This window comes from Adiantum capillus-veneris, chromosome 14 (assembly GCF_014529385.1).
Source record: "Adiantum capillus-veneris isolate H3 chromosome 14, ASM1452938v2, whole genome shotgun sequence".
Lineage (NCBI taxonomy): Eukaryota > Viridiplantae > Streptophyta > Polypodiopsida > Polypodiales > Pteridaceae > Adiantum > Adiantum capillus-veneris.
In genome coordinates this window covers 22874070-22946158 of record NC_140944.1, presented here as the reverse complement: position 1 = coordinate 22946158, position 72089 = coordinate 22874070, and the positions used below count along the sequence as shown (strand labels likewise).

At 42.1% G+C, this 72089-nt stretch overlaps 1 protein-coding gene across 2 annotated transcripts; it reads right to left on the bottom strand.

Annotated features, from left to right (window-relative positions):
• Positions 1–30312: 30312 nt before the first annotated feature.
• LOC147442081 (uncharacterized) lies at positions 30313–55277 on the bottom strand. Of its 2 annotated transcripts, XM_086528386.1 has the most exons (3): positions 54884–55272; positions 54124–54228; positions 30313–30842 (listed from the first exon to the last, which is right to left on the bottom strand). In XM_086528386.1, the coding sequence occupies exons 1-3, from the start codon at positions 55211–55213 to the stop codon at positions 30531–30533; spliced, it is 747 nt and encodes a 248-aa protein (XP_086384512.1). In that variant the 5' UTR covers positions 55214–55272; the 3' UTR covers positions 30313–30530. The 2 variants fall into 2 exon arrangements, with proteins under 2 accessions (XP_086384512.1, XP_086384513.1); XM_086528387.1 differs by lacking the exon at positions 54124–54228 and having other exon boundaries at positions 54884–55277.
• Positions 55278–72089: the final 16812 nt, after the last annotated feature.

Sequence of the window (72089 nt, the reverse complement as noted above, 5' to 3'; positions counted from 1 at the left end):
TTCCCACAATTATTATATTCAAAACAAGAACATTATTATTTTTAAAACATTTTCTTACTCACACACTGAGTGATAAGAACCTTCCTACTCTGGGTCAAGCTAAGTTAAGTAGCGATAAGTGTTTACATCTTTATGTGTTATAGAAATACAAAGATGTATTTTTTGAAGATTTGCCTACAGGGCTACCTCCTAAACGTCTTATGTAAGTAAACCACCTTATCGACTTAGTCAAAGTGATAGTAGAGGTTTTATTCGCCCGAGTTCTTCACCATGGGCCTCACCCATTCTATTGGTGAGGGAAAAGATGGTTCAATGCACACGTGCATTGACCATCATGGTCTCAATTCGATTATTATTAAGAATAAGTATCTAGAAGCATGCTATTTTACAACTATAGATCTACACTTTGCATACCATCAACTTTGCATTAGACTTGCGATGAGGCATTGTGAGTTTTTGTCTAAGCCATTTAGAGTAACCAATGCTCTAGCTACTCTTATGACACTCTCTTACGTTCCTATCTGGATAAATTTATCATTGTATTTCTTGATGACATTCTCACTTACAGTGCTACCGAGAAAGAGCATTTGGAATATCTTCGGTTAGTATTTAATTTACTCCAAGAACAAAAGCTCTATTTTAAGATGAGCAAATGTAATTTTCTTAAAATAAAAATTTATTATTCGAGCCATATTATATCCTCTTTGAGGATATACAAATGGATACATTGAAGGTGGACTCTATCCTTAAATGGCCACATCCCACTAATTTGGAAGAGCTCCAAATTTTCTTGGGTTTGGCAGGTTTTTATCGTAATTTTATCAAAGAATATGCAAAGATTGCCATCCCTATGACGAACCAATTGAAAGGGCAAGGTAAGTCTTTCCATTGGGTGATGAGCAACAACGCAGTTTTTACAAACATTGGTATTTGATATTGGCATACCTCTAGATCTATGCCTTTAAAGTCTCTATGCTCCTATACAAATACTTCCTTATGTTTCTAGAACAGCTACCTAGCTTTATCCTTCATTTTTGGTTTCAACCGTTTGTTGATTTTGACTATCTTTTGATTTTTCTCTAAAAACCGAGATTCCACCCTTCGATTTTTTGATCATTTGGTAGCAACCAATTTGGTCCACCACCTTTTCTTTTTGCTAGAGATTTAGCTTCCTTATCAATCCATATTCTTGCTACATAATCATTGAAGGGGTTTCCCAGTCATGTTGAATCTTCCTCTGAATCTAACTCTGTATCATTCCAACTAGATGTGTCTACGATTGGCTGCTTGTGATCCTCATTTGAACTAGAATCCTTCGTTGTTTGACCTAGTTCTTAAGGTGGCCTTCCATCTAGATTCATTGCCTAGATTAGATTTAGTGAAATTCTCTCAATGCTAACGTTCATTCAATATTTTTCACGCCATATTTTCTACATAGTTCCTCTAGCATCATTGCCCTTATCTAGCTTCTAGTGTTGCTTATTTTTACCTGGATTCCCCTATTGGTCCCTTGAATTGTTAACATCTGGCTTGCATAATCATGAATAGCTCCTACACTTCTGAGCCAAGGTCATTCCTATAGCATATTGTAGGCTCTTTGTACATCTAGTACCCAAAAGGTGGTTTTAAAATTCTCAAATCTAAGTGTGACATGCAAGTTCTTGACTAAGCCACTAGCCTAGAGGGAGCCTAGACTGTTCTTTGGTCTGCCATCCTTATTTTGATTGGAGTTATTTTCATCTCTTGGATTCCCACCTTCTGTCTGACATGTTCCCCAAGGATGTTCACTCTAGCCACACCATCGAGTATCACTCCCAATAGTGGTTCCCACTGTTTCCTAAGCTTGTAATTGACCTTGATGATTGGCACTTCATCATCCTTAATTTCAGACAGATCCATGGCTGTTGCATTTGATTTCTATACTTTGTTCTCTTATAAACTCTAGTAAGGTCCATCTGATATCATCCAATTCCACATTAAGTTTCTAAATTGTTTCATAGACTAAACCAGATATGTTTTATCAGCCTCATTGCCAAGTCTGCTCTGACTTGTCAAACATCTTCTCATAGGCACTCCTCCAAGCCCTTCAACGGTTTTGTAGTTCTCTTCAGCTTCTGCATTACCAGATTCACTCTCTGGGAGTCCCTTCTCCAGAACCTCTAGAAGCTTTGGCAAAAGCCTTTGGATAGTCCTGGCCTTTGAGCGCTCAGGCTTCTCTAGTGTCTTCTTAGCTGGATCCTCTGTGATCTTGGCTACCAAATTCCTCTACTCCTGCAATTTATTTACCTCCTTGGCCTTTCCATTGGCCTTTTGGATGACCCTTTGATTCTCCATCTTTGACCCTCTTTAGTTTGCTTAGTTTCTTCAACCCGCTTATCTAGGAAATCCTCAATGATAACCCCAATACTCCTCGTGATTATTTCCACTGAAACTAGGTGTGTAATTTTTCCTTCGAGCACTTTAGCTTTAACATTACTTCTATCTTCTTTGTCCAAAGGCCCTTCTTCTAAGTCTTTGCCTAATTCTTTGCCTCACTCTTAGATAAGCTTGAGCGCTGGAACTGGAACTTGACTCCTCAATTGATAATTCATTGTTACTCAAATTTATTCTTAGCAAGCTGCTCCAATTTTAGAGCTCTTTGTACCAGATCATTAAACTTCTTGGTTAGTGCTCGTACCTCTTGCTCTCTATACTTCTTACTTTTTGAATCCACTCAAAAACCAGGCACGCATCCTCTTTTTTGAAGGTGGTTCATGCAGTTGTCTAGTGAGCTCCTTGATCTTTGAAATGATGCATTGTAATCTTAGAATTATTCCAAAGACACCCAAATGCTTTGCAATAATTCCACTAGCAAAACAACATTCATTTGACCTATGTTCTTTTGACTTACACTTTGTACAACACCAGGTTTCAACCTTTTCCACTAATGGTTTGGTCTTTGACATCTCCGAAATTTGCTTCGCCATTGCTTCTATCTTCTTTGTCCAAAGGCCTTTCTTCTAAATCTTTGCCTAATCCTTGGACTCACTCTCAAACAAGCTTGAGCTGGAACTAGAACTTGACTCCTCTATTGATGATTCATTGTTACTCAAATTTATTCTTAGCAAGCTGCTCCAATTTTAGCGCTCTTTGTAACAAATCTTTAAACTTCTTGTTCAATGCTCGTACCTCTTGCTCTCTACATTTCTTACTTTTGAATCCACTCAAAAACCAAACACGCATCCTCGAAGGTGGTTCATGCATTTGTCTAGTGAGCTCCTTGATCTTTTCCACATAACTTTTTACTAACAACTTGCCTTGCTTAATCTTGTCCAACTCATAGAGAATGTCTTCATCCCCATGGTTTTTGCTATACTCCAAGAGAAATGCCTTCTTCAACTTGCTATAAGTATGAAGTTTTCATGTTGCATAGTATTAATACCATTTCTTGGTCACATCCTTCGGCGTCAGGGAAAGTACTCACCCCATCATCTTCATCGATATATTTCAAATGCGCATATTGTTCAAAAGCTTGTATGTGTACATCTAGGTCATCCTTCCTTTTACCCCATTCCCACGAGCCATAAAGATCAACTTCCTGTTATGGCTACATGAGGGATTATGGGTTGGAGCTAGAGTTAAGAGGTTTTTGCAGTTGCTTGGTATCTACCCCAATGTAAGCAACAAGAGGAAACTCTAGAGCACACTTGGAGATATAGTTAATAAGTTTTTGTAGCTGCCTAATATCTACCCCAGATGTAAGAAACAAGAGGAAACTCTAGAGCACTTGTTCTTTTACTACCCATGTAATAAAAAAATCATGAGGGTTATCCAACAAAGAACTCAGACATTATACCCTACTCCACTCACAGCTAAGAATCTTATATTAGACACTATCAATAATCTTGATATTGCATTATGGAATCTTTGGAGATCCTCCTTTCTATGGCACCTTTGGATTTCTAGGAATGAATAATTTTTTTAGGGCAAGCTCTCTAAATCCTGCTATTGAAGAAATGTGGAATACAAAAGGATCTAGTAGCAAGGAGAGTAGAGAGAGATACAATGCAAAGTAGATTTAACTTGGGAAAATCAAAATTTTAGATTAGCCTTATTATACATTGATGGAATCATCCACCCATGCACTCTCAAGATAGAGCTTAGATGAAAATTTAGACAACTAGAGCAAGAGGGAATACATTGTATCTTGTGTGTAGAAGAGGCCTCCTTTTATACGCCAAAAGGAGCCTCAAAAACGTCCATGTGTAGATGCCCTTGTGGAGAGCAGCCCAAGTAGAACTCTCCCATGCGCCCCATTTGCGGCCCTCCTCGTGCAGACAAGTCCAAGTAGGACTCTCCGATGTGCCCATGTGTGGCCATCCTTAGGAAGACAAGTCCGCCTAAAATTTGGCTACTGGCCAAAGACTTTCGACCACCGACCAACCACCCAAAGACTTTCAACCACCGAACAACCGGCCACCGATCAGCCATTTTTCGAACACTTTCTAGCCACCATCCGACCAAGATATTCTAGCGGGTACGAAAGTTTTTTTTTTTACGAGTGATTTTTTTTCACTGGCGACACACAATTATCCACGATCACAAATAAAGATCTCATGAGTGTGAAAATATGGGATCCACAAGATATATGTACACTTTTGGCTTCTCCCCATATGGAGGCCTTACAGCTATGCAACTTACAATGTGGTGGCAAAACTAACAGGTGGGCATTGCAAGCATATTAACACCCCCCCTCAACAAGCACCCAACAATGCTTTATGTTGGTTGTGGGCCAACTCCAAGTTGATGAAGATATCAAAGTAGCTGGTCTTTCCCAAGAGCCTTGGTGAATATGTCTGCACAATTGTCATCACTAGGACAATACTCTATCTCCATGCAACTCTAGTTATTACATTGAAGTGTTGTTGTCGAATCCACATGAACACCTAAGTCCATGAGAACTCTCCTGAGTCAAACTGCTTCACAAGCTATAAAACAAGCAGCTTTATACTCTACTTTCATTGAAGAAAGAGCAACGGTTGACTGCTTCTTGCTAATCCAAGAAAATACTCCAGAACCAAGTGAGAAATAATATCCACAACTCACTTTCTAGAATCAAAATCTCTTGCCCAATCATAGTCACAATACCCTTTAAGAGTATTTGAGCCAATGCCATGGACCAAAGTATCTTTGATGTACTTTAGAATACGCATACTTGTCGTCCAATGAGATTCCCTTGGTTGGTTGAAAAACGTACTCAAAGCACCTACTGAAAAACAAGTATTTGGTCTAGTATTACACAAGAAAATCAAACTTCCCACAAGCTTCTTGTACTTATTTATGTCAACCAAGGGAGAAGAATATTCCATGGAGAGCTTCAGATTTACCTCCATTAGAGTGCTCACATGTTTGCAATCCAACATCCCAAATGCCTTTAGGATTTCGGTTGCATACTTTTGTTGAGAGACGAAGATGCCCATTGTGGATTGCCAAACCTCAATCCCCAAACAATAGTGTGAAAGGCCCAAGTCTTTCATTTCAAACTCAATGCCCAAACTCTTGCAAGTTTGTTGGATAAGCTCTCACGATCACCTGTGATAATTAAGTCATCTACATACAATGACTTTCTTTCCATTCTCTCTTAGTACATACAAATTTGCTTCAGAAGCACTTCTTTTAAAGCCAAGCTTTTTGAAAAACCTATCTATCATGACATACCAAGCTCTTGGTGATTGCTTTAGGCTATATAAAGCCCTTTTCAAATTGCAAACTTTACCTTTTGAATGAGACGACTCAAACCCTGCAAGAGCAAGTACAAGGCGAGTAGTGGTCTTTTGTGCTGTGAGAGCAAAGATTTCACTCACAAACAAATGATGTGGGTGACAATGCAACCCAACTCAAGAGGTGCACACAAGGTCTCAAGGAGACACATGGCTTCTCAAGCACACCATTGGAAGGGAAGAATCATGGAGTTCAAGCAAACACAAGATGGCAAGAGGCTTGCGAAGGTGCAGCATGTGTATGCTGCTTCACAACTAAAGCTAGAGACAACAGTGGCTCCATCGAGGTTTCTTGCAAAGTGTAATTTTGCTCCTCTTTCAAGTTTTTTGGTTGTCTATTTAATATTTTTTCCTTGTATGTTTCTTTTGATGACTTTAAGATTTTCATTACTTGTTCACATGAGTTTGCAGATGTTTTACCATCCAATTTTGTAGAGTGGGAGCCAATAGAGTCCTTCACAGGAACTTTTGAGGCCATCCACACTAAGCTTGGCAAGTTGCTCTATGTTGGTTGTCCATCCTTTGAGCTTGCCTCACCTGAAATTTTCTTTAATAATCATACTTATGTCACACCTAGGTGAAATGGTTATGGTAATCTTTCTTTGGTTCACTTGCCAATATTGGAGAGTTTGGAATGGCCTAAGCCAAACAGTGACTTGATTGCAGAAACCAAAAGGAGAATTGAGATGGATGTGCAAGCAACAATGAAGCGTACCTATGGTTCCCCACAAAGCCACGGTAACATGGTTTATGTCTCTTTATGTGTTTGTGTTTATATTTTGACTTCAGAGTGTTCATAGGACACCAATAATGTGGACTTGCAAAGGGGGAAGTGCGATCAACGGATTCCTTGTAGCTAGATGGGAGACTAAGGTGGTCAACCACCAGGGAGATAGAGTCAAGTTCTATGTAGTTGCTGACAATGTGGTGTTCAAATACCATATTGCAAAGCAAAGCTTGTCGATGGTCTTTTCCCATAGAAGATGGAAGCTGACAATGGGAGAATGGTAGGCACAGACTCTCATGTTTTTTCTAGAGAATCAATTAACCTGCAAATACGCCTCAATGATGATGCAGTGCACCACATTACAGTGAATAATGACTGACACCTCAGTCACCTTGGCAAGTATCTTAATCTCAAATATACCTTGTGCAAGCAATATCTCTTTGTAATCAATGAAAAGGTTGTTCGCTCTAGAAAAGAGAAGAGATTCTGTGTGAGAACGTTCTATTTTCGCGATGTATTTTTGTAAAAGCTTGTAACTAATAGGGATTTTGTTCCCATTTATACATGCGGTGTTTTGAATCTTGATTCTGTGCATACTTGTTTATTGTCAACTTGTTCAAGTTTTTGATTGAAAAGTGCAATTTCTTTGATGTGGAGCACAAATGTTTTCAATGTTGGTGTCTTTCAATGCTTTGTCGCGTGATTTTGTTTAAAATTATAGTTTTAAGTTTTGACGTTAATTTTAAGTGCTTTTTAAACAGTGACTTTGGGTATAGAAGTAACTTTCTAGGTTTTAAACTTCATTTATCACATTCACAAAACTCTAGCTCTAAGCTCTCTTCGCATCTTCTTCGCGAACAAACCCATGGCAACGTTTGTTGATGCACTTCTCACACAATTAGAAAATGTAGGACTTGTAGATCAAGCACGTGAACTACTTGGTGTGTTCGAGGAGAATTGACATATGCAGGCCACTGCCAGCCTTCATGCAGGGGCATTCGAAAGCTTTTTTGACTACATGGCGCAACAGAAGGAAGAATGTGCAATAATCTTTGAGAGATCTGACACGACGTGGTTGCCAATAAATTTCCTCAAGCATCTCTATGCGGAGACAAAAACTTTCACTTTCGCTTGTTGAGGTTTATTAAAGACCTCACAAAACGGGACTATAGGACAAAGGATGAGGATGATTTCATATATTTGGACATGGGGTGCATAGGCACCCAATTCATTTCTTGGACATGATTCTGGTTCTTGTCTTACTTGTGCTTGAGGGCATGGATAAGGGAAAATTAAAGGAAAAGGTCAACCAAAGACCACATGTGACCATTGTGGAGGAATCAAATGAAGTTATTGAAGAGATTGATGAGTAGACTGAAGCATCTATGGCACTCGTCCTCTTACAAGATCCCAGCTCCACTGAGAAGGAAGATCGAATGATAGAGGGAGATGAGGTGTTGGAGGAAGTCCCAAGTCTCCAAACTTTCACTTTGCATGCAGTGGTGGTGGATGATCATCACTTTCTGTTCCTTGACAATATTACCAAAACATTAGGAGACAGAGAAGATGAGTCGCTCGCAGTGCTTGCTATCTATGAGGACATGAAGGATCCTAGTGGAAAGGAAGAGAAAGTCAAATTTCAAATCAATTTTGAAGACCAAGTTCTCCTAGCAAGCCTCTCTTTCCTCCCCAATGAAAACAAAAAGAAGTTGGTGCAAATAGTAGCAAGTACACTTGTGGAAATCAAATCATGTGCCTCATTCTACGAAAGCATACAGGAAAGCACTTTTCATCCACACAAACTACCAATGATCGTGATTAATAGAGATGATTGATCTAGCATCGATCTTACAAATAAAAATCTTGAAGAGAAGGAAGAGGAAACTGAGGTAAACAAATCTTAATTGGGTAGATTGTCTATTGTTCCTTACTACAAGTGTTAAAGTCATTTAAAATGCTTTGCAGACGGCATACCATGTTGATAAGTTTGCAATGCATACTAGAGGTTCACACAACGCGCCCATGGGTAGGGATAGCTCGCTTTGGCATTACCTGAGCCACCTACGGCCATCGATTCTTAGAGTTGCTCACACAGAGTTTTCCAAGAATGGTTCTGCGGAGCTACTCAAGTGCAAAGCGTTAAGTGCCATACTTGTTGAAGATTCCCTCACCCTAAATGCTCACAAATGTATATTGGTGGATCAAGAGGCAGCATTGTATGCCTTTAGAGGCAAGCACTCAGGCTCAGTCATCTCCCACTATGCCTTGAGCTTAGGTCAAGGGTTAACAAACCCAGAGGAAATTGTAAAATCCCTTGGTGTCAAGTCAGCCATTCGCCCCATACCCACACATGTAATTTGTGGCAAAACTAATTTACCATGATGTAATATCCAAATCAATACAAAAATTGCTTTTGTCAATGATTTCTCTCAACGTTTGGTACTTGTTTTTTTTATTTATCCATATTGTCCAATAGGTTTTATTTCTGCAACACATGCAGCCACCCGTCGGACGGGGGGCACATCTCGGTGACTTTTTTGCGAAACCGGGTGACGCGGGGGAGGGCATACGGGGTCAACCGGACCACCAATGAGCACGACGAGGTCAAACGGGGCAAAGAAAAGTCCCCCTGTGTGCCACAATGCGCAAGAGCAGATCTGTCAGTCTGTGCAGCACGACATGTAGGGGGTTTTTTTGCCCCGTCTGACCCCGCTTGGTGCCGCCGTGCTCATTGGTGGTCTGGTTGACCCCGTACACCCTCCCCCCCATCGCCCAATTTTGCAAAATAATCACCGAGATGTGCCCCCCGTCTGATGGGTGGCTACATGTTCGAGGTTCCGTGCATGTCGACACCGTCGGACCAGCCGTCTGCCGTGGTGGTCAACTTAGATTTAACAAACCCAAAAATTCAAATACTTAAAAAAAACAATGTGCAAAACCTAGTTGAACAATTGCACGAAATGGTAGAAATTGGACATTTGATATTATATGAAAATATTACAAATCTCATCAAGAGAGAGTACATGGGATAAACTATTTTTTATAAAGGCATCCTTCATTTTCTAAATTGATTGCTAAAGCTAAACCCGTACTTTTCAATGTTATGCGCTTAGCATGCACCATACAGGAAACACCATCCTGAAGCAATTGCACCAAAATGTCTTCGACGGCATCCTGTAGAGCCAGTAACATTATATACGTGTAACAGAATCGCTATATTCATCCATTATCTCTCTCACCACCTAAGAGAAGGCTGCTTCAGGTATGATTGGCTCAATGCTCTTTTGATATTTTCTAATCTCCCACAAAGCAACTGTGCCTCGCTTTCATCTCCGCTTTTTTTGTGTTGTTGGTGGTGGTGGAGGAGCCGCTTGCTTGGCCCATTGAGGAGGATCATTTTTATACTTTTTCCTCCTCTCGTCTTAAGCCTATTGTTCTTCAGGCATCGCCTTGTCCTTTTTTCTCTTTGCACATTGCTTCACTCTTTGAGGTATTTTTGAAGAAGGCCTAGATCTCCCAGCCTTTGCTTGTTGGGTGGCTTGAGCTCTATCCTCTGCGCCTTTCTCTTTGCTTGTGCTCGTGCTTGTAAGTTTGCCAAATGAGCTTTCTCGGCCTCGGCTCTTTGCCATTCCTTTTACTCTCTCTATTTTATTTGTTCTTCTTGCACTCTTTGTGCTTCCTTACAGCTGTCTCTTTTTTTTCCATCTCCCTCATTCTTTTCCTCCTCTTGGCCTCTTGTGCTTTAGAAACCGGGTCGCCCGATATTACCTTGATTACTCTTTGTTTGACTCGCGGTGCAAATCTTTGCGGCGTGGTTTTTGCGGTGTCCTGAGCACCAGCTGCTGAGACAAAAGGCAAGGGCTCCAAATTTTGAAGCGAACCTCGGTATTCTTTTTTGGTTGCTCTTGTTTATTGCGTGGCTCTGTGTAGAGATGAAATTGGTGGAGGATCTGGGAGAGGTGTGCGGTTGGCAGGGTTTAATGGTCCGAAATCACCAAAAATATGTCGCATGGTGGTTAAATCATCATGGTTGGGGAGGCTGTTGGGCGTCTGGGGCGGGTTGGGACATTGGATTAACCACTTGTGGTTGGGGATGTGGATTTGAATCCGTAGATTCTGCATGGGGTTTTGGATACGGATTTTATGTGGTGTGAGTGGCTGTGGTGGTATTGATGTGCGTAGTACTAGTCTGCTTGTGTGAATCATCCATGTGGTGCACGATATGAGTGCGTGCATGTTTGTGCTTGAGAGGATCTTTTAGAATGTGCAAACAAGAAATGAACTTCAAGTTGTGAGTTTTGACTTATATAGTACTAAAACTTTTATAAAAAAAACTTAAAAACTCACTAATACTAATAAAAATATTTAAAAACTCTAAAATAGACAAAATTTGACCCACAAAACCATTGATTGGGGCGTCAACAAATCACATGGCATTACAATGCATGTTTACAATAGAAGTAGTTAGTGTGAGAAATTTATTGGTTTTCCACCCATCGTCGCCTTGTCTCCAACCATTGTTGTAATCGATCTTTTGCATTAGAAGCATGATATGATTGTGATCACCTCAGGCTAATCACTTTCTCTATTCTGTGTTTCAAACTTCTTTGCATTCTCGTCTTTTTCCTTTCTCTCCCCGCTAAAACTCTGTAGAACAAATTGAGCATTTTGTGTAGGGCATTGCTCTTTTTCCTCCCACCTCCATACTGTGTAATTTTAAAATACACCGCTTTTGCTTAATAGTGTGAGCGCTCCATTCCTTGGCTACTCCAGATGCCCAATGAACCGAATGTGTTGAGAAAAAATGAGCTATGAGCAAAAAGAATGTGCCAAAAAAATAATTAAACTTTACTTCAAACACTGATGTTTTTTTACTGCAAAGACAAAGTGCTCAACCCACCATGTAATTTGTTATGTGTGTCTCCCCCTAGGCATCCACCATTTGCATTGTGAAACTATTGATTACAAACTTTAAAGTGGATATCTTAACACAAGTTAGTTTTGCCTTTTCAAGCAAACAAAAAATATCATCTAGAGACTGCCACAAACAAGCACTCTTAATTCCTAGGATTTCTTTTTTACCTATGTAGGTGGTAATGTCACACACCTTTTTCCACAATTAAAACTCATTGGGACTTTGGGAGTCAGAATAGTTTGAAAGAAAATACCTAGCTTTACTACCACCTATACATATTTTATTAAGATGATCTTGTGTACTTCCAGATGCCTTCTTGTCGTTTGATAACTCTATTGCACCCCCATATAGGCCAACACTTGATAGTATAGATTCAAGTTCTCTGATACACTCTTCTCTTCTTTTTGCACGCTCTATATTTTAAGCATAATTAATATGGAACATAAGCAACTTGTCAAGAATTCGTAGAAGGGCATGAAGAGTGCACACATGCACATTTATAAGAGAAATTAGTAGAATAGGATCCCAATTTCGATCGTCCATGTATCGATTAGGGGATACACTTTGGTTACAACTGCGGATACCTTGAAACCATTGTTGTAGTGCTTTACCCATTGTTTGTGTAGTAGGCACACCTTTCGCAGAGTTGACTATTGCAGCTTTGCCACCCTTAACATTACCGCTCTTTCTCTTGCTAGCCTTTGAACCCTTGCCTTCAGTTCCTAATGAGACTTTATTGTGGTAGCAATAAATGCATGGAAAGAGGTTCATTGCACCTTGCTTGCACCCTAACCTACACTTGAGAGTTTTCAAGTCTTCTGCCAAATGCCACTCCACTTGGAACATACCCAGACCTGAAAACTGCAATCGTTGTCCTTCTTGTTGTTGCTGAATGACATCAATGATTGGGGTGTGATTAAAATACCATTTTAGGGACTCACGTGTCTCGTGTGGGAGATGAAAAGCTACAATCTACCAAATATTCTTCTTTAAACTGGACACCTAAACAAGTGTTTCCCTTCTCGTTGGAATTCAGCTCAACATCGACGCCCACCAAGGCTCTGTTCATAAGAGTAACGCTTATCCTTTTGAGTCGTTGACTTTTGACAATTTGGCACTCATCAAGCTTCATCACAAATATAACTTTTCCATCACACTCTTCATGTGTCAACACATAAAATCTGATCATTGACTCTTGGAACTTCAACAAGTCAACATAGACATTATTGAACTTGTTGTAATGGAAGGATTTTCTCTCTTTCAATGGTAGGGCATCCTCCACATATTTGGAAATCCACCCAACAAGCTTGCAACACTGACACTGTAAGGTGTTGGCAACAACCAAAACAAACCTTTTGCTCTGTGACCTAGTATAACAATTATATATAAAGCTTTGTAGGCCTTAAAACTTATTCATGTGATGTCACACACCTCCATCATCTCCTGAGGCGACACAATGATCTTTAGCTCATTGAAATACTTTTGCCACAAAACATTAGTAATGACAGCATTGGATGGATCATCCAATAGCTCCACCAACTCCTTTGGCTTGATGATGTGCTGCAGCAGAGTATGTCTAGTTGTTTGAGCATCGTAATTGATTCCCATCATCATCTGAGCCAAGTTCCTGCATATTGAAATAATATTACAGCAACCTGCAAAAAATGTAATAAATTAGAATCTTGCATTTGTATTCCTATCGAGTTTGATGGGTATGTTTCTTTCAAGCTCCACCGTTTGAAGATAGCATAGACATTGTATGTCTCTTGCGCTTGCGAATGTGGTAGCCCAATGGAATGTGTGTGAGCTGATCGATTTGTTGGTGCATATTACGTGCAACTGAACATAATTGTCTAGACGACGCTCTTGCTCCATTTTTTGACGCTCTTTTTTTTTATTAAGCTTTGACATCTCGTTGTTTAGTTGCTTCGTCTTCTCATTGGCTTCCTCTCTGACTTGCTGGATGTCTTTTACGTACTTCTCTTGCAATAGGTAGCACAAAGATGTTTTCTTGCTTCCCTTTCATTGACAAAATATGATTATAATCTTTAGCAATAGCTAAACAATCCGTCTCTCCCATCTCTAATAAAACGTAGTAGCTCAGTGACATTACGAAAGGGCGATGATGCATTGGTCATTGGATCACCAGGATAAATATGACCATCAACCCATAAGTTGATTGCCTTGCAGCCAAGGTTCCGTAGCTGACTTCATTAAGATTAGATGTGCCAAGTTGCATAGTAGCATACTCCTACTCTAAATTAGTATTTAATTGATATCATTTTATCTTGCTAGTAATTTCTTGCAGTGGTAGGGGATTGGATGACATTTGTATTAGCTAATCAAGCAAATTAGAGAGAGAATGTGTGACTGCTACAAGCAGATGAAGGTGGCTATGGAGGAAAGAAGTGAGGAGTACTCATAGATAGGAGAAAAGGATTATGTTGTGGAGGGAAGAAAGAGAGGGAGTGCAACTCAATCTCCTTTGAATTCAATTTTTTGATCATGAGTGTAGAGAGAGAAATGATGTTGCACACAGAGGTAATGGAGTTTTCCATTGCTCTCACGTGGATCTAACTGGCAGAAGCATGGGAGAGGGAGAGAGAGAGAGAGAGAGTGAGAGAGAGAGAGAGAGAGAGAGATAGAAACAATAAAGGAGAGAGAGTGGAAAAGAGGGCAGATCTGCAACCTTGGAGGATACGCACTCTATCAAAAAGAGGCAACAAATAATGTTCCTTAATGATTGGGAGGGGAAGTGACAAGAGAGAAAAGGGGGGAAAAGAAAGAGAGAGAGTTGGCTCACGTTTTAGAGAGAGAATGAAGTGAGAGAATATGGAAAATCTACTTTTCTCACAAGGGGGTTGAAAAGTGCCTCCTTTAATGAGATCTAAGAGAGAGAGTGTTTTATATGTTAAAGAGAGAAGAGAGGTGGGAAAAGGACATTTTAAAGTTCACCGCCCAAAGTTCATATCTTGTCCGACCACTGATTAACCGCCCAAAGACTTTCGACCAATGGACAATCAACCACTAATCGATCGTTTTTCGATCACTTTCCGACCGTCATCTCGCCAAGATATTTTGGCAAAAAGGAATATTCCGCTAAGCCTGATCTCGAGCAAATCCGGGTATGAAAGTTGGTTTTTTGTATCTCATCAACGTGCAAAGCAAGGATCCACCAATATACGTGCAATTTTGGCTTCTCCTTATATGGGGGCCTCACAAATTGTGTGATGTACAATGTGGTGGCAAAATTAACAAGTGGGAATTGCAAGTATACTAGCAAGTATCCCCTTGTGTAAGACATTTAGAGGCACAATAGACAAGCTCTTCAATGTATGAAAGAGATCTCAAGGTCATCCATGTTTCATGTATTTAAGGAGTTGGGTCACCACTCTTATTTTCCTCTACTCTCCTCAAAGGATTCTGTTGGCTTCTCCTTTTGTATAGCTAGTCCTTTTCTTGTTTTTTCCCTTCCCTACACCTTTTATTTGGGTTTCCCAACCCCTACTGTTGCGACTTGTACTTTTTTCCATTTTGTTTTGATTTATTAATTTAATATCCTTTTTTTTTTAAAAGTGCCTACCCACCAACGCGCACACACACACACACACACACACATAACAGACGTAACTATAGGAGATCCATACTAGCTCAATTGTACAGTAATGTCTAAAGGTAGGATTGAGAAGGCTATATAGCTTACTATTAGGAAGAAGGACATAGCTAAGTAGATAAATGAGTAGTTTACTTAATGGAGAGAAATAATTTTCACACATGAGAAATTATAGTTTATAGAGAGAGAGAGAGAGAGAGAGAGAGAGCACGCACTATACATGGTTCACCTAATGTGGGCCACGTCCACGGGAAAGCAGCCACTCAATGGCTTTAGTACTTCAAAACAAAAATTAGATTACAAAGGGATTATACCCTTTTGGAGCTCCCGCCTTGCTTCACTCTCACCACCTCACATCAACTTCACAATGCACCACAATGCTTCAAAATCCGTTTTTGTGTGTAGAAGAGGCCTTATTTTATAGGCCAAAAGGATTGCCCTCTCTCATGAGAGGCAGCCATGTGTAGCCGCCCTTGTGTTGACAAGTCCGACTTCGACTCTCCAATGCACCCATGTGTGGCCGCCCTTGAGAAGACAAGTCCATCTTGAAATCAGCCATTGAATTCGACCATCAGCCCCCACAGGCCATTGACTTTTGACCACCGGCCATTGACTATCGACCATCAGCCAACCGATCGGCCGTTTTTTGACCATTTTTCAGCCGCCGTCTAGCCATAATATTCTGGAAAAAAATGAATATTTCAATGGCCGTGAAAATTTTGGTTTCTATGGTGAGTGATTTTTCTTCACGCACGATGGCTTCTCCTCATAACAGGGGCTTTACAAATGTGCAATTTTAATACAAAAAATTACAAGGGGTAAATCAAGCTCCATATTTAACAATCTCCCACTTGGAGACTGATCTCCACACCAAACCTGTGACTGCTTTCCATCCTAGCTTCTTATCCTTGAATGCCAATTGAAGATGAGCAAAAGTTCAACTTCTCCTTGTTGACCACCTTTGTAAACATGTCTGCAAGATTTTCACTTGTATGCACCTTTCCTAGCTTTAGTTTTCCCTCTTCCAAAAGAGTATGTATGAAGTAATATCTTACCTCAATTTTCCTTGTCCTTGAATGAAAGGTTGAATTCTTTGCAAGATGGATAGCGCTTTGGCTATCACTACACAAGACACAATTGTCTTGTCTGAATCCAAGCTCTTCTAAAATATGTGAAGCCTAAGCATTTCTTTGCTTGCCTCTATCATTGCTACAAACGCTACTTCCATGGTAGAAAGTGAGACCACTTTCTGCAGCTTTGAAGCTCAGCTTACTGTTGTACCTCTAACCATGAAGACATAGCCAATAGTGCTCCTTTGAGTATATCATTGTCACCTGCCATATCTGCATCAGTATACCCTTCCAGAAAAATATCAGTTCCTCCAAAATACAAAGCATTTGTTGTTGTCCCTTTTAGATACCTAAGTATCCATGAGTAGCCACAAGGCTTAAGAAGAGTCTGATTGAGTTTATTTTTACAACATGAGAAAATATTTCATTGAAGTCAATACCTTTCTTTTGAGAAAACCCTTTTACCACAAGCCTATACTTGTACCTTTTCTTCCCACCTTCTTCTTCCTTCAGCTTGTACACCCATTTGTTCTGAAGTGCCCACTTACCTTTAGGCAACTCAACCAACTCCCCTCTTTGGTTGCGATGTAATGAGTCGATCTCCACTTGCAAGCTCTTTATCCATTCTTCTTTGGATTCGTGTTGCATAGCTCCCTCGTATGATTGCGGCTCTCCAGAATCTGAGATTGAAAGATGGTTGAAGGAAGTAATAAACCTTTTTGGAGGTCTACTTGCTCTTGTGGATCTTCGAGGAATAGGTTGAGGCTCCTCATTTGGTTGACATGGTTGTGCGTTGTCACTGTTTGCACTCCTTGAGTCTTCATCGTCCTCAAGCTCCATGTACTCATCACCTGTTTCTTTTGTTTGTTTTCTTTCCAAGTAATCTTTCTACACATTTTGTTCATTGAAAATTATATCCCTACTTCTAAAGATTTTAGAATTCCAGGTGATACCCAAAGTCACCTTCTCCATAGCCAATGAAGAAACACTTTTTGGACTTTGCATCTAGCTTTGACCTTAGGCTTCTAACAATGTGCATGAAAGCCTCACACCCAAGCACTTTGAGAAATGAATAATTCATAAATTACATGTCCATGCCTCCTCTGGAACTCCCCCATCCAATTTCATTGAGGGTGACCGGTTGATTAAGTACACAGATGCTTACTGCTTCCGTCCAAAGATCAAGTAGTAAGCTTGCATGTAGCTCGCTCCATGATTGTCCTCTCCATCCTTTTGAAAATTCCATTTTGTTGAGGTGTCCTTGGGGTTGTCCTTTGCCTCCAAATGCCATTGCTAGCACAAAATATTTCAAAAGCTTGGTTGCAATACTTGCCTCCATTGTCGGATCTGAGGCATTTAACTTTGGTGCCTGCTTCACTCTCCACAAAGGCTTTCCACCTTTGAAATATGGAAAACACATCGGATTTATTTTTCATCCCATAAACCCATGTTTTCTTAGTTGCACCGTCTATGAATGTTACATAATGCAATGAGCCACCAAGGGATAGTGTACTTGCAGGACCCCAAACATCAGAATGAACCAACTCAAGTTTTTTTCTTTTTCTTTCATTTCTTGATTTTTGAAATTTTACCCTCTTTTGTTTACCATAAACAAAATCTTTACAGAACTCTAAGTCCACTTCTTTCAAACTTGGTAGAAGCTTCTTTGTTTGAAGGATTTGCATTCCTTTGACACTCATATTCCCAAGCCGGTAAAGCCACACCGCACTGTCGACTTTTGTGGTTGTTGCACAAGTTGAAGATTGCGAGCTGATAGTACACAAGTAAAGTGTACCAACCTTTTCTCCTTTGGCAACCACCAAAGATCCCTTTGAGATCTTCCACCGTTTGTTTCCGAATGCAATGTTGTGACCTTCATTGTCCAATTGTCAAGTAGAGATTAAATTCTTGCAAAGAGAAGGAACATGCCTAACATCTTTAAGCTTCCATTCATTTTTGTTAGCAATTTTGACACAAACTATACCTTTGACAACAATTTCACAAGCTTCATCATCTCCCAAGTATACATACCCAAAATTACCTTTGGTTTAATATTGGAAATGTTGCTTGTGTGGTGTCGCATGGAATGAAGCTCTAGAATCTACTATCCAGGAATTAGACACATTGTCTAATGAGAGAATTAAAGCATCTTGCTCTACTTTACCTGCCACATTGGCCTCCGATGTTGGCTTGTTGTCTTGAAACTCCGACTCCTTTTTCTTCTTCTTGGACCAAAAATCCTTCTTGACGTGGTCCTTCTTGCCGTAGTTCCAACATTCAAGAACTGATTTTGTGCATGACTTGCTCTGCCTTTAGCGATCATGACCCTTTTGGTTTTTGAACCTCTCCTTAGGCCTTCCTCTTGTTTCCACTGACAGTGCAACACTTGATGATTCACCTGTGCTTCTCCTTTGCATTTCCTCGCTTAGGAGAATACCCATAATATCATCAAACTTAAGAGTATTTGTGTCAGAGATAGAGTTACTTACAACCATCACAAGGCTGTCCCAACTATCTGGTAGAGACGATAGTATAAGGAGAGCTTGCACTTTGTCATTGAAATTGATTTTCATCGATTGAAGTTGACTTATATTGGTGTTAAAGTCATTTAGGTGTTCTGCAACTGAACCATTCTCCGCCATCTTTAGATTGAACAAGCACTTCATGAGAAATACCTTATTGGATACTGATGGTTTCTCATAGAGGCCGTTAAGTGACTTCATCAAGTCCTCTGTGGTCTTCATCTTCAAAACTTTGAAAGCCACCGTTGACGCCAAGCTTATCTGGATTGTTCCTAATGCCTTTTGGTCAAGGACACTCCACGCTTCATCTGCCATTGTTGCGGGCTTCTTTGCAAGACCGCCTAGTGGCAAATAAAGGTCATTCTGGTAGAGATAGTCTTCAATCTGCATCTTCTAGTGTTGGTAGTTCTTGCCGTTGAACTTCTCAATCTTGAGATTCCCTTCCTCCTACATTACTCCCACTCAATTCAAGGAATCATTTCCTTAAGATAATTTAGCTATGAGCACACCATGCTTTGATACCACTTGTTAAGACATAGGACGTAGCTAAGTAGATAATTGAGTAGTTTACTTAATGGAGAGAGAGACAATTTTCACACATGAGAGTAGAGTAGAGAGAGAGAGAGAGCACATACGATCTACATGGATCACCCAATGTGGATTGCGTCCAGGGAAAAGCAGCCACTCAATGACTTTAGTACTTCAAAACAAGAAGCAAATTACAAAGGGATTATACCCTTTTAGAGCTCCCCCCTTGCTTCACTCTAACCACCTCACATCAACTTCACAATGCACCACGATGCTTCACAATTCGTTTTTGTGTGTAGAAGAGGCCTTCTTTTATAGGCCAAAAGGGCTGCCCTCTCTCATCAGAGGCAACCGTGTGTAGCTGCCCTTGTGTTGACAAATCCGACTTGGACTCTCCAATATACCCATGTGTGGCTACCCTTGAGAAGACAAGTCCATCTTGAAATCGGCCACTGGCCATTGAATTCAGACTTTCAGCCATCGGCCACTGACTACCGGCCACTGGCCAACCGATCGTTCGTTTTCCAACCACTTTTCGATCATCGTCCGACCATAATATCTCAGCAAAGAGGAATATTGCGATGGTCGTGAAAATTTTAATTTCCAGCGAGTGATTTTTCTTCACGAACAATGGCTTCTCCTCATAATGGGGGCCTTACAAATGTGTGTTTTCTAAACAAAAAATTACATGGGATAAATCATGCTCCATACTTAACAATTTCCCATCACTCCCTTGATGCACAATAAACGCTTGCAAGTTGTAGACCACACCAAACTCGATGAATCAGCGAGTGTCTCTGCCAGCAACAAATTATTCAAAAGATTTTGAAAATAAAATTAAGAATATAAAGATTTGGAAAAGGGTGGTTCTCACCCCTCTCCCCCCTTGGAAATTGAAAAAAACACAATATGAGCCGATCGAAAACTCGAAACAACCAATTGAGGGCAGCACGAAAAAAATGTGGAGAACTAATACACATAAAGTGAAACTATATCTTGAAAATGAGTGAAAAATCACAAAAATTTTGGTTCGGATGTTTTGAGCGACGCAATGGGGAGTTAATTTTGAGCTCACAACTTCCACATTGTGACTTGACCTTGAGCTACTATAAATTCAATATTTCCAATTGAAAACGAGAGTGAAAACAAAATTTTCCTCAAACCTTGCACTCTATTTTATCTAAAAATAAATAATAATTAAATAAATTGTTATTTTTGACATTCTTGAGACATGCTTGGCTGTATTTGCTATTCATTAATTTGCATTGTCAAAAGCTTGTCAATTTCATTGGTAAAAAAGAAAGCCCAAAACTAAAAAAACTCCGCTTTATGACATCTTCTCTCTTCGATCTCATATAGTATGCTAAATGAGCTACATGAGAGCTTGTTATATCCATTAAAAAAATTATGCATGCATTATGAGATTTTTGCTTGTTTATGACAACTTTCGTGCTCATTTTGAATGCCAAATTCGTTCATTTTTAGGTTAATTTTCTAATTTTTGCTTAATAATAACAAATAACTCTATCAAAAATCAATAAATATCACCAAGAAGGTTGAAATCAAAATCAAGAAGCAAACGCAAAATCTACAAAGTGTGAGCACTTCAAGCATGTCCAATATGGAAAGAATAGGAGAATGGCAAAGTTTGCCCATCACCTAGAGAGAGAGGTGTTATTTACACAACATGCTACAATTTGAGCATGATGAGAGGATCATCACCATACAGGGTTCCTGTAGTGTCCCCTCTACCCCTCTCATCTCTTCCATGGAGCTACACACAACAAGCCACAGAGGCCAGATAAGAGAGGTATATACTTGTTACCCTCTGTTGAATTATGTTGTTTTAAATCAAATTAATCATTAGGAAGTGAATGGGGCCTAAGGGGGCCTCTTTATTTGCCATGCTATTAAAAAGGAGATTATGGAAGGGGCAAATGGGTGGATGCCATGTGGATTGAAATGGTGGGTATGGCTGGGCCTAAAAGTAAGTGGTTAGAATTGTACTCTTTTATAAAATATAAAGAGAAAGTCTCTTAGAAAATTAAAAATTTGAACTTTTATCCAAAAAGTTGGGGTAAAAAGCAATCCTTTCTCTCACTAGTTGCTGCCAGTTTCTCCCCTCTCTCTCCTAAAAAGAGGTCCCTTAAAAAAGGTGTTGATCATTCTCTCCCTCTCTCTCTATTGTACTATCTTTCACTTCTCTTCACTCCACCTTGAAAGATTTGCTTCACAATTGAAGCTAGAGACAGCATTGGCTCCATTGACATTTCTTGCAAGCTGTAATTTCACTCCTCTATCACGCTCCTAGATTGTCTATTTTGTGTCTTTGCTATATACATTGCTTTGATGATTGTAAGATTTACATTGCTTGTTTATGTTTGGAGAAGTTTCCCCATCCAATTTTGTAGAGAGGGAGCCAATAGAGTCCTTCATAAGAAGTTTTGAGGCCATCCACGCTGATCTTGGTAAGTTGCTATATGTTGGTTGTCCATCCTCTGAGCTTTCCTCAGGGGACGGTTTTTTATATATCCATACTTATATTATGCCTAGGCAAAATGGGTATGGTAATATTTCTCCAGTTCACTCACCAACCTTGCAGAGTCTGGAATGGCCTAAGCCAGACAATGCCTTGATCGTAGCAACTAAAAGGAGAATCAAGGCGGATGTGCATGCAACAATGAAGTGCACCTATAGTTCCCACAAAGCAATAGTAACATGGTTTATGTCTCTTCAAGTGTTTGTGTATATCTTTCAATTGCAGACTCTTCGTAGGACACCAACAATGTGGATTTACAAAGGGGGAAGTGCAATCAATGGCTTCCTTGGATGGGAGACTAAGGTGGTGAACCACTAGGGAGATAGAATCGAGTACTCTGTGCTGAGAATGTGGTCTTCAGATACCATATTGTGAAGCAAAGCTTGTCAATGGTCTTTCCCTACAAAATATGGAAGTTGACAACGGGAGAATGGGAGACACTAGACTCTGATGTTGATGCTAGAGAATCAATTGACCTGCAAATATGCATCCATGACGATGCAGTGCATGACATCTCAGTGAATAATGACTTGCACCTCAGTCATCTTCGCGAGTATCTTAATCTCAGATATACCTTGCCGAAGCAGTACCTCTTTGTAATCAACAAAAACGTTGTTAGTTTCAAAGAAGAGAAGAGCTTTCTGTGTGAAAACACTGCGTTTCCACGATGTTATTTTGTAAAAAATCTTGTAATTGACACGGATTTTGCTCCCATGTTCAAGATTTTGATTAAAATGTGCAATTTCTTTGATTTGGAACACGATTGCTTTCAATGTTGTTGTCTTTCAATGCTTTGTTGCGTGATTTTGTTAAAAATTATAGTTTTAAGTTAATTTTAAGTGATTTTTAAAAAGTGACGTTGGATATATATGTGATTTTTTAGGTTTTTAACTTCATTTCTCACATTCACAAAACTCTAGCTCTAAGCACTCTTCCCATCTTCTTCGCAAACAAACCCATGGCAACGCCTTCTCATGCATTTATCATGCAACTAGAGAAGGTAGGACTTGTGGATTGAGCACATGAACTAGTCACTGTGTTCGAGGGGATGATCGACATGAAGGCCACGGCCAACCTGCATGTAGAGGCATTCCAAATTTTTTCTTGACTACATGGCACAACACATGGAAGAATATTCCATAGTGTTCGAGGGATCTGACATGGCGTGGTTGCTAGTGGATTTCCTCAAACACCTCTATGCAGCCGACAAAAACTTTCACTTTCGCTTATTGAGGTTTATTAAAGGGCTCACTGAACGAGGCTACATCATAGAGGATGAGGATGATCTCATAGACTTGGGCATGGGGTGCCTATGGGCATGGGGTGCATAGGCACCCCATGCCTATGAGGATGACCTCGTAGACTTGGGCATGGGGTGCATAGGCACCCAATTCATTTCTTGAGACATGGTTCTGGTCTTACTTGTTCTTGAGGGCATGGAGAAGGAAAAATCAAAGGAAAAGGCCAGCCAAAAACTGCCTGTGGCCATTGTGGAGGAATCAAATAAAGTTATCGAAGAGGTGATGAGCAAATTGAAGCATCTATGGCACTCGTCCTCTTACAAGAGCCCAGCTCTACTGAGGAGGAAAATCGAATGATAGAGGGAGACGAGTGCCCTCCAAATTCTCACTTTGTATGTAGTGGTGGTGGATGGTCGTCATTTTTTGTTCCGTGACAATAGTGCCAAGACATTAGGACTCAGAGAATATGAGTTGCTCTTAGTGCTTGCTATCTATGTGGACATGAAGGATCCCAGTGGAAAGGAAGAGAAGGTCAAACTTACCAAATTCTCCCAGCAAGCCTCTATCTCCTCCCCAATGAAAACGAACAGAAGTTGCAAACGGTGGCAAGTACCCTTGTGGAAATCAAATCATGTGCCACATTTTATGAACAAGTCTCAACAAGCGCTTTCCATCCACACAAACCTCTGATTCCTATGGGTGGAGGTGATCGCTCTAACATTGACTTTACAAGGAAAACTCTTGAAGAGATGGATGAAGAAATTGCGGTAAACATTTTTTAATATAATCGATTGTCTATTGTTCCTTACAACAAGTGTTAAAGTCCTTTAAAATTTTTTGCGTATCGCATACCATGTTGATAACTTTGCAATGCAAACTAGAGGTTCTCGTAATGTGTCCTTGGGTAGGGAGAGCTCCACCTGGCACTACCTGGGGCCATCGATTCTTTGAATTGCTCACAGAGAGTTCTCCAAGCATGGTACTGCAGAGCTTCTCAAATGCAAAGCGTTAACTGCCATGCTCACTGAAAATTCCCTCACCCTTAATGCTCATAAATGTATATTGGTGGATCGAGAGGCAGCATTGTATGCCTTTATAGGCAAGCACCCTGGGTCAGTCCTCTCCCATTGTGCCTTAATCTTAGGTCAAGGGGTGACAAACCCTGAAGAAATTGTAAAAATCCTTGTCGTTAGGTCAGCCATTCGCCCCGTACCCACAAATGTAATTTGCAAAAAGACTAATTTGCCACGATGTACTATCCAAACCAATAGAGATTACTTTTATCTTTTCTATTGTTTTCTGTCATCATTCTGTACTTGTTTTTTTTGCGGTTCATATTGTCCAAAAAATTTCATTACCACAACGCATGCGCAAAACCTCCATGAATCAAGCACGTAACGACCGGGGGGGGCAGGGGGCACCGTCAGTGATTTTTTTACAAAACCGGACAATGAGGGGAGCGTACGGGGGTGGCGGGACGCCCACGAGGCACTAGTGTGCCCAGTGAGGTCCGATGCTGCCAAAAAAGGCCCTCTTTGCCACAACGCGCAGGGACCGGTTTTGACCAAGTCTCTTATACAATCTTCCCTTCTTTCTGCAGGCGTCCATATTCCAAGCATAATTATTATGGAGCATTAGTAACTTGTCAAGAATTTATAGACGGACATGAAGGGTGCACACATACACATTTATCAGTGGAAATTGGTACAATAGGATCCCAATTTGGATCGTCCATGTCTTGATTAGGGGGTACACCTTGGTCACAACTGAGGATACCTTGAAACCATTTTTGTAGTGCTTTACCCATTGTTTGTGTAGTGGGCACATCTTTTGCAGAGTTGACTGCAACTTTGTCACTCTTACCCTTACGACCCTTTGACTTGTTGGCCTTTTCACCCTTGCCCTCAGTTCCCATGGAGACTTTACTGTGGCAGCAATAAATGCATGGAAAGAGGGTCATTGCACCTTGCTTGCACCCTAACATACGGTTGACAGTTTTCAAGTCTACAACCAAATTCCACTCAGCTTGGAATGTACCCAGACATGAAACCTGCAATCTTTGTTCTTCATGTTGTTGCCGAATGTCATACGATTGGCGTGTGATTGAAATATTATCTCAAGGACTCATGTGTCTCATGCGGGAGATGAAAAGTTTCCAACCACCAAATATTCTTCTCTGACTGAATACCTAGACACATGTTTCCCTTCTCATTGGCATTTAGCTCAACGTCGATGCCCACCAAGGCCTTGTTCATAAGTGTAATCATCCTTTCAAATCGTTGACCTTTAACAATCGGGCACTCATCAAGCTTTATAACAAATATAACTTTGCCATCACACTCTTCTTTTGTCAATCCATAAAATCTTAGCATTGACTCGTGGAGCTTCAACAAGTCGCCATACACATTGTTGAACTCATTGTAGCGGAAGGATTTAATGTCTCCTAATGGCATGACATCCTCCACATATTGAATCCACCTAACAAGCTCGAATAATCACAGATTTTTCTTGGTATGTTGGGCTTTTACCGACAATACGTAAAGGTCGCAATCCCATTGACAGACCTATCGAAGTCAAAAAGTAAGAATATAAGTTGGGAAAAAGCCCAACGGAAAGCTTCTAAAAGCTTAAGGTGGCTATAGCAATTGCATCTATATTGAATATAGTGGATCCAAATGAGTTTTTTGTCTTGAAGACAGTCGCAAGTAATGAGGCCGTAGGAGCCGTGCTTATGCAAAGGGAAGATCCATTTGCATTTGAAAGAAAAAACTTATATCATGCCCAGCGTAACTATTGGGCCTATGAGTGAGAGTTACTGGCTATAGTACATGCACTTCAAACTAGAGACATTGTTTATATGGTGCCACTTTTGAGATTCGGATGGACCATGAAATTCTGAAATGGCTTTCAAGTCAAAATGAATTGAAGGGTCGAAAAGCTCAGTGGGCAGAGATCTTACAAAATGTTTAACCCTCAAATATGTTACCAGAGAGGTAAATATAATGTAGTGGCAAATGCACTGAGTTGCATGCCGCAAATTAATAACTTAAGATTTACAATCTTCAAGAATGAGTTCTTGGAGTCACTACGTGGTTTATGTGAGTATGATCCATCCTTTATGGAGTTTCACTGTGCTATACGCGATCACAATACTTCACAAATGCAACCACCTCCCTCATCGTCACATACCGCTAGTCCGGAGAGACAAGATGTAGGTGCGATGAGCAGGGAAGCTAGAGTTAATACCAAGAGACTAACCAAAACTTCTAGGTATAGTTTGGGGTCGAAGAGCTCTAACGTAGACCCTTCATCACCTTTGACAACTTCGACTTCGAAAAGGGGGTGATAAACTTCGCGGGGGGAGAAGTATGCTAACTACTCCATTGATAAACGACGGGTGCTTACCCTACAAGGGTAGAGTGTGTGTACCAACTATTGGTGACTTTTGGCATATTCTTATTTAGAAATTCATGATAGTCTAAGTGTAGGTCATCCCAGAATTTAGAGGATGTATACAATAGTTAAAAGACAAATTCTTTAGCCAATTTGTTTAAGGACACTCTACTCTACTAGGGTTTAGTATGTGTACCAACTATTGGTGACTTTGGCATATTCTTAAAGAAAGTCACGATAGTTTAAGTGTAGGTCATCCCAAAATTTAAAAGAAAATTTCTTTAGCCAGTTTGTTTAAGGACCTCTAGACTTATGTGCTGAAAAGCAATAAGTGTCAAGTCAATAAACATGAGCATCTCAATGATAGGGAGCTACTCCATCCTTTGGAGATTCTTCAAGAAAAATGAGAAAGCATTTCCATGGATTTCATTATCGGTTTACCGACCGAAGACTAGTTTAAGCAAAATGGCAAAGTTTATTGCCACGAAGAAAACGCCCGAGTTGAAAGAAACTCTTTAATATCTGTACAAGCTATATGGCTTGCCCACAGATATAGTCATTTTTGGAGGGAAGACTTCAAAAAGTTGGATACTACTCTGAGCATGAGCACAGCAAATCATCCGCAGTCTGATGGTCAAATTGAAAGGGTTAACCAAATCCTAGAGAACATGTTGCGTTCTTATGTAAGTAAGAAGCAATCTAATTGGGAAAAGTACTTGCCCATTTTAAAATTTACCAATAACAGTTCCAAACATGCAGCAACTGTATTTACACCATTTATGTTAATGTATGGTAAGATCTCCTATGGTTGTAGACCTAGAGAAGGAAAAGATTCAATTTGTCAAGGATTTCCTTGAAGATATGAATGACATGCTAAAAGCAGCAAAGAAAAGCTTTCTTAGTGTACAAGATCGTGCTAAGACATTTCCTGATGAAGGACAAAGAAAAGTTACCTTTGCAGAAGGTGACTTTGTGTTCCTAAAGGTTCTTCTGAAGTCGGAAACCATGAAAACAGGAATATGTGATAAACTTTCTCCTAGATATTGCGGTCCCTTTAAACTTCTTAAAAAGATTGGGGATGTAGCATATAAACTTGAGTTACCGAGAGTTCTCAATTTCATCATGTCTTTCACGTCAAAGTAAACTGACGAAATTAGTTCACGGTTTGGAGACGTAGTTTCTCCAGAGGTTTTGGTTGACTTGACCAAAGAGGTACCGCATGAACCGGAAAGGATTCTAAGGTATTGAGATAGACAAACACGTCATAAAGTGTAGCAAAAGGTACTAGTTAAGTGGACAGACTTAGAAAAGAAAGCGACAACGTGGGAATGCCGATAATGGCTACAAACGTGTTGATCACCTTTCGGCCGCTGCTGAGTCGGAAAGCGGGGTTCGAGGGAAGATCACCCAGTCAAAGCGCTCGAGCGACCGGACCAATTTGGACGGCAGGCTACACATTATAAATGGTCCGAGAATGAGAGGCAAGCCTCATTCTTCTCATAGGCTAGGTGGTGAATAGAGACCTAACCCTCTCCTTGTGTGGCCCGTAGCGGCATTACAAGGGTGCATACACTAACTTTGGTATAGCTATCGAGTGGTCTGGCTCATTCGAGACGCCAAAAAGATGTCGTTGGTTTGCAAGACTTTGTTGCATCCTAAGTGAGAGTATCGGCTCTGTCCTTTCTTGAGAGCCACCCACTCTCACTTCGTAATTTAAAGCTCCATTTTCCACCCAAAAAAAAAGGATTTTCAATTGGAATCGGTTATGGGTTTAAAAAATAGCTTCCATTGTCAGTTCACTTAATTCGTCAAACAAAAAAAAAAAAAAAAAAAAAAATCCCGTTCTATAAATTTGTTTTGTACTTTCTGGCCCTGACTCGCTAGCTACCTCAATTGGGGGCTCGTTCTCTGGTGGCAGTGGGGATCTTGTTGTGGCAACCTCTATGGTTGTGACATTTGGGACATCCAGGTGATGGAGGTAAAGACTCTCCCCTTCTACGGATATATGCTCTCTCTTATGGTCGGGTGGCTCCCTCAATAGCCGACCAGGTGGCAATGAGGATTCTACCGTGGCAACCTCTGTTCTATGTCATTCGGGACAGGTAAAGTCTCCCCCTTCTCCGGATATATGTTTTGCCTCTTATGGTTGGGTGGCTCCCTCAATAGCCGATGTACAGATTTCTTTTGATACCTTCATACCTTGGCTCTAGTTTGTGGAGCAAGGTCTTCTTGTAATTCTTTTTGGGATCTAATCTAATACCCCTTATGCTCTTGCAGTAGCCTGCCTTGTAATGGAGTGCAATGTAGCAAATTTATAGACAGATTGCTCTAGACAAAGATCACGTTTTGAGCTTTTTTAAAAATAGTCTGAGTAAAATTTATATCAACCAACCAACGGAAATTGTTATCCACTCAACCAAAAGACTGTTAATTATTCATGATGATGAAAGTCTTCTCTGGCAAATGGGAGGTTGGCCACCCTCGTCATTGTATGGCATGGGACCCCTCATCCCACGGGATCTACGCCCTAAATTAGGTGATGTAGAGCGGCTTTGATCTCCGCCATCCAGCCACATGAGTGAAGAATTGCAGACTAGGGGGTGAACTAGGGTGTCACCCTAGGTTAGTAGGTAGTGAATTAAGGTAGTGTACACTTGTTGTGCCACATAAAGACTTGCGCACAATAGCGTGGTGGTAAGGCTCACATGGGAACCATGAGGTTCTAGGCTCAATCTCGTGTGATGCGAGGCGGCGAAGTAGGAGCGAACTAGGGCTCACTCTTGGTTCATCCTGGCATTTAGACCATGGAGATCAAAGCCATGCGATCAGACAACGGTTATGGGTTTCAACTCCACTTGATTCTTCAAAAGGGGAAAAAAAAAGTATTTCCTATTCTATAAATTTGTTCAAGGTTAAGAGATACAAGCCATATGTTTAGGCCACAATGACTGCAAAAAAATATTTCCTATCCTATAAATTTGTTGCAAGGTTAAGAGCTACAAGCCATACGTTTAGGCCATAATGACTCACTTTTTCTTGACTGAAGATATAGAGGTCAGCTGTTATGTTTTGCATGTAGAACTCAGCATGACCCTACTGTACCGATCAGAACCCTGACAGTCTTCAAGCTCAAATGCATACAACATTCAGGCCATTGCTTTAATACGCTAACCTGTGTAATCCTCCCTTCATGGAATCAAGACGAGATGTACACACTAGTCCAAAGCTGGCTAGCATCCATGCAAAGCATTCATTGGCATTGCATAGCAGCATCACCAGCCTGTCAGTGCATCATCGGCATAGAGGAAGCTTCATTAGGCCAATAGCAAGGACCATCAAGTCCCACATCAACAAGAATTATTTGGGGGTCATGACAGTTCAGTTGTTCACCCAAATCAAACCACATGCTACACCACTTGTGTTATCTTGTGCATGTTGGGTAGGGCCAGTTATACGTATACCTAGATGAATCCAGGAAGAGCCCAAATTCACATATACACTCATGGTAGTCACCCATAAGACCATATAACCATCAATATATGCTCCCAACACCACACAACCCACATGCGCACACACAAGCATACGTCAACACAAAGTTCAAAGTACTGAGTTTCTATCACTGATGAAGGGCAGACTCAGCCACGATGAAGCCTAGCACTACAAAAAAGCTTAGAGAGAATTCATGCAGCAAAAAAGGTAATTGATAGGACATATGCACCACTAAGAATAGGAAGAATTTCCACAATATCAACTGGCCAATAATATGCTGGAAAGGGAAAAGCAAGCACTTTGGCAGGAGACCTGCAATTTGGATGCATGGAGTTAAATGTGCCAATGTGATTAAACTGTGACGAATGCATGTTCAAAATCCTTTAGATTACACCAACATGATGAAACGCACATCATATCAGACATATGACAAGGGCCTGGCAAGCTCGTAATGTATAGAAGAAGATAGGAGATTTAGAGAGCACATCACCAAAAACCAAAAGAACTACTACCCTCTGCATCATAAAGTGGCAATTGTTCTGCATTAAATCAGACCACATCCCAGAAAATAAAGAATTAAAGACCCTACTCAGATTGTGAGTGTTGTGCTGATACATCAGTAAGGCTCTTCGCAAAACCTCCAATATGTTACAACAACAAAGAGAAACCTCTACTATTGATATGAAGAATATGTTGCATCAAAGCTTTGTTGACATGGGTTTTCTCACCACTTTCTATAAAATATTATTGTACTGGCTTGTTAATGAATCCTTCAGATTGCTGTATAAGCCATACAGAGAGTATTGATGTAAATTGCTGATCTCGAACCAAGAGTTGAATACCCTGTCATGCTTGTCAGAGCCAGAGAAAGATAATTGGAAGCTGAGGCTGCAGTCTACTTTGCCTCCTTGAGTCTTACAGCTCTGTCGAGGAATCGCACAATCTGTTTTATTCAAGCACACAAATGTTGAATTCCCTTGGCATGAACTGCAATCGTCACTTTTCCACAGCAGGCTCTGTAATCTTCCCTTGCTGAAGTCCAAAACCTGAAACAAGTCGCACAGAAAACACATGAATTCATCCATTTGCCTCAACTCCTTACCATCCAATACTAACAAATTCTACCTGTTATAAGGTCCAGGAAGCTGAGACATGAATTATAATAACAAAAGCATGAAATTGCCGACGGAGGTACTCTAGACCCTTCTGACAAATGTTTGAAAAAGCGGCCCCCACACGGTGCATATCGTCGTGAGAGCACCAATTAATTGTGAGCTGCATTCTATGTACAAGAGAGATGCAGTAGGATACGTGAAGAGAGCAATATGAACTGCCAAAAGGATGCATAATGCCATGTAATGTGTCCCCGATCCATGCTGAAGATCACTGAAGTGCGTGCCCATAGCCTGAGAAACGAGCCTCTCCACTGCCCTCGAGGAGCTTGCTGAAGTATCCGACTGGCTGCGAGGAGAATACTGCAGCCCTGACCAAATGTCAGCCAACATGGCACACATAAAGGAAGTTGCTAGTCCAGTACATGAGCATAGGGAGCCCTCCAGATAATCCATAGCGTGATGCAACAAACCGTAGCAAACACTCTGTCCCGACTCCCGGCACTGATGAGCAGCCCGTTGTTGGCCGCATCTACAGTGAAAGAGATGCATGATGCTCTAGTAGGTAATGATGTTGCTTCTTATCTGGGCCTCACAAGGCAGTTTCCTTGATTTTTGGGATCTATTGCACTTACCTCTACTGCAGGGTTTTCAGCAGATTTTTAACATTGATCAAATGCCCTCCTCACATCGTGCCTCGTTAAAGGCCTGCCCTGTGGTCTACCAGGCTACACACCTGTGTAGCTGTCAGAGCCTCTTAGTATCCTGTCCGGCCGTGTCGCCCTCCAAGCTTTATGCACCGGCACCCGTGGTGTGCTCTACCAAATATTTGTACACACCATGTGTGAGGATTAGCGGTGCTAATTCTATAATTAAGACTTAAAACTTCATACTTAAGATCAAAATGAGACTCAAGAGACTGAATGTGTGTTTGATTGCTTGAATGAATGCTTTAAAACTGAGTACAATAGGCTCCTTATACAGGAGACGAAGAGACACAAATAAAAAGACACGTCTCATGGTGAAGAGACGTGACTTTAGACGTAAAGACACATCTTTTCGGCGAAGAGCTGCAACCATTGGACGAAGAGTCGCAACCGTAGAGCAAAGGGATGTGACCAATCATCGAAGGAGTGTGGCTTTTGGCGAATAGGCTTGAGCAAAAGGTCGCGACCATCCAAGCGTAGGGGTTCTCCTTGGCATGGCACTTTGAGTATCAGCAACTAGGAGTAAATGTAATATTGTAACATAGTCACAATCGTGACATTCCCTCCCATTTAAAATGAGAGCCTTGGTTAAAGAAATGACTTCTAATGTTGATAGAACTTTGGAAAAGCATTGAATCTTCAAAAATCTTCAGTCTTTGAGTTATCTGAAACCTTTATATTGAACCTTTGCTTCTTGCGAAACCTTTTTGCTTTGACTGCTAAATCCCATGTCATTGCATTATTCAAAGACCTTTTAGAGGAATCTGGCATAATCAGGTTGACTCCAACAAGAGGTTGATCTTCAAAATCCTTCATGCGATATAAGATTTCTGGTTTAAGATCTTTCGATAATTGCGAAACATTTAGTGAAGAGGAAATATTCTCAAGGCACCATTGTATCATGTTGTTTGACTTGTACATGTGGGGCTTGAACCACTCGTTCCACATGATAAAGCCCATCTAAAACCAGTTCACGTCCATCTTTGAACAAATTAATACTATTTCATCGAAAGCTAATTGCCGGATCATATTGGAATAATCAATGCTGACTAAGAATCATGTCGTAAAACTTCATACTTAAGATCAAACCGAGACTCAAGAGACTGAATGTGTGTTTGATTGCTTGAATGAATGCTTTAAAATTGAGTACAATAGGCTCCTTATACAGGAGACGAAGAGACACAAATGAAAAGACGTGTCTCATAGTGAAGAGACGCGACTTTAGACGTAAAGACACATCCTTTCGACGAAGAGCTGCAACCATTGGACGAAGAGTCGCAACTGTCGAGCAAAGCGGTGTGACGAGTCGTCGAAGGAGTGAGGCTTTTGAAGAAGAGGCATGTCTCTTGAGCGAAAGGTCGTGACCCATCCAAGCGTAGGGGTTCTCTTTGGCATAGCACTTTGCGTATCTGCAACTAAAGTAGATGTAATACTATAACATAGTCACAATCGTGACACCAAGTATGCTCCATGGTCCTGCTACTATAGGTGGAATTGGACTCTGTCAATGCAGCAGAAGGTATGGTGACACAGAGGATAAAGTCGGCCTATGAGACAAATCAAATATACATGCAGAGGATGAAGTCAATAGAAGGTATGGTGACACAGAGGATGAAGTCGGTCTATGAGACGAATCAAATATGCATTTGTGTCCTCCATCTATCAAGAAAGAATAAAAGTACGAAGTAACAAAATCTGGTCCTGTGGCAGGGGGGAAGGGGGTGATTCATGGGGGGCTAGGATACAAGATAAGAAAACACATTGACCAAAAGGACAGATATCCACCAAGGTGGTAAACCGACAACAAGTCCAAGTCAAGAAATCTCTGGAATAGGAGGATGAAAGCCGTCTAGAAAAACCCTTCCAATATATACCATGTCAAGGGGGGGTCCTCACCTTCCTTCATCTCCTGCTGCTATACTGAATTTCTCCATCTCACTGGTGATCATCATCGGTGAGCTATTCGATGCCTTGGTTTTGGTCTCTTCCTCTATAACTTTTTTCATGACTCGTTCAATAGTTCGTCAATCCATCCACTTCCTTGTGCACTTTGGCTGTGGGTTGGCCACTCGTACACATGTTGAACACGGATCTCATGTACATGTAGGATTTGCACAAGCACTTTGCTCGTATCAGGTTATTTTGGCCATTTCATTATTTTTTAGATGAGGGTTTTATTTTTGGTTGTCGTATTTGACAAAGATATTTGCCGACCTTGCCTTGGCTCACAATATATGTGGCTTAGGGGGCTCTTTGTGTCACGTGACACATCCAACCCTATGTGTTTGTGGACAAGCTACACCATAACAAGGTTCCCGTCAGTCCAATCGGTCTAGATTAGAAGTGATTTGGCACTTTTGTGAGTCTATTCGTAGACCGTGCATACCCAGTCACTTAGTGTAGATGCATATCCTCTGGTTGCACACCGCATAAGCATAAGCATTTCCATCAGATTCCATCAGAGTCAGTTTGGGGATTTTTCCAGTGACCATCCTATTTTTTCCTATTTTTGACATTTTTCACTTATTTATTAAGTGACTTTTGTTGGGAACTAAGTAGGGCAAATTGGGTAAGTTAATATATAAGCAAACCCAAGTTAGTACTCTTGGGCAGATGAGCAAGGAGCACAACATGCTTTCAAGCAACAAGTACTCCCTCCCTCTCTCAACAAGACCCTCTTCAAGCTTGCCTTGGTGAGTTCACCCCCATCAACCCCTAGCGTTTGCTATCGCCATACCCTCTCCCCCCTTGGCGTTTCCCACCAACAGCCATCGTTTCCCACCAACAGCCATCGCCAGCAAGTCCTGCCTCTTGGCGTTTTTCCCCACTACTGGCAGCCCCAACTCTAGCATTTGCTAACGCCAACGATACCTGCAAGAGGGCAGCGTTTTCAGCGCAGCCCAACACCTGCGATAAAACAGCGTTTTCAGCCTTCGACAACGACCACAAAAACGCAGCCTGATCTTGCTAAATGCTCAGCGTTTTTACCAGCCATAATAGCCTCGACAAATCAGGGATTTTCAGCCATAAGAACAGCAGCAAACCAATCATTTTCAGCCCCCCAAAGTGGTCCAAATTCTCAGCCATTACCCCTTTGTGGACAGTAGATAGAAGAGCATCAAATTCAGCCCTAAATAGTAAAGCCATCATCGTCGTCACCAACATAGTCACGAATTGCATCAGTCCATGCATCATCATTGTACACCTTTGTGCAATCAAAAGTAGACCACTCTCGCCGACGAGAGTGAGGCCTTCGGAGGAGGGTTTTACAACCTCTCGGGTGTCGTATCTCTCTTCTCTCTTTCTCTCAGTCTCATACACTTGCACGCACAATATCCACTCACTTTGTTCGTGATCATAGCACTAAAGACGGAAGGCTCTCTCCTTCCCTAAGAACTAAAAGGAACCTTGAGCAAATATAGATCACTAATCTTGAGAAAATACAACATTCATTCCGCTGCACCTTACATTGGTATCAGAGCTTTGGAAGTGTTCTACACTACTCAAGGGAAGAACCACAAGAATTTTTTTTGCTTGTTGAGGTCGCACGAACCCAAGTTCGCTTGGGCGTGTCAATTCCTAATCGTGTTTTGTTGAAGAGTGACAAGAATCCCAAGAAAGAAGGGCTTGTCCAGCCTCCCCTTGTGTCTCTTTTCACTCATTGAGAGAGGACCGTGCACTTAGCGGCTGGCCAATCGACGTGAGGTGGGCAAAAGCAACCTTGGTGTGAGCGCAAGACCGCCAAGGGGTGCACCCGCGGAAAAGAGTAGAACTTGGGTGAAGAGAAGATCCTTCTCAAACACGGTTTCCTTTTGCAAGCAAAAGGAACCCTCAAGAACCAAGAACCGAAGACCCTCAAGAATCCAAGTTCCTCGTGAACTTAAGAACCCAAGTTCCTCGTGAACTTAAGAACCCAAGATCATAGTGCATGGTCGTCACCCGAAGCGGAATGGATACTTCGCATACAGGTGATGAGCATGAGAGAGGCGACGAAGACTTTTCCCCACCAGGAGATGATTTCTTCAACCCTCCCCCTTTGTCATCTACACCACCAAGTGCACCAAACCCTATGGAGGCAATGGTCCAACAGATGATGGCCATGATGGATAGACAAGAAGCAAATCGCCTTGCTTTAGAACGCGAGCGCGGTGAATGCAAAGAACGAAAACAACAAAGACATGCGGAAGAGGCGGCACGAAGCGCGGCCATTGAGGCCGAGCGTGCAGCTCAAAGAGTGGCCTTGGAGATTGAGCGTGAAGCTCAACGAGAACGCCGCACTCAAGAATTGCTTCGGGAAGTACTTGCTTCAAAGTCCGACCCACCCAAAGATCGTGGGAGTTCATCAAGTGGCGCAAGCCACGATTTGGACTCCAACAACCCGGTCACAAAGAAATTGACCTTCAGTAAGTATGACGGTAAGATGAATGCTACGGTTATTCATTCTTGGTTGCATCAATTTAATGCTTATTTTGCGACAACTAAGAAGATAGGAAATAGCAAAGTTTTGACGGCAGCCATGTACCTTGCCGGTGATGCCATCAATTGGTACCACGCATGGCAAGAGGCACAGCTAGCCGCGCACCTAGAGGAAGCCGACGGATTCACGCCCAGGTTAAGACGCGGTTTATGCCACCTCAATACCTCGCACGATTGAAGGACGATTGGCGCACTCTCAAGCAAAACGGTATGCCGGTTATGTCTTTCTCTAATCGTGTTTTGCAGCTAGGCACTCAATTACGCAAATCGGATTCGGAGCGCAAGGAGGCATTCCTTTACGGATTGGACGAGTATATCAAGTATGATGTCGAGGTACTTGATCCAATCGATCTCAACAAAGCCGTAGCGATTGCTTTCGCACACGAGATGAAGCACAACAAAGGAAAGCCTAAGGAAAACAAGACTTCTCAAGGAACCCCGCAGAATTCTCAGAAAACACAGAATGGTAAGAACGGTAAGAATGGTAATTCTACTAGCCCTTCTTCCTCTAATTCCTCGGAAAAGAACATTAACAATGAATCTAAGGGTAAAGCTAAAGCACCTGCAAAACCTAAGCTAACCCCTGATGAAAAAGCTTCACAAGGAATTATAGTAGAATACATCACGGCTGAAGAACAAGTGATTTATGCTAAAGAAGGTAGATGTCACGTCAAGGGTCACATTAAGAAGGCCTGTCCTAAGACAGTCCCTCCTAAAGAACCAAAGGCACCCACAGCTACCACAAGCACTGTCACAACACAACCTGCATCTTCTCCTGACTCTAACACACACATTGATGAATCTCTCTTGAAGTGTTACGGTCATATAAAGGGGCAGCGTTTTATCATATTGTTTGATCTAGGGAGTATGCATGATGTGATTAGTCCCCTTCTCGTTGAGAGAACCCGCCTAGAGGTTAGTCAGAAAGCTCCTCTCGAGGTTTCTGGCTTCGCTCCTGGTATGGACTCTCTCATCACGAAGGAGTGCCTTGATGTGATGTTTACCGTTCAACAAGCTTCTTTTAGTCGGAAATTTCTTGTATCTCCTCTCTCAGGATGTGATATGATTTTGGGCATTAAATGGTTTCGTGAACTTGACGCTCACATTAAATTTGGTGCTAACACGATCACTTTACATTCCGACACTGATTCCCCCCTCATCATTCGTGTTGAGGAGGGCTTGCATTCTTTGCCTCTCATCTCTCATGTGCAGGTAAAGCGTGAATTACGACGAGGAGCACAAGCGGCATTCATCTATGCTGCTCCAGTTTCCCAAAGCATTCAGGCTCCAGCTAAGTATTCAGAGTTGTTTACCAAGTTTAAACATCTCTTTTTGCAGGATGATCTTCCACCTCGTCTCCCACCCGAGCGGCCGGAGGACCATCGCATCGAGCTTATGGAGGGAGCGAAGCCTGTCAGTAAGACTCCCTACCGTTTGAACAAGTCACAGGAGGAAGAGTTAGAGCGACAACTCACACAGTTGGTGGCTAGAGGATTCATACGTCCTAGTGTAAGTCCTTTTGCTGCCCCTATTTTGTTTGTTCGCAAGAAGGATGGTTCGTCTCGTTTGTGTGTTGATTACAGGGCATTAAACAAGATGACCGTCAAGAACAAGTTTCTGATGCCTCGCATTGAGTATATCCTCGATAGGCTCAATGGGGCAAAGGTTTTGAGCAAGGTCGATCTCAAAAGTGGATACCATCAGGTACGGGTATTCAAAGGCGACATTTTCAAGCCCGCTTTTCGCACCGAGCGAGGGCAATGGGAGTATATTGTTATGCCTTTTGGATTGACAGGAGCCGTGGGTACGTTTAATCGTCTCATAGTAGGTCCTTTCAGCGATATGGTTGGTGTATGTGTGTTCATCTTTCTAGATGATATTCTCATTTTTTCTGCATCGTGGGAGCAACATGAAAGAGATGTTGAAAGGGTACTAACTCGTTTGGATGAGTGTCAGTTGTACATTGCAGCTAAGAAGTCTGAATTTTTTCTTACCGAATTCATTTATCTGGGTTATATCATTTCTGCAGAAGGCGTCAAGCTAGACCCCGCGAAGGTGGAACAGGTTCGTAATTGGGATTTGCCCAAAACTGCATATGATGTGCATTCTTTTCTTGGTCTATGTCAAGCATATAGTTCACACATAGAGAATTTTGCACGCATTGCTGCACCTATGACTTATGTTTTGAAAGGGGTAAAGACTCGCCGTCACCGCGTAGACTTGCTAATTGAGGCTTTCGCAGCTCTCAAGGTTGCGATGACAGAAGCACCGTGTCTTATTCTTGCCTCTTGAGATGATCCCTTTGAGGTATGGACGGATGCCAGCAATGTCGCCATAGGCACGATGCTCCAGCAGCATGGTCGCCCAGTAGCTTTCCTTTGCCGGAAGCTCAATAGTGTGGAAAAGAATTATTCAGTTTATGATAAAGAACTGTTGTCTGTCATTCACTCTCTTAAGCATTGGAAGCATTTTCTGTATGCTAGAGAGTTTACAGTGCGCACAGATCATCAAGCCCTCAAGTGGCTCCAGTCTATGCATAGTGCAGGAGTGATCTCCAAGCACGGTGGTCACAATTTTTTGAGCAATTTGGAGGTTTGATTGAGTATGTGCCTGGAAAAGCTAACCCTGTTGTTGCAGATGCGTTGAGTCGCAAAGGACTGATTTTGGCTCTTGAGTCAAGAACCACATTTTCAATACAGGGTGAGTCTTTTGACAGTATGAAGAATCAGTATGCAGATTCGGAGTTTGGTAAGTATTGGTTGCAGGCTCTTGCTTCCCAAGGGCCCAGCAACTATCTCATTCGTGATGGATTGTTATTTTTTCGGCAACGTTTATGTATGTTGCCCTCTCTCAGGCCAACCATATTGCATGATGCACATGATTCTCTCACGAGTGGGCACAAGGGAATGAACACCACATTGGAAAAGATTGCACGATTTTTTTTTTGGCCTAAAATGCGAAAAGATGTGTTTCGTTATGTCCCACGGTGCACTATACGTCAAAAAGTAAAAGCTCCTCGGGGTAAGCAGCAAGGCCTCTTGCTTACGCTGCCTATTCCCGAGGGACCTTTTCAGGATATCTCTATGGATTTTGTGGCTAACTTATCACCAAGTCTGCATTCAAGGAACACTCAATGTTTAACAATTGTTGATCGTTTCAGCAAATTTTGCATGTTGATTTCTTGCAAAGCCACAGTTACTGCACAAGATGTAGCACGATTGTTCATTAAGCATTGGTACCCCCTCTGTGGTTTGCCAAAGTCCATTGTTTCAGATAGGGATGTTAAATTCACGTTCAACTTTTGGCGCGCACTCTTTGAAAATTTTGGCACAAAGTTGAATTTTTCATCGGCTTTTCATCCACAGTCAAATGGTCAAACAAATATTTACAATCAGTTGGCTTTCGATGTGTTAAAATCTTATGTTCATGATCAACAGTCTCAATGGGAGCTCTATCTACCATTGGTTCACGCTATTCTAAATGACTCCTTTTCTTCTGCTATTGGTGGAACTCCGTATGAGGCAGCTTTTGGCCGTCCGTTCCAGTCACTTTTGACTAGATCGGTCAGTCAAATGCCTGATGCCAATGCTGAGAGTCAGTCATTGGATGAGATTTCTGAGAGTGTGAAGCTTCAGCTAAGCAAGGCTTAGGAATCTTATTCTCGGCAGGCTATCAAGCATCGTCAGGAGGTCTCAATCAAGGAAGGAGATTGGGTATATCTAAGAATCATGAAACAACGTCTTAAGCAAGTTGGAAAGAAATGTCCTAACTTGTCTTTTCGTATGTATGGTCCATTTCCAGTCATCAAAAAGATTAATGAGGTTTCAATGAAATTGCAATTGCCTAACTCATGGTCAATGCACAATGTTTTCCATGTTTCTTGGTTGAAAGTGTTTCAGGGAACACCTCCAAAGGACATTTCGGAAGAAGAAGAACCGGAGATCATCAATGAAGCTGAAGTCATGGAGCTGGAGCAAGTCTTGTTGCATCGGTTTCGCCATGGTTCGAAGAAACAAGTACGACAATATTTTTTGAAGTTCAAAGATCGAGGAACCCATGAAGCGGTGTGGGTATACGAAGAGTTCTTCAAGGATTATCCAGAGTTGTTGGCAGACTACAAGGAAGCAATGCAGCTCGGTACCAGTACCTCACTTTAAAAAGGAGGGGATGTCACGTGACACATCCAACCTTATGTGTTTGTGGACAAGCTACACCATAAGAGGGTTCCCGTCAGTCCAGTCGGTCTAGATTAAAAGTGATCTGGCACTTTTGTGAGTCTATTCGTAGACCGTGCATGCCCAGTCACTTAGTGTAGATGCATATCCTCTGGTTGCACACCGCATAAGCATAAGCATTTCCATCAGATTCCATCAGAGTCAGTTTGGGGATTTTTCCAGTGACCATCCTATTTTTCCCTATTTTTGACATTTTTCACTTATTTATTAAGTGACTTTTGTTGGGAACTAAGTAGGGCAAATTGGGTAAGTTAATATATAAGCAAACCCAAGTTAGCACTCTTGGGCAGATGAGCAAGGAGCACAACAGGCTTTCAAGCAACAAGTACTCCCTCCCTCTCTCAACAAGACCCTCTTCAAGCTTGCCTTGGTGAGTTCACCCCCATCAACCCCTAGTGGTTGCTATCGCCATACCCTCTCCCCCCTTGGCGTTTCCCACCAACAGCCATCGCCAGCAAGTCCTGCCTCTTGGCGTTTTTCCCCACTACTGGCAGCCCCAACTCTAGCATTTGCTAACGCCAACGATACCTGCAAGAGGGCAGCGTTTTCAGCGCAGCCCAACACCTGCGATAAAACGGCGTTTTCAGCCTTCAACGACCACAAAAACGCAGCCTGATCTTGCTAAATGCTCAGCGTTTTTACCAACCATAATAGCCTCGACAAATCAGGGATTTTCAGCCATAAGAACAGCAGAAAACCAATCATTTTCAGCCCCCCAAAGTGGTCCAGATTCTCAGCCATTACCCCTTTGTGGATAGCAGATAGAAGAGCATCGAATTCAGCCCTAAAGTCATCATCTTCGTCACCAACATAGTCACGAATTGCATCAGTCCATGCATCATCATTGTACACCTTTGTGCAATCAAAAGTAGACTACTCTTGCCGACGAGAGTGGGGCCTTCGGAGGAGGGTTTTACAACCTCTCGGGTGTCGTATCTCTCTTCTCTCTTTCTCTCAGTCTCATACACTTGCACGCACAATATCCACTCACTTTGTTCGTGATCATAGCACTAAAGACGGAAGGCTCTCTCCTTCCCTAAGACAAATATAGATCACTAATCTTGAGAAAATACAACATTCATTCCGCTGCACCTTACACTTTGTCCTTTGTCTTGTATCATTCATAGAGTTTGCCATTTGGAGTTATTGGGCTCGCCACCCTTCGTCCATCTGTCTCTCTTCTCTCTTTCTCTCTCGCATGCCATCGTCTTTCCCTTCCACAGTACACTCCAACACTTTGCCATGACGAAGCGCCCAGGTGGGCTGGAAAAAGGTGACTCCCAAGTATACATAAGACTCCACCTCTACCTATCCACCTGCAGCCATGAAGACTGTCGCACTCCTAACTACCCTAGAAGTATGAAAGATCATGACGTTGGTTTTCCCAAGGTTCACTATCAAGGAGAAGAAGAAGAGTATTTTAATGTCGTGGGAAGAGAGAGAGAGGAGATGCGGAGAGCTAGAAAGAGAAGATGGAGAGAGAGAGAGAGTGGGACAAGACTTGCACAACAACCTCTACTTTACAAAGAGAGGTACAAAAGGATACCCCAATCTGCTAGAATAGGGGCGTCCCCCCTTCCCTATATAGGGTCCAACATGGCTGCCCTACTCCCCTACAATACCCCACCATAAATGCATGAATATGAGAAGTCACCTAGTGAAAAATAGGGCGCCCACTAAGAAGGCCTGCGAGTGGCCATAGTAGACAAAAATTGGTATTACCCCTGGTGTGTAGAATCTAGAAAAGCCTCCCAAGGTCAAATACAACCACAAAGAATCCCTCACTCACTACATCTATATACCTTCATAAGTTCAGAATAGTCTGAACTCACGAATTATAAGAGGGAATAAAGCACTCATAAAACTATAAAAGCAAGGGACACACGAAAAGAAAAGAAAAACAAAAACAAACAAACAAACAAACTAAATCACTTTGTTTGCTACGAAACAAAACTAGATAAAACAAAACATTATTAACTTAAAAATGTTTTTAGAAAAGGCATGTGTAAAATAAGTTGACGCAACTTACTTGGCTTAAAACAAGTACTCAACTTCAAGCAAAAAAAGGATAAGACATCTTAAAAACTTAATCCTCGAAATCAAACTTCACACAACTTATAACGGAACACATTCTTAAGTCCTCAGGTAAGCTAAATATGAAATCGAAAAATGAATACTACTACAAACCTACGAAGAGCAAAGAACCAAACTTGACAATATGTGATCTCAACTTCACTTCTTGTCCAAACAGGAAGAATAAGATTATCACCTTTATCATGCATAGCTTGGACAATAGCTATGACATCCCTACTCACGTCGTCAGTGCCCAAGAGTAGGTGCAGGTTTATATAGAGGCCATTCATGCTTTGAACGTACTCTACAAAACCAACGAGCTGAGTTTCTATCACCCTCCGGAGGTGATGGGCATACTCAGCCATGATAAAGGCTAGCAATTGTCAAGCTATAGTGAAAAAACTAGAAGCACTAAAGATCAAAACAACAACATAAGGTGTTATTAAGTCAAACAATAAGTGGGCTTTTTAGCTCCCCACTTCTATTGAATTTACTATTGATTATCTTGAACATTCCAAAGGAAGAAACACTAAAAATAAACTTACTACGATGCAAAAATGAACGAACTTTTTTCATGATTCTTTTGAATGAGTATCCTTTTTCAACTAGTAAAGAAATAAGATGGCAAGATTGAACAACAAAAGTAGATTTACTAGAACAAAGACGAGAAAATCTAAATAGTTGAGAGCAAATGACACCGTACTTAGCTAAAAGAGAAATGTTCGAAGAAATGTGAGGCATGCGGATGATTTTTAGATTGACATATTCTGGTTCAAGGCGCTTATCATAGATATCTACTTCTAATCCCAAGGGAGTCTGAAAAATCTTAAGGTCTAAAAAGGCACAACAATAACTATTTGTGGTACAGTTAAGTTCACAAAACTCCTTGGGATAAATTCCTCCGCCCACAGAACTCGAATTCAAGTACATAAAATCTTGAAAAGAAGGAACGTCAGGGACAAAAAGATCATCTACAAAGCGTCTTACATTGCATAACTTGTGCAAAAATATTGGGCAAGTGTTAGCAAGGACAAGACGCTCCATAAAATCAAACTCATAAGTAAAAAGATAGAAATTAGCAAGAAAAATAGCACAATTGGTGCCCATAGGGATACCAATTGTTTGCTTGAAAAGAGAGTCGCCGATGGTTATATATAAATTGTCCAAAAGAAAATCTAACCAAGATATGATGTCAATGTCATCTACAATCCTAGTGAATCTCTTTCTTCCTTTGTCTACATCTACATTCTTATTTTTCGAAGTCAAAGTTCAAGGCTGACTTTTCTACTAGCAATGCCTTGTACCTATCCTTCTCAAGCTTGTACGCAAAAACTTTTGAAATAAGAGACTTGACTCTAAATTTAAGGTCCTCCAAATTTAGCTTCGTGTATAGCATTGTAAAGTCAAAAGTTTGGAGACATAAAGGAGAAGATTTCTCCTTAAGGCTTCTTGAAGAGTTCAAAAACTTTAAAACAGGAATCACGCCTACTGAATCATTTAAAATCCAACTTGAATCGGTAGGTACGTCTGCTTCCTTTAGCATATTATTCCACAATTCATTTACGCTAGGTAAAATCTAAGCCATTTGGAAACCTCGGTCAAAGAGGTGTTACAAGAAGCAGCTGTAAATCTAGGCTTTATAGGGTTCTTGTGGAACTTCCAAACGGTATATAAAAAAGGTAATTTAGGCTGGCACTTGAAACCAAAAGACTTACAAAAGTCTTGATGTTTCAAGATAACCTCTTGCATTGAAAGATCACAATCACTGTAAGTCTGAGAGTTTACTTCACCTAACAATCGTGAATATTATAAATAACATAAATAACTTGAGAGGTATGAACCGGACTTAGAGGACGATCCACAGCAAGATGTTTTTTCCTTAAACGCCTCAAACGATTGAGGGCTTTTATGGAAGAACTTGAGTAATGAGTACTAACTAAGACATTCTTAAGAGAAGCCCAACGAATAGGACCATCACCAAAAACATGCAAATTCTTCAAATTAGACTTAGCTAAAAACTTAAATCTTTCTTGATACAGATTATGACTACTTCTAGCTACTGAAAAGAAAGAAGGGTCGAAAAGACGTACCTGAGAGTCATCAACATTGCTGGTTGAAGCTGAAGAAGAAGTAAAAGTGTTTTTCATTTTTGTAGTAAGGTCAGTGTTTCAGATCACTACATCTAGATGAGGCACTCAAGAGAAACTCTTAACACACCCTCTTAGATACTCTCTACACCAAACCAAGTTCTTGGCAAATCCACACTACATCACCACCTCTGCCAAGAGATACACCGCCTGACACCAAGAGACCACATAACGCTCAATAGGACAAAAGTTAGAATTGATCACCTTCCAAGGAGCATAGGTACAAGGATAGAGACCACGTAAGACCACCTTTAAGAACACATTCACCATACTCAATGCAGGTTGTAGCCACATTACCATGTCTTCATTGGTGTACCAAAACATAGACTCTCCATTAGCAATCTCTAACATATCAAGTCACAGAGAGTATCAACCGTAGAGAAGTGCAAACGAGGCTCAAGGCTGCAAGCAACTTCACGTGAAGGATCGACACACTAACTGAAATCGATCCAAAATCAGCCCCCTCTACCACACCCCCTCTAGCTAGTTGAAAAGCAAGTACCTGGCAAGAACAACTGCACACGAATTCCGTCTTGCCTTCAAAATGCAGCCACAATCTCGTTCAACTCCTCACTAAATAACAGCCGTACTCCTCCATTATCTACCCGCTGAAAATGCAAATTCTCAAGGGTCCTTTGCGACAAAATCGAAACAGAGCACTCTCGGCCCTCCCCGAATGCGAAAACACAAGTTAGAAAACCTTCTCTGCAATGAAAACGCAGCCACAAGTCGCCCTCCTGCTGGCTGACGATATGCAGTCCAATCCTACTTTCGCGTACTTCAGAGAGAAAACGCTAAAGAGAGGTTGAGTCGCCTGCACATGAAAACGCTAGCAGAATGAAAAACACTAGAGGAAGAGAGTGCGCCCAAACGCTATATCTCTGCACTGAACAACATACCAAAAGTACACCGGGGGGGGGTGAGTGTGCAGGCTGCCTATATAGGCAAACTCTCAATTTGCCCTACCTCAGTCTAAACCCCACGACCCTGATAAATGATAAATGACCTAAAATGCTAATAAATATGTGAACTCACTAAAACTGACCGACGCATATTTAGTAGCAAAATTGCAAAAGACTCGAGACTCTGACCCCGAGAAACCCTAGGAACGAGGGTCCCGCCTCATGCCACGCTACCGTGTGAGCAACACAACAAAGTGTATCCGAAACCAAACACCTCGATAGGAGCCGCTGGAATAGCTTCTAGGCGAGCCCTCTTTACCAGAGAGTCACTAACCACATCATAGTTTTTCTATACGTCAACCACACGTCAGACGCACATGGGTATGGAAGTACGGAATAGACCACCCAGAAATTCCACACGTCATATAGCCTATTACATAGGATGCTTAAAGGCCTGCATACTACACCACCATGTTTAAAACTTTATACACAAACACAAAACCATAGAAAGATCGTTTAGAGACTAGCTTGTGGGCGTGGGAGAAGCCCGAAGGTGAGCAAGAGAGGGCGAGAGGATGGGCTGGCCGCATTGATTCGTAGCTCGCAGCTCGTGCCCAAATTTCATGCTCCCTACAATGCGTGCATAACAGAGTCAGCAGCCCAGCTCGTGCAGCCAAAAAATTGCATGCGAAAAAAATTTGCCCCAATTTTTTTGCGGGGTACAGAATCACTTTTTGTATGCTTTCGTACACGGACGAGTACGGAAGTACAGCTGGGCAACCACACACGTATGAAAAAAAACTATGAACCACATCATGCATACTGCCAAAGTCAAACAAAACCACAACATGTTGACCATTCACATGACCATAACATTTAAAAAGAGATATTCAAGGTGCTCCTCAAAAATGTGTGGTGTGCTTTCTGGATTAATCAAGGTGTTACACAAGACATGGATTTTGTGGATGCTTTTGGGGGTGCTTTCTTAGGACAATCTTTTTTTACATGACCCTTAGTGTGACATTGATAGCATCTTCCTTCTTTGCAATAAGCGACTCTTTCTTCCAGAGTTAACCATCCTCCTAAGATTCCTTGAGCAGATTTTTCATCACGTGTCAACTTAGGTTTATCTTGAGATTTAGTCTTTCCCTTAGATTCATTGTGAGAGTTCTGTGCTCTAGGTGTAGAGGTCCGAGGAAGATTGAGAAGAAGAGTTACCGTTATGCTTACCATTGGTCTTACCGTTCTTACCATTCGGTGAGTTCTGAGAGGTACTTTGAGACAACTTGGTCTCCTTAAGCTTGCCTTTGTTGTGCTTCATTTCTTGGGCAAGAGCTATTGCCACTGTGGTGTTGTAGTCTATTGAAGTACTCATCTAACCCAAAAAGGAAAGCCTCCTTTCGTTTGGCATTCGATTTGCGCAATTGGACGCTAATCTGCAAAATACAGTTAAAAAAAGACATAACAAGAGTGCCATTTTGCTTAAGACCACGCCAATCTTCTTTTAACCAATCAAGGTACTGTGGCAGCATGAAGCGAGCCTTAAGCTTGTCTTGGAAGTCGGCCCAATTGAGAGAGTGGCACGCCATCCGCGGCATTCTCAAGGTGCTCGGCCAACTGTGACTCCTGCCAAGCTTGATACCAATTAATGGCATCACCCACTAGATACATGGCAGCACTCAAAACTTTATTGTTGCTTGTTTTCTTGTTAGTCGCAAAGCAAGCATTAAATTGATGCAACCAAGAATGAATCATAGAAGCATCCATCTTACCATTATACTTACTCAATGTCAACTTCTCAGCGACTGGATTGTTGAAGTCTTCGCCTCTACCTGTGCCACGAGATGATTCACTGCCTCCTTGAGTGGCTCGGTGTTCGGGGTAAGTACTTGTAGTGTAAGGTGCAGCGGAATGAATGTTGAACTTTGCTCAAGATAGTGCTCCGAACTGTGCTCAAGGGTTCCTTTTTCTTAGGGAAAGGAGAGCCTTCCGTTCTTTAATGAGAGAGTGCAATGGACACAAACAAAGTGAATGGACATTGTGCGTGAAGGTGCTGAGATTGAGAGATAGAGAGAGAAGAGAATATGACACCAGAGACGACGTAAAACCCTCCTCCAAGGGCCCCACTCTCGATGGCGAGAGTGGTCTATGCTATTGATTGCACAATCTAGTACAAGATGCTGATGCAAATCTAAGGGGCTATGTCGAGGTGGTGTGGATGACGAGGACGAAACTATGGCTGAAAACTGAGTGCTTCGAATCACTGATTTGCTGATGAGAAATAGTTGTCTTTATGGTGCTTAAAGGCTGCCCTAAACCGTTGTATTGCTGCTATGCTACTGCTGCAAATCGCCAAGGCAATGGCTGAAGAAAACGCTAGTTGCAGGACTGTCGTTAGCGTTTGTTGCTGAAAAACGATGTTTCAAAACGCTGGCTGAATTGATGCTAGCATGAAGGGGGGTTGTCTTGTTGAGACGGGTTCTTGTTCTTGATGAGAATTGGCCTGTTGAGCACTGCTCCTGCTGCCTCCTCTGCCAGAAAGTGCTAGCTTTGGTTTGCTTATATATTATCTTAGCAAAATTTCCCTACCTAGTTTCCAACAAAAGTTCACTTAATAAATAAGTGAAAAATGTCAAAAATAGAGAAAATAAGTTTAATGCACTGGAAAATTTCCCTAATGGATTCTAATGGGAACGCTTATGATCATGTTGTGTGCAACCAGAGGATATGCATCTAATCTAAGTGACTGTTCATGCACGGTCTGCGAACAGACCCACAAAAGTGCTAGATCACTTCCTATTCTAGACTGACTTGACTAGACTGAATCCTAGTCATGCTGTAGCTTGTCCACGGACACATAGAGTTGGATGTGTCACGTGACACCCCCTCCTTTTCAAAGTGAGCTACTAGTACCAAACTATATGCGTCGAGGGAGATTGCCAATAGCATCCGGAATCCTCAAAAGGACTCTTCGCCGGCCCACTCTGATGTGTGGGTCATGCGATACTTGAACTTCATGAAGGTCTGCAACGCTTGCTTCTTTGGGCCGCACCGAAAGCGACACAAAGTCTGTTGTGGCTCCTTCAATGCTTCAACTTCGTCTAGAGTCATGCTTCTTCCTTCTTCAAGAATCTCCATGGCTGAAAATTCCTGAAACCACTTCCAACACAAAAACATGAACATACCCATTCCATGTAAAGTGAATGGAAAAAATCAAATCTTCCTAAAAGACTGTGCATCCAATGTAGATGAACAAATAGACGGAGTGCCCAACCGTTCACCACACACACACGCAAACAACGAGATCGAATCTTGTGTTTCTGATCTAAATCAATCAACTGTGGCAAATCACAACGGAAGTGCCCATGCTTGGTGCTCATACTCTCATGTGCTCTTTCTACAACTGTGTCATGCCAAGGAAGGGACATGGAATGTGACTCCCTTGAATGCATACTTTTCAGTTTTTCATGAACAATCTGCATACATTCGTGCTCACTCATGAGTGAAACGTGCTCAACGTACAATATGTCATGCCTAGGAAAAGGGATCACATAAAGACGCTGACTAAAATACAGGAAACGATCACAAATGAAATACTCGAACAATGCGTGCTGACGAATCATTTGAACACATAGTATTTCGTGTAAGGGTTCTTTGGACCTAGGCTCGAGAGCCAAGATTGGTTCTTCCTGAGGGGGTTCTTTGGACCTCAACTCGAAAGCCAAGATCGATTCTTCGTGATTGATCGAATTTGCAACGAGGTTAGCTGCACTAGAGAAAGTATCAACTAACACATCATCCTTGTAAACACTCACATCATCTTCATGCAAATCACCATGCTTGTGAGAAATCACATCTTGATCATCATGCAATTCATCATGCTTGTCATTATCATTCAAATCATCATGCTCATCATTATCATGCAATTCGTCATGCTTATCATCATGCAAATCCTGTGTATCATGCTTTGGAGAAGAAGAGACTGAGAGAGTCTCCTGTTCCTGATTCTGTGCAAACTGCGCCTGCACAATAGAAAAGAATCACAAGAACTCTTTCATGAGTTGGTCGCTCTTTTCTTCTCGCGATCAAATTCTGCTTGTCTTTCTTTGGCTACACACCTTATGGCTGCCATTCCTTCTTCGTATTCACGATCTATGGCTACCCTTTGTTCTTTGTAGGCCTTTATTTCTGCTTCTCTTTCTGCTTTTCGTGCTTCGCGTTCTAACTTCATGTCCATCACCATCTTGTCGAAAGCCTCCATAGGAGTTAGTGCAATCCTTGGCGTAGATGGGGAAGGGGGAGAGTCGGAAAAACCTCATGGTGGGGAAAATTCTTCTTCGCCTCTCTCAGGCTCATCACCTCTAAGCGAAGTATCCATTCCGCTTCGAGTGATGACCATCCACTGAAGTCGTGGGTTCCTGTGGTCTTGGGTTCTTAAGTTCACGAGGAACTTGGGTTCTTGGGGGTCTTGGTTCTTGGGGTTCTTGAGTTCTTGAGGTTCTTGCAGGTCTTGAGGTTTTTGAGGTTCTTGGGTTCTTCTTTCGCTTGCAATCTGTGTTAGAGAAGGATTTTCTCTTCACCCGAGTTCTGCTCTTTTCCGCGGGCGCACCCCTTGGCGGCCTTGCGCTCACACCAAGGTTGCTTTTTCCCACCTCACGTCATTTGACCGGCCGCTAAGTGCACGGTCTGCTCTCAATGAGTGAAAAGAGGCACAAGGGGAGGCTGGACAAGCCCTTCTTTCTTGGGTTTCCTGTCACTCTTCAAAAACACGATTAGGACTCGACACGCCCAAGAGGACTTGGGTTACGTGCGACCACAACAAGCAAAAAAATTCTTGTGGTTCTTTCCGTGAGTGATACAGAACACTGCCAAAGCTCTGATACCAATGTTAGGTGCAGCGGAATGAATGTTGAACTTTACTCAAGATGAGTGCTCCGAACTGTGCTCAAGGGTTCCTTTTTCTTAGGGAAGGGAGAGCCTTCCGTTCTTTAATGAGAGAGTGCAATGGACACAAACAAAGTGAATGGACACTGTGCGTGAAGGTGCTGAGACTGAGAGATAGAGAGAGAAGAGAATATGACACCAAAGACGTAAAACCCTCCTCCAAGGGCCCCACTCTCGATGGCGAGAGTGCATAGTTACCGGAACGCGGAACGCAGTACGGGAACGGCAACGGGATCCCCGCGGAACGGGGGAACGGCTAGGGGTCCGGAACGGGAACGTCGCGGAACGGGAGGTATAAAAAACACCCAAATAGTGCAATTTTTAGCTCCTTGTGTTTAAATACAAGAAGTATTAGAGTGCTTTGACTCTAATACTCACAAAAAACTCGTTTTGAAGACCATTCAACCTTGCTATGACTAGATGATGAGAGAGAGAGAGAGAGAGAGAGAGAGGGAGAGAGAGAGTGAGATGGAGAGGGAGAGATTTGAGAGAGTGGGAGGGAGAGGAAGAGAGCTTGAAGGCTTGAAGCCTTGAGCCTTGAGAGAGTGAGTCTTGAGAGGGAGAGATCTTGAGAGTGAGAGGGAGAGAGCTTGAGCCTTGAGGATTAGCTTGTGAAGAGAAAGGGGGAGGGGGGTGCATTTTATGAGTCCTTGAGGCCTTGCACACTTTCAAAAGAAGCCAAAACATTTACTTCAATTTTTTCAATTTTTGCCAAATTTGTTTGTAGCCGTTGGCCGTTTCAGGGGCATTCCGGAACGGTCCGGGGGCGTTTCGAAACGTTCCGGAACGGCCGTTCCGGTTTGCATTGGCCACCCGGAACGTCAGACGTTCCGGAACGTTCGGGAAGGGAACTGCCCCCCGGAACGGGGGCTAGGGGGCGTTCCCCGGTAACTATGCGAGAGTGGTCTATGCTATTGATTGCACAATCTAGTACAAGATGCTGATGCCAATCTAAGGGGCTATGTCGAGGTCAACGGTGTGGATGACGAGGACGAGACTATGGCTGAAAACTGAGTGCTTCGAATCGCTGATTTGCTGCTGAAAAATCGTTGTCTTTATGGTGCTTAAAAGGCTGTCCTAAACCGATGTATTGCTGCTATGGTACTGCTGCAAATCGCCAAGGCAATGGCTGAAGAAAACGCTAGTTGCAGGGCTGCTGGTCGTTGGCGTTTGTTGCTGAAAAACGCTGTTTCAAAAACTATGGCTGATGTTGTTCAAAAACATTGGCAGAATTGCTCTTGGAAGCGCCTAGGGCAGGTTGAATTCGTTGATGCAAGGCTGAATTGATGCTAGCATGAAGGGGGGTTGTCTTGCTGAGAGGGGTTCTTGTTCTTGATGAGAATTGGCATGTTGAGCACTGCTCCTACTGCCTCCTCTGCCAGAAAGTGCTAGCTTTGGTTTGCTTATATATTATCTTAGCAAAATTGCCCTACCTAGTTTCCAACAAAAGTTCACTTAATAAATAAGTGAAAAATGTCAAAAATAGGGAAAATAAGTTTAATGCACTGGAAAATTCCCTGATGGATTCTGATGGATTCTAATGGGAATGCTTATGATCATGCTGTGTGCAACCAGAGGATATGCATCTAATCTAAGTGACTGGCCATGCAAGGTCTGCGAACAGACTCACAAAAGTGCTAGATCACTTCCTATTCTAGACTGACTTGACTGGACTGAACCCTGGTCATGTTGTAGCTTGTCCACGGACACATAGGGTTGGATGTGTCACGTCACATGTAGGATCAACTCCTGTAGGCGTTGGTCTCGCTTTTCTTTGGCCGCTATGCCTTGAGCCTCGCGTGCTTGCTCACGCTCGAGCTCCATAGCTGCCCTTCTTGCTTCAACCGCTATGTGTTGAGCTTCGTGTGCTTGCTCGCGCTCAAGCTCCATAGTTGCCCTTCTTTCTTCACAGTCACGATCCATGGTGGCACATTGCCCCTCTTATTGTAGCACCATCTCCATCATCGACTTGACCAAAGCCTCCATAGGGTTTGGTGTAATCCGTGGCGTAGATGGGGATAGGGGAGGATCGGGGAATAATCCTCCTCGTGTAGAAACTTCGTCAACTCCAACTCCACTCTCGTCACCTTCACGCAAAGTATCCATTCCGCTTCGGGTGATGACCATGCACTCAGTTCTTGAGTACTTGGGGTTCTAGGGTTCTTGAGGTTCGTGAGGTTCTTGAGTTCTTGAGGTTCTTGGCTTGCAATATGCGTTTAAGGCTTTTCTTGTACCCAAGCTCAACTCCTTCCTACAAGTGCACCCCTTGGCAACCTTGAGCCCACACCAAGGTTTCTTTTTGTCACCTCACGTCGATTGGCCTGCCGCTAAGTGCAAGGTCCACTCTCAATGAGTGGAAAGAAGGAACGAGGGGAGACTCGACAAGCCCTTCTTTTCTAAGTTACCTGCCACTCTTCAAAAACACAGATTAGGGATCGACATGCCCAAGTGGTCTTGGGTTACGTGCGACCACAAGCAAAAGAAAAATTATGTGGTTCTTTGTGCTTCTTTCGTTCAATGATGATACCAAACACTGCCATAGAGCTCTGATATGTAATGTGCAACAAAACTAAATGATGGTGTAAGCTCAGGATGAGTGATCAATGAGTGCTCAAGGTTCCTTTTACTTAGAGAAAGGGAGAGCCTTCCAGACAAGGGAGAAGCAAAGCTTTCCATTAAAGCTGTGATCACCTGCACCCACTACTCACACACACTAGAGTTCACAATGATGAAAATCAGCCTCCTCCCTCAGTTGTGAGCGCCCCCTCTTGGAAAGAGCTTCTAGAGTGTGTTGGCTTCCAGGTTACTCTCCTACTGTCATGTGTCTAGTTTGCCCCTTTTGAGTTAATTTCCTAGTACCCACCAACTTATAAAGTGTTGCGTGGGGCTGGACTTTGAACTGAGCGTAGCCAACCTTTTATTGCTCGGATTTCACTGCCGATTGGCCAGACCAACTCGTGGGGACTTGACCTTCACTGCTGCGGGTGAAACTCTTGACCGTTGGCCATTGTGAAATGGCCATACAATGTCCGACTTCAAATTTCATGGGGACGCTTAAGGGTGATTATGATCCCAACGCTGAGCTTTGCAGGACGTGGGGCATGGTGTAGGCACCATGCCCAAGAAGCACTTATCTTCTTTTACAGCACAAAGAACGCCAATTTTATCTCGATTGAGATGGCGGCTCGATTAGGCATCAACCCTAGAGACATGGGGCCATAAATGGATGCAGTGTTGGCGACACAGGAGCAAGAAGTCTTCGTAACGCCTATCATTGGTAAGATGCGGCTACATTGCCGGTGTTACATAGGACACGACGACTTCAACATCGTGCCTTTGCTACAGGGTGCTCAAACGTGCCACTCCACATGTGAGCTGCCAATGCATGTTTACTTGCCACTCTATATTTGTCATTTTAATGTGTACAAGGATGCAAACATACTCATAACATGCACGCGCGCGCGTGTGTGTGTGTGCGTGTGTGTGTGTGTGTGTGTGTGTGTGTGTGTGTGTGTGTGTGTGTGTGTGTGTGTGTGTGTGTGTGTGTGTGTGTGTGTGAGAGAGAGAGAGAGAGAGAGAGAGAGAGAGAGAAGAAGTGCACCTATAAGCTATGGCCATGTTTATGAAGTCCTAATGAAATAAGATAAAGTAAACTATATAAGCTAGTCCTCTATCAATTCAAGGTAGCTTAACTATTTTAACTTTGAAGTTGCCGTAGAGAAAATCATTACCAATGTGAAGCTTGTTATAACATGTGCTGAAGATGCCACTGTATGAGGATATGAGATCGCAGCGTACTTGCTTCCAGCAAATGCCACCATCACTTTAGGATTGCTCTATGTCCACGTAAGAAAATAATCACAAACAAATCTTACTGTTATGATTTTACCCATAAATGGTTATGAGCCAAGCCTTAAACCTTTTTCTAATGATAATTTGACGTGTCTAACAAAACCCATCCTCTCTTGACACATAGCTTCTCCTTACTCTTAGAATTAGTGGGAAATAATGGTGATGTCATAGCAAACAAAAATTGAAAAAGAAAGTAAGTGGTTTGCAATTACTAAGACATTCCCACTAGTAATTTTTGACCTATCATTGGCATAGGCCTCCGTGTTTGGTTCACTTTTTTAGCTTTGGAGATAAGGCAATGATGGTTGTAAGTGGATAACTTCAAACCATTGTTTGTTCTTTAATGCTATATCTTGATATTGAAAAAAACAAGACAATTCTCTTTGCTTTTGCACTCAATTTTTGATCCCCTCCTCCCCTCTTTCTTTCTCTCACACACTCACATTCACACGATCTTTAACAATACGATTCTTTATTTTGCACAACACATGCCATCTTAACTTCTTTACCATTTCTTATGCTTATTGAAAGACCACTCATGTATGATTAGAAAAGGAGCACGTTCTGAGTCCTAAAAAATGCAAACCACAAACTGTGTATACAAGTTTCCTCAAGAATAGTTCAGCATCCCAAGCTTACCAGGTCAATGTGGCTTTCATTGATGATAAGGAGGCTGATCTGATCAACTTTGGGGCGGAAAATGGAGAGTCGACCCGAAGACAGGCTGCTCAGGCGGCTGTCGCAAGGAGAATACTGGACATCTTTGACCAAAAAAGCAGATTTCTCGTTGCTGAAGGCGATTCCAAATGTAAATCCATCGCCCAACTGCACTGTAGTGTCCTTGCAAGGGTTGAATACGTTATTTGTGTCGCTCTCAGTGAACTTTACCAGATCCAACCCCCAGGCCGAGCTCGCCATCAGAGCTGTCATACAAAAGACTAGACAGCTCGTCTCCGCTGCCCTCGCCATTGCTTGAGAGAGAGAGAGAGAGAGAGAGAGAGAGAAATAGTTTCGATTATAATTTCGACGATGAAAAACCATCAAAACTGGTCTTGCTTGGTGGGCCTTGCTATATAACATATATAGATATAGATAGATAGAATATAACTGGATATATGCAAATCGGCCATTTAGCATATGGCACTGAAGGGAACAAGAGAATGACTAATTTGGCAAGGGCGGCATTGCATGAAATGGATATACATTTGAAAAATGATATAATGTTTATGGGAAGAGACAAAGTTAAGTGCATCAATTATTAGAGATTGTAGGGATGGTTACTGTTAAGATTATATCCAAGCGAGGTTGTACTACTATGTTTACTGATGAATGCCTTTTCTAGTATACGTGCTACACGTATATTCTTGCAAACAAAAAGTATTTCAAAAATGATTTTTTCATCGAATGGTTGGTAGCGCAGAATGTCAGCTCACATTTTTTAAGGTGGATGTCGAGTGTGTTTTGTCTTTCTTCTTTTGTAGTTATTCCTAGTACAATGAATGAGAACAATTATACATGTAACTTCACCTTCTGTGTTCTGTGTTATGGCATTGATAATGTATGTTGCACGTAGCCAGTGGACTGAGCTTGTGATATGGCATGTGTTACAAAGCTCCCATGCGTGACTACAAACTGGGGGTAGTTGAGCAAGATCACCGAGCAAGAGAACACATTTGTTGTTGAATAGATCTGCCAATGTACAGCTTGTTACGTTGCCATTTTGTCTTATGATAAGGTTAAAAGTCGTTTGGGTTAATATGGATAATTTGTCTATAATTATAATATCTGCCTCTTCTATGTCCAAATATTGCTCATCGGTCTGGCATGGAATATTATTGATCGTGGTTGGTATCTTGAACTGGTAATTGATTGATTGTAGATGCAATGCTGCTAACTCTTGTTGCTGCCGCTCCAATGGCAAAGCGCCCAACAGTAATATAGAAGTAAGGGCAACAGGAGTGTCTATTTCATTTTTCTGTTGACCTTATTTGTCGCTATATACGTGAGGACATACGTCGTCGTGCAGAAGGAACATATTTCTAGATTGTGAGCAAAGATGTCACATTGCATGCTTCAATCTTTATACAATGCAGTAATTTCAAATCATGACCTATTATATGGATGATAAGGTAGTTTCAAGGTGGCTGTAGTTTGCTCGCTAGTTATTGATGCTTGGATTGTAACCTTCTAATGCTTGAGAACTTCATACTAATACCTAGTACTGGAGAAACGAGGACATATATAGTATGCCATCAATTATTTAGACACATAATATGGTATCAATTATTTAGAGCTAAAGTAAAGATGCATAAGGTGAATTCACTATTGCGATACACCACATGCATTCACTACTTGTGTATTCACTACTATAATACATCACATGCATTGGCTAGCAATTGTATGCAAAGAGTTGTGTTTGAAACTAACATGCGCAGATGTTGATCAACATCGAGTGTATAGCTCTAAAAACGAGATCCAAATAAACCAAAGCAAAGGAAGTAATGTAGTGTTGGGGTATAGGCGTCTGTGCCTTGCCCGGTCGCCCAGAGTCTGGGCGCCCACTGACTTGTATACCTTATACATAGCATAAGTGTATAGGGGGTTGCTCACTCTTTGAGTCTCCCCACCCACATTGTGTGTCGTGTCTCCTTCTCTCTCGCTCACTCTCCGTTTGTGGTGCTCCCCGATCCCCTTCAATTGGTATCAGAGCGTAGGTGCGGAGGGAGCGCGTGTGTGCACAGTCACGACGACAGCGGAGAGCCAGTTTCATTCCCGAAATCGCGTCCGCGCGCACGCGCACTTTCAAGAGTGCAAACAGGGTTTCGACTTCGGCATCGGCAAATTCAGCTTTCCGAGAGCGTTTCCACCAAGCGTCCTTAAGTTTTACCCCCCTTTCGAAGCCATTCGAGCCATCAGAAACCTCATTCGAGCTACGGTTGAGGAGCTGCATTTTTCAGCCCTCTTTTGGCAGTTTATGCTGCGTTTTTGGGTCGAAACGGAGGTTTTTGACATAGCTTTCACACCCGGACTCGGATACATGTGATCCAGGAGTCTACCTTGGGGTTTTGGCATGCTCCGGACGCGCTCGTCATATCAGAATTTTAAAATTCTGAACGCTGAATTTTCTGCAGCAACAGTTGTTTATTGTGTGTCGAGGATTCCACACATGGTTTGCTCTCATATGTGAGAGTGATATTTGCTGCAAGTTTCCTCACAGGTGGGAGGATACGATGTATGCCTTATGTGGTTTGATGCTCAGGGAGACTAATGTGATTGCATTTTGAGCTCGGCAATGTATGCCTCGAGCATGTTTTTTGGCAGTCACAGGTAGAGCAGATATTTGTGTACTAGATTTGTAGGTGTTTGCAATGATGTATGCAAAGTGTGGAGATTGGTGCATGCATTTGGAGTGCAGTTTGATGCGCTTTGGTTGCTCATGGTTTTGAGCGTGCAATCAGTTTGGTTACTGGTTTTGTGGCCGTTTTACTGACAAAGCTCTGGCGAAATTTTCCCAGGAGTTTTATGCGTATCATTTATGCGATCTAGGTAGAGATTGCGGGTTGCACTCAGCATTTGCGTGCGGTGTTCTCTGCAGGTGGGAGATTTGTGCATGTGTATGCATCGATACCGCACATTGTAGGCTTGGTGATTAGCTCACGGGTTTGACATGCGTACAGTTATCTTGGCACACTCACAGGAGTGAGTATTGTGATGTATGCTTGTGTGGCTACGAGCTAGGTAGCCGGATTCGAGCACTAATGGCTTGAGGTTTTTCAGCAGGTTTCAGCTACAGGTTTACAAGTTTACAGACAGGTTTGAGGGCTTATTTGGGTGCTGAATTTTCAGCCATTGTTTCCTCTTTGCAGGTGTCCATGTATGGCTCAGTTGTAGGCTGATCTGGGACACGTTTGTGACTTGTTTATGCAGCTGTTTAAGAGCTGAATTTTGGGGCTGTTTTGGGGCTGATTCGCAGCCATATTTGCAGACTTTTGTTTGATGCGATTCGAGCCAGTTTAGGGCTGATTTGGTTGACATTGCGGGAGCTCTATTTTGGAGTGTGTTTCACAGGTTTTACATTGTGTTTCTGGCCATATTTGTAGACAGTTTCCAGGTGTTGTTGGTGAGGTGGTTTTGCTATCTAGCTTGCTACTTGTGCTCATGGCAGAGACAGGTGATCGATCATATTGTGACCTCTCACAGATGCGTGTGTTTGATGGGTCAGACTTTGCGGCATGGAGAGAGTGTATGCTTGATGCATTGACACAGCGAGGGTTGCATCGACCATTGAGTGGTGATGCAGGTAGACCTTCAAACATGTCTGACGATCAGTGGCAGGAGCTAGAGGAGATGGCACTATCTACACTCTCTTTGCACCTTGCGGAATCTGTATATGCTCTTGTTATGTATGAGACTACTTCGAGAGCACTTTGGTGCAGATTACATGAAATGTATGATAGATATGAGTCATCACGGACTCGTGTGAGACATGTATATTCACGAGCACACCGACATGTGACATGTTGGTATTGTGGTCATTCTGGACACGTTAGACGGCGTTGTTTTCGTCGTATGCGACATCGTAGGAGACATGGCAGTCTCAGAGATGTATGTAGTGATGCCATGGACTCAGTTGCTTTGACAGTTGAGGCACATGTAGTGTCGGAGTATACTAGTGACGGGGATGTCACTTTTACCTCGAGCTATGCACGAGATGCTATACATGTGGATAGTGCACTCCCTTCGCAGTGGTTGCTAGACGTAGATGCTATGGTTCATGTCACGCCGCATCGTGCATGGTTTTGTAGCTATTCTAGCGGGATGCTTGGCAGTGTACGTTTGACCGATGGATCGGTGCATGCGATAGCAGGTGCAGGAGATGTGAGACTGTCATTACCGAGTGGTGCATCTTACTTGTTACGACATGTGCGCTATGTACCAGATTTGACAGTGAGTTTGATCTCGATTGGTCAGCTTAGAGATTGTGGATGTCAGATTTCGCTACGAGAGCGAGATTTTGTGATGCATTTGGGTTCGCTAGTGATTGCGAGAGGTGCCAGGAGTGGTACAGGTTACCCATTGCATGTGGATCACGTGAGAGACGGTGTTGTCTGTGTGATCACGCAACCAGGTAGAGAGCGAGAGAGCAGGTGAGTCTCTTTTGCTTGTGGGTTGCAGGATGCTTTGCATGGAGTGCAGAGTAGTGAGCTTGTTGTGCACACAGTTGGGACTTGAGCAGTCACACAGAGAGGTGACAGAGTCAGACACGCATGCTTTGCTAGTGACTGAGCAAAGCAGAGAGTCAATTGTGCGAGATACTTCTATGCAGGATAGACAGGTAGAGCGGTCTTGCTCTAGTGAGTCACGACAGGAGGACGTTGTGCAAGAGTCTATGCATACGGAGTTAGAGCATGAGAGCTCTAGTGAGTCACAGCAGATTGAGTGGTCATGTTTGCAGTGGATGATTGCAGAGGAGACTGAGATGTCAGCGATTATGCAGTCATTCCTTTCTATGCTCGACAGTGAGCATGGGGATATAGTTGTGCAGGATATGTCTTCCAGCAGACACCTAGAGCAACTGGTGTGCTCTGAGGTTGCACGACAGGTTGATGCGTCTTTTGTGGACAGTCAGGAGATGCATGTGGCTGACATGCCTTGTCAGTCAAAGATGCCTATTGCCAGGGATATATATGTTGATGCATGCTCCGTAGAGCTAGCAGGGCCCGCTAGCATTGCATCGGCATTCGGTGGTCTCATGTATGAGATGTTGATCTTGAGACCGGATATCGCAGCTGCAGTGGGAGCATTTGTAGTTGGGGTTGTCAGTCGTTTGTTGACTGATGATGGCATAGTGCACGAGGGAGATATGCAGGTATTGCGTACATACTTGCAGTACGTGTGCGGTACGTCTGGTGGTGTATGGACTTACACGGGAGCAGGACAGCCGGATGCACACGATCACAGCCAGCCAGTGGGCATCGGTTGAGAGCGGTTTTCTCTCACCTTTTGTAGTCTTTAGACTAGGTTCCCTTGCTTAAAGGCACAGTCGCCTTTAAGTGGGAGGTTGTTGGGGTATAGGCGTCTGTGCCTTGCCCGGTCGCCCAGAGTCTGGGCGCCCACTGACTTGTATACCTTATACATAGCATAAGTGTATAGGGGGCTGCTCACTCTTTGAGTCTCCCCACCCACATTGTGTGTCGTGTCTCCTTCTCTCCCGCTCACTCTCCGTCTGTGGTGCTCCCCGATCCCCTTCATGTAGAAAGTTATAAAACAAGCAAATAGATAAAGCATGAATAAATTACAGCAGTAAATATGAGGTGCTATACTGACCTGCAATGTTGTACTGATGCTTTTCGATTGTCCAATCTACAGGCCGATATTTGAGTCAAGCTACAAAAAAGCAGTGTGAATAGTTAAACATATCATCTTGCAATGAAACGTCACAAGCTAAAAGTGCAAAGTATACAGTGCACATCATACAGAGGTGCCATACAAAATTATGGTGGAGAGCTGGCACCGTGGTCTCTCCAAAAAATTATAAGAAACGAAAGTCATGCCGTGCCCTGTAGCGTTTATGTGTTGCGCCAAGCAAACGCACGCGCATGAAAAATTGGATGCAGATAACGGACCTTGCAGTGTTGTCAAGTTGGAGTCATGCTTGTCCAATTAAAACGTGCAATGTTCTGAATATATATGTTCCTTGCCATACACACAGATGTGGCTTTATGTTCTATGTCCTCTGATCAGCTGAAGCAAGAAGGGATCTTCAAAGCAGTAATTGTTGGGCGTTCAAATCCACACAACCAGCATTCCCTGCTTCGTATGCAGATGCAAGAGCAAGACTGTAACTAGTATATTGTTGTTTCTAATCTCAACTGCACCCGCATTGGTTGCCACTTGCATGCGGTTAAACAAGAGAAGCTCTTTACAAGCCGCATATTGGCCATATTGTCTGTAAAGTTTTTGCTATCCCACCCAATTGTTGAATGGCCAGCAGTAAACTACTGTTGGAGGCTAATAGGTGCTGACATATTGGTATGCCTGTCTCCAAAAATACCATTACTCTGCAATCCATGTTCATAGGCTTCTCCATCATCAAATCTCTTTGTGTAGAAAAAAAGGATTAGCTTCTGCTTCTGCTTCTGCTCTTTTGACTATTCTTTTGATCCTCGTCGGTAGTGCAGGAACCTGCATGATTGACTAGCTACTTAACGTCCGCCGCAATGTCTGCATCTCCTGGGAGCTACATATTAACCAACTCCTGCACACCATATTCTGCGTTGAATTGGTCATGAGGGATGTTTCTGTTTGTTTGGAGATCGTTGCAAAATGCTTGCCTCATCAAATTTTCAGATAGGCTATCAACAAAGTTGGACGAGGAGTGCAACTGAAGCCAATGGCCCATCAAACCATGACTTGCACTAGTGGCAATATTCTTTCCCTCGACATTGAGCTATGTGCCACTAATCCCCTCACACTCCATTCTAAAAGTGCAAGCAACTAGCATTGAAGTCGTTGGCTTAATTACTTGAGGATAACCATCATAAGCTTCAGTGTGATCAATCCTGCTAAGCTTTTATGCCCTCATGTCCACTTCGACGTTTACTCTTTCCATTTCTTTGGCCTCTGCAATCTACATCGCCAACAACACGCCTGATAGCATCAACAAAAAGATGTGTTGAGCAGGCCTACGAAGGCAATGAGTTTTGGTGATTCAACTCCAGATTAGGCCAACTGATCATCGATTGAAATCTGATATCTTCTGTTTCAGTAGCACTAGAACAGAGCTCTGCCATGGGTTGATCGTACGAAATATCTGATCTTTGAGAGTGCTCATCACATCGGCAAGCATCCGGAGTACCCTCCAGCTTGATGACATGCAAAATGTAAAAGGTCTCTGATACTCCTTTGGAGTTCTACCCTGCTTGCTGCTGCAAGGGCAAAGAGCGAGGAAAAGAATTGGTGTGAATCTTGAGAATTAGGCATGGGACCTACCGCATATCATTTCCATGAACATTGAAGGATGGCCGAGGGCACAGGGTTGTTGAATTTGCATGAGCTAAACTTGGAGCGGCATAATGTTGGCCATAACTAGTTGCACCTGCAGAAAGGAGCTCAGTAAGGTAGTTGAAGTTGGACATACTATTCAACTAGCCACTGGGTCTTGTTGCACACAAAGCTACTATATTCATTATGCAGGGAAGGCGCACTGTTGCTCTCGCCCCGACTCACATTGTTTGACTCGATCCCGCCGAGGGTCAACACTTTTCCGAAGGTTGACAAGCAACCTAATAAAAGCCCTGTTCTTGTTTTTTTATTTGTTTCCAGCGGGGTCCTGGTCGTGCGATTCGAGAGGTGGGCGATGGCTCAAATCATGCCAAGTGGCCATTTCCTCATTCAAGAAACCAAAAAATCTCCTTTGGCTCACCAAGTAACAAGAGGGCAAGAAATCGTTGTTAGCATCTTTCAATATTGTGAATTCCTGATTTGTGAAACCACATTTACTAGCACCAAGAAGAGTAAATTTTCAATGCCTTAGCACTATATACCACGGGATCTTCAATGAAGACCAAGCGATGGGATTGATGATCGAGACAACTCGAGCACGTTTTTTTAGAACTGCTCGATGCCACTGGTCAATAGGGTCCCTGTTTACTTTTTGTGTCATTGTTTACTCCTGACTGCACTGGTTGAGCTTATATAGATGTTAAATGGAAAGTTTGACAAGCAAACCCACACGGGCACACGATTAGGAGTTGCCTGCCGGGGTTGTGGGTTCGAGGCTCGGGCCACCGATCAAAAATCATTGCATACGAATTTTTGTACGTCGTCCATCCTCCTCAAGATCCCCCCAAAGCTCTGCTCATCGTTGCTGACGCCAACGCACAAGGTTCATTTAAAACCTTGTGGCACATAGTTCCATGGGCTCCCATGTAAGTTGTTACACACTTGTTTCCATGATGCAATCAAAATAGTTTTTTAACTTATAAGAAAGTCGCAATCCACAAATTGTGAGTAAGTGATCATCAATAGTTTTATCTAAAGATCATTCAATCAACCAGAATTTATAATCTGTAGAATATCAATCTTGATATAGCCTAAATCTCACTTTTAATTGTCTAGAGATGTTGCGATTGAATGGTCAATTTGAGAATGAACTTGATTAAGCAAGACATGTCATGTCTATCTAAAAACTTAGCATTTCTTGTTTTTTGGCAAACTCATAATAGTGAGTGAATATATTACATCTCAACGAAATTGCAAAACGACCTCAAGCATTTTTCATGTATTAATGAGAATAATTGGTTTAGCCCCCTCAATATGCAAGAGACAGTGGGCGAGAGAACGGTGGGAAGAGGTCATGGAGAACTCTGGAAGCCAAGTGGCCTCAGAATATGAAGATATTGTTGGGAGCAAGGGTGGACTTCCACCCTTGTCTATGAAATATAACCTTAGACCTTGCCTTGATGGAGAAGGGAAAAGAGAGAGATGGAAGGGGAAGATGTTGACAAAGAAATAAGGGATGGAGATGTTGACATATCTACACATAATAGTACACAGAAAAGAAGGAAAGGGACAAACTATTACACACTCTTACACAAGAATATGACACAGTGAAGCTCCATAGCCCAAGACATAGCTTAAAAGAGGGGAAAGGGAAAAATTGAGAGCATCTACACAAGAATGGCTTAAAGATTGTAGCCCCACACTCCACTCCTCTTATGGAGTTTGGTATTTAATATTTGATAGTACTTGTTGATGCCAAAAATTGAAGGCCCCTCTTTTACACTTAGTTCCACTTCAGTTATGAGTGGAGCCTATCACTTATTGCGTGACCCTCTTAGGGTCAGTTCTCACTATTCTATTTACAAAGCAGATATAGTGGTTTATTGATAAAAGAACTAAAACATTGTGCATTTATAAAACACTACGCAAATATAAAATGGCCAAAGATTTTTTTTCATTTCTGATGCCTTCTCCTCAACTCCCAGAACTGCAATTTACAAGTCATCAACTCACCGTTAGTAAAAAGAAGAAAGACATCATCGTAATTAACCATTACGCTCCAACTGTCCCAATTTTAGTTAACCACATACAATAGGAGGGTGCCCACTCTTGTAACATCCCTTCCTCTAAGGATAGCAATTGTCCTCAGCTGCTCAATAGAGAATCAAATGGACCGTGAGTGATGAAATGTGTGGAGAAGATCTAGGAAGTTTTAGAAAAAAATTGCATGTATCCATTTAGCATTTTCTCTAGGGTTGCCTTTAAAAGTCAAAAGATAACAATTATAAACCATTCTAGTGCATGTAGACCATGGTGGTCTCATGATCAACTATTTGGTCATGGATGAGTTGCTCTTCTTGATCTGTAAGTGTAGGTAGGTGTCCTCGAAAGATTCTAAAAGGTTATGTGGAGTGCATTGTGATTATGCATGGGAGAAGAGAAATTAAGTATTAAGACACATTACAAGGTTAGGTATCTTGTTTGAATATACTTGGGCATTATACCATGAGCCAAAATATAGTGATTGTCTAAGCATGAGCTAAGGGCACAGGGAATGGACAAAATCTTAACATTCCTCCTATCGAGTATATCCTGTATTAAAATCCATAGAAAGTGGCCCATAGAGTGGCCACATGTGTGAATATTTGAAAAGAAAAATTCACTAGAAATTTAGTACCTCATATGGTTAGGAAGTCCAATGTCTGGATGTAAACAATTCAAGAGATGTGGTAGTATATGCACTTTTAAATCAAATGATTAAATTCCAGTAGGGGATACCCAATCTTTTTTATAATATTTTATTAGTGGGAATATCCATTGATGTTGGGCGCAAGCCGTGCAAGCAAAAGGAGGAAGAGGTGCGGACAGAGGCAAGGGTGGGATGGATGTTGTGCAAGCAGGCGGGAAGGGTGTTGCGTTGCAGAGTCGCCGAGAGGCGAGATACGTCATGCAAACAAGAGGCCATGAGCAATGGACGGTGGCAAAATCAAATTTTCTTGAGAAAAATATGTGCATCTATAACAGATCTATAAAAATATGTGCATCTATATGTGCTCAAATATTGCCAAGGTGAGCCCATGTGGTGTAGGGTGGCCAAGATGAGGCGCTCTCCTAATGCGCCCATGATCGAATCCTCCTTTTGGAGGTTGAAGGCCCTTCACCTTGGCAAGGGTGATTCCTAGATTTGAATTCCTAGATTCCTACGAATCTAGGAGACTAACGAATATAAATAACATCGACCCAGTAAGAAACGCGATCTGAAGAATCATGGAACAATTGGTCTATTTCATTAAACAGACATCTTTGTATCCTTGAACTAAGCTAGCACATTAGTAAATTAATGATGCAATTTTATCACATGTCAATAACTTGGCATTTGGATTTTTGAAAAGAGTGTAAACCATTGTGAATTGGATTCTTATTTGGAGTTTGAAGCTCACAATTTGTGAGAGAATTTGTACTAACAAGTGATTTCATTTGTGATCTATCAACATTAGAATCAAAAGTGGTATTTGTGGCTTGATTAGTAGCATGAAGATTGAAAACATATAACATGGAGTTATCAATGATAAACCACAACTATTTTTTAGTGTTGGTGGTCAGCCAGTCCAACTGGCTTCAAATATAGACATGTGTTTAGTGGATTCTTTCACTGTCTTCTCGGTGCCATCTCTACAACTTACAAATAGAGGAAACTCCATTGATTTATGAAGAGTTTGTAGTATAAAAGTCATTTGACATACATGGCCAAAACTTGTGTATAAGCATGGATAGAAGCAACATCCCATCAAGAAGGGAGTCAAGTGCAAATTGGGCTCCAAAATGTGCTCAAAGTTAAGGATTTCTACAAAAAAATTCAAGAAAACATAAGAAATTATAATAAATTTAAGTTAATTTACCTAGCTGTCGAATCCAGTAGGCTTCTTACAAGCCCTTTCGGTGGTTTTTGCCCATTTTGAGAGCTTTTATGCCACAAGCGAGAAAGGATGTCGTCATGCATCAACTTCGGAGGCCAACTTCAAAGGCCCTGGTGGGCAAAGGATCAACTTCTCATTAGGCTGACTTTCAAAGGTCAAAGTTTAAGGCCATAAGGTCATTGTTAATAAAATAGTGTGAGATTATCATGGGAGACCAGTAAGCAAGAGTTAGATGGCAAAGAATTGCCTCTTAAATAACTAAAAGTCTAAGGGCAGACAAAAATAACAAAGGTTAGGTGGCCAAAATAAGGCGTAAGTGGGGTGGTTATAAGAAATTTAAGTAGATGGCCTTGGAGTTTGGTCAAGTGCAACCAAGATTGGGTGATCGAACGAGAAAAGTTTTAAGCGAGTTTGGACTTCCGCTTAAAGTGTAATAGGGTGGATAGGCCTTTGAGATTTTGACCCCTGAGTACCACAATGGGCAGCCGACCATGAATTTGAGGCAATGTAGGGGTGATTAACCCTTAAGGACTATGAGTCCTTGAGCTAAGTGGGTGGCCAAAAGGGGTGGAGAGTGGCGTTCGGCCAGTGCTTTAATAAGCACTTGTTTTTAACTTAAGTTGCATGTTGCATGTGAATTGGTAGGGGAAAATAAAGTGGTAGTAAGTAGAGTCGGACATAGACAGCGCGCTAGAGAGAGAGAGAGAGAGAGAGAGAGAGAGAGAGAGAGAGAGAGAGAGAGAGAGAGAGAGAGAGAGAGAGAGAGAGAGAGAGAGAGAGAGAGAGTGAGTGAGTGGAGATGGCGACCATCGTCGTCCTTGTCGTCCCGCAAGGAAGAAGAGAAAAAGGGTCAACATGGGTGGGGGTGAGTCCCACGACAGCTTCTTGTCATCTTCATGCAATTACTTCCTTGTGGAATACTTTGGATGCAAGATGGTCGCAGTTTGATCTTCAAATTGGAGAACTCTCCCAAGATGTTCAATTGCTTGTTGTCTTCACTCTCGGGTTTACAAGCTTCGATTTCCTCTTTATGCTAGCTTTGAAAGCTCTCGTAAGACGTCTTTTAAGTGATCCCTTCTTCATACCTCTACTAAATCAAATTCACCTTCAAAACTCCTTTAGATCTTCTTCTTCTTGTTCGTTCTCCCTCTCTCTCTCTCTCTCTCTCTCTCTCTCTCTCTCTCTCTCTCTCTCTCTCTCTCTCTCTCTCTCTCTCTCTCTCTCTCTCTCTCTACTTGCTCCCTTGTGGGAATTGTGAATTCCAAGGATCGCCCTTGCAATTACGATCACATGCAAAAATACTTAAATTACCTCGATGAGCTTGCGTCCGCTTTTGAAATGAATCCTCAAAGATATTTTAGAATTCCCCCTTGCTCTCTGTCAATTCTGTGATGCCACTTCGAGAGCCTTCCAATTGCTTTACCAATCTAATTTAAACACCTTTCTCTGTTCTGAGCTTCTTAAATTTCCGCTTCTTCTCGTCTCTTTGCCTGTACCTTCACAATTCCAAGGAATTTCAATTGCTTTAATTTAAATGTTGCACATGCCCAATCTCAATGGTTGATAAGCGAAAGTTATTCAATAAATTGCCAATTAAGTGTCGCTTAATTGTTGATTGAGATTTGAGTTGCAAATCCAATGTTGATGATTCAAAAATCCTCCGTATAGAATGAAAACCAATTGCCGATTTACTCGAACCAAACGCTTTGATACCACTGTGGGGAGCAATGGAGGGGGCCTCCACCCTTGACCATGAAATATAACCTTAGACCTTGCCTTGTTGGAGAAAGGAAAGGAGAGAGATGGAGGGGGAAGATGTTGATACATAAATAAGAGATGGATATCTTGACATATCTACACATAATAGTACACAGGGAAAAGGAAGGGGACAAACTCATATGTAATGTAAATGGCCTACGAACTTTGAGAATAGCGGGATTAGGAGAATTAGAGTGAGCATTTTTGTCAGACTACTTTGAGAACATAGAGGGTGAACTTAATTAGCAGTAGCAACATAGCCATAGTACTTAATTAACTTGGCATGAACAATAATTTTGCAAGAGAGAGAGTTTAGAGAACTTGACAACAATTGAGGACCAAATTTATGTGGAGCCGGTCCCCCCTCCAATAGGCTTTTGTATTATAGATTCTCCCATAAAGAGAGATTTGGTACAATACACTCTTTGTGTTCCTTGTGACCTAGGTGATGCAATGAAGATAGGAAGCTTCATGCATCACAAGCATAACATAGACTTTGTAGAAAGGATTAACCATCCACGGCCTCAGCCCCAAGGCCTCAAACACCTTCAAAGGTGGAGAGAGCTAGCAGGGAATGAGGGTAGGGAATAGGAAGAAGAAACACTCATAGGAGAAAGAAATAGTTCCTCACTTATCATCACTCTTCATGCTTAGCATACATAATAGCATAGTAATGAAGATGGAGAAGATGGCAAGCTTAAGCATTGGAACATGGACCTTGGTTGGATTTGCATTCCATAGCCAAGAGTGTTGGTGTAGGCTCTCAAATTCTCTACAAGCTTGGAGAAGGATATGGAGCTTTTGCACTTTTCAACTCACACAATGAGTGTGTGTGTGTGGGGGGGGGGGGGGGGGTGTGGGGGGGGGGAGTATACCCCCTAAGCTAGCCCCCTCCTTGCTTTGGTTGACCCCCTCTTCTAGCAGTAGCTTGTACTTGATTGGACCTCCTCAAGCTTGGCCAATCACTTGCTTAGTGCATATCAAGCAACAAGGGTAGCCTTTGGACAAGTGTCCCCTTTCCGCTTTGAGAGAGAGGACTTGAAAAATGCATAAACAAGTAATTAAATTAACTAAATTATCATTGGACCCCTTGGGAGGCCAACCAATAGGCTTTAGGCACACTATGAGGGCAACATGAAGAGGAGCTTGACAAGTGTCCTATTTGCTTTCTTTGTACCAAGCTTGCCTTGTGTGAGGGTGTGTGTGTTCTTTCTCTAGCTCCTACAAAGAGGGCTCGCCCCCTCATGAGTAGGGATATGCTTTGATTTTTTGAACACCTTAACCCCTCAAGCACCTTACTCATGGAGCACCTTAGCACCTTAGTCATTAAGCACCTCAAGCACCTTAATCACCTTAGTTAGCAAGCACGACAAGCACCTTAGTCAGTAAGCACAACAAGCACCTCAAGCTTGGGCCGGGTTCCCACCTCAAGCACAACCCTAGCTTGCTAAGGTCAAAGGACTCTTAACACTAACCTTTGGAGGTATTTAATGAAGCTAACCCTAAGGTCTTTAAGCTTCATTAGCTAGCCTCGCTCTTTGACAGACCATCTCTCATTTGGACCCCTTTACAATTGGTCCCGTGTTGAGATAGATCTGTAAGCACATGTCTATGTTCTAAACCTTGCTCCCGTTTATTCTCCCACATTAAATGATCAGTTTCAAATGAGAAAATCATTTGGGTAGATTAGATATTAGATTTTATGACACTTATACACTCTTACACAAGAATATGACACAGTGAAGCTCCATAGCCCAAGACATAGCTTAAGAGAGCGAAAAGGGAAAAATTGAGAGCATCTACACAAGAATGGCCTAAAGATTGTAGCCCAAACCTCCACTGCACCTCTTTGTGGATTTTGGTATTTAATATTTAATATTACATGTTGGTGCCAAAAATTGGAGGCCCCTCTTTTACACTTAGTTCCACTTTAGTTATGAGTAAAGCCTATCACTTATTGCATGACCCTCTTAGGGTGAGTTCTCACTATTATATTTACAAAGCAACCATAGTGGCTTATCGATAAAAGATCTAAAACATTGTGCAAATGTAAAATGGCCAAGGAATTTATTTATTGCCGACACCTTCTCCTCAACTCCCAAAACTCCAATCTATAAGTCATCAACTCACCATTAATAAAAAAGACAGCACAGTAATTAATCATTATGCTCCAGCTATCCCAATTGTAGTTAACCACATACAACAGGAGGGTGCCCTGTTAACTGAGTCAACATCAGTTTTCACAGAAGCTGCTAAAGACCAAAGACGTACGGATGCACATCGAGAATGAATACAACGAAGCAGTAAAGACTGGAGTTACACATTTTTCACGTTTTTCCAAAATGGTCGCGTATTGTAAATTCCCAATTTATTTCAAGCCATTGTAATATTTTAATGTGTTACGGGCTCAGTGGGAGTTCCAAGCTGTAAAGGACAAGTCAGTTAGTGTGTCTAGGTAGCAGATTCAGTAAGTGGTGGAGCCCTGAAGGCCTTGGGTGCCCGGACATTGTATATTTTTACCCTAGGTACATAAGGCAGTGTGTAAAAGAAATTAGGGTTCTCAAGCTCATTTGTTGAGAGCACTCTTTGGTGAGAGCTTTTGAGGTGTGTGGCTATGGAGTCCTTGAGCTTCTCCTTGCTCATGAAACTTGATTAACAGTAATCAATGATTCATTCTCTTTCACTATGCCTCTCTCCTGCTTCTTATGATTGCCTATGATGCTTAGATTAACTAGATCTTAACTAATTAGTGGTTAATCTCTCTCTAATCTTGTGTGATTGCCCTCTCTTGCTTGTGTGTGCATGTAGGTTTGATTGGTGCTCGATAGATCTATGTGTGTGCGCTTGCGATTAGTGTGTTGCATGATAGGATTAGTGTTGTGTGCGTCTTGCAATCGTAGTGTGTGGTTTTGGGTTGATTGGAGGTGAAGAGAAGTGGATGTGGAGATTGCCCTTCATTGCGGCTTAGCTCCTCCATAGACCGAGAAGCTCACCTCATAGAGTTAACCATTTGTGTTGCCATGATTAGCTCACTAACCGTGTGAGTGTTTCCATGCCCTAGCCGGGTAGCTCATCCCTCCGGATTGATAATTTTGTTGGTCATTGGAGCTATTGCAACGATGGGACCCCCAACATTTGGCGTCGTTGCCGGGGATAATGGCCTATGCTAGTGTAATTGTGGCATAATCGAATGCGCTTCCTCACTAATTTCACTACTAATTTCACTTGTGTGTTTATGTTTTTGTGGGATTTGGATGTGTGTGCATGAAGCAATGTGTTCATAATTCTCTAATGTGTCACCGTATCTTGCCAATTGTGTGTTTACACACTCTAATTTCACACTAACCCCTTGCTAATTTGACTAATTTTTGCTAATTTACTAATTTGCTATGAAGGATTGGAGCATTCGACTATTCAATTGATCTTCAATGGAAAGGTAATCAAGGTGGTATTCTCAACCTCCCTAGAATCTAAGGATGTGTAGAATTGTGTAGAGATCCCACCATGATGCAATGCAATGTTGATGCTATGTTGGATTGAAAATTTTTTGATTATGCATTTTCATGCCGTCGTAATGCCAAAATTTTTAAGATTTGGTGACGCATGAATTTGACAACTTTCAATTGCTAATTGGTGAATGTGTGTTGTTAATTGGGTGCCTAAGTGAGTTAATTGCATGCTCGGATGGTCAATTTCAAGTGTGTGTGCACTAAAATCAAGCGTGTGTGCATTCTAATTGAGTGTGTGTATGCCTAATTTTAGGTGTGTGTGCACTATTTTGCCCATGTTTGTGCACCTAAAAATCAATGTGTGCTTAATGGATTTTCAATTGTGATGATTGATTTGTGTTGTGCTCATGCCCAACTAATGATTTGTGACGTCACATTGCAAATTCAACAAGTTAAACCCTTTTGTGTGCGCACCTAAAGATTGGTAAAAACTACCAAGTTTATTAGTGTGTGTGCTTAAAAAAGTGTTTAATTTGCATGATTGATTCATATTTGATTGCATAATTGATGTGTGTAATGATTAATTTCTGCGGTTTTGTGCTCAAAACAGGGATTTACACATTTCAATTGCGTCAAATTTTGACCTAATTTTGTTGGTAATTTTGCCGGTTTAATTGCCTAGTCTTGATTTTATTGATTAAATTCTTTGACAATTGA

Excerpts from the sequence above, each read along its gene's own strand:
- LOC147442081 (XM_086528386.1), bottom strand. The coding sequence starts at position 55,213 with ATGGCGAGGGCAGCGGAGACGAGCTGTCTAGTCTTTTGTATGACAGCT. Across the intron at positions 54,229-54,883 it reads ATGAAAGCCACATTGACCTG|AGCAATCCTAAAGTGATGGT; the intron begins GTAAGCTTGGGA and ends ACGTGGACATAG. Across the intron at positions 30,843-54,123 it reads TTATAACAAGCTTCACATTG|GTTTTGGACTTCAGCAAGGG; the intron begins GTAATGATTTTC and ends GACTTGTTTCAG.